At 42.5% G+C, this 71,305-nt stretch overlaps 4 protein-coding genes across 8 annotated transcripts in view; 1 reads left to right on the top strand and 3 right to left on the bottom strand.

Moving 5' to 3' along the window:
- The window catches only part of LOC307115970 (uncharacterized protein), a 4,060-nt gene extending 1,590 nt beyond the window's left edge, over positions 1 to 2,470 (bottom strand). Inside the window, exons 1-2 of the mRNA XM_079799552.1 lie at positions 2,397 to 2,470; positions 1 to 1,867 (exon numbers count right to left, since the gene is read on the bottom strand). The exon at positions 1 to 1,867 is cut by the window's left edge and continues 1,590 nt beyond it. Of these exons, the coding sequence (XP_079655678.1) occupies positions 683 to 1,681 (999 nt within the window). The 5' untranslated portion in view covers positions 1,682 to 1,867; positions 2,397 to 2,470 and the 3' untranslated portion in view covers positions 1 to 682. The remainder of the gene's footprint in view (positions 1,868 to 2,396) is intronic.
- Positions 2,471 to 19,260: 16,790 nt separating this feature from the next.
- On the bottom strand, positions 19,261 to 29,547 carry LOC307092281 (uncharacterized protein). The gene is made up of 3 exons (XM_079759520.1): positions 29,266 to 29,547; positions 28,285 to 28,411; positions 19,261 to 22,320 (listed from the first exon to the last, which is right to left on the bottom strand). The coding sequence occupies exons 1-3, from the start codon at positions 29,449 to 29,451 to the stop codon at positions 20,678 to 20,680; spliced, it is 1,956 nt and encodes a 651-aa protein (XP_079615646.1). The 5' UTR covers positions 29,452 to 29,547; the 3' UTR covers positions 19,261 to 20,677.
- A 5,955-nt stretch (positions 29,548 to 35,502) lies between these two features.
- On the bottom strand, positions 35,503 to 47,647 carry LOC307115853 (uncharacterized protein). Of its 4 annotated transcripts, none has more exons than XM_079799343.1 (3): positions 47,409 to 47,647; positions 45,762 to 45,888; positions 35,503 to 38,141 (listed from the first exon to the last, which is right to left on the bottom strand). In XM_079799343.1, the coding sequence occupies exons 1-3, from the start codon at positions 47,439 to 47,441 to the stop codon at positions 36,415 to 36,417; spliced, it is 1,887 nt and encodes a 628-aa protein (XP_079655469.1). In that variant the 5' UTR covers positions 47,442 to 47,647; the 3' UTR covers positions 35,503 to 36,414. The 4 variants fall into 4 exon arrangements, 1 of the variants encoding a protein (XP_079655469.1); XR_013815134.1 differs by lacking the exon at positions 35,503 to 38,141 and adding an exon at positions 43,139 to 43,504 and having other exon boundaries at positions 44,652 to 45,888; positions 47,409 to 47,431; XR_013815136.1 differs by lacking the exons at positions 35,503 to 38,141; positions 47,409 to 47,647 and adding exons at positions 43,139 to 43,504; positions 44,652 to 44,709 and having other exon boundaries at positions 45,762 to 45,889.
- A 768-nt stretch (positions 47,648 to 48,415) lies between these two features.
- Positions 48,416 to 57,423, top strand: LOC307092346 (uncharacterized protein). Of its 2 annotated transcripts, XM_079759597.1 has the most exons (4): positions 48,416 to 48,635; positions 49,742 to 49,868; positions 51,635 to 51,816; positions 55,738 to 57,423. In XM_079759597.1, the coding sequence occupies exon 4, from the start codon at positions 55,926 to 55,928 to the stop codon at positions 57,393 to 57,395; it is 1,470 nt and encodes a 489-aa protein (XP_079615723.1). In that variant the 5' UTR covers positions 48,416 to 48,635; positions 49,742 to 49,868; positions 51,635 to 51,816; positions 55,738 to 55,925; the 3' UTR covers positions 57,396 to 57,423. The 2 variants fall into 2 exon arrangements, with proteins under 2 accessions (XP_079615723.1, XP_079615722.1); XM_079759596.1 differs by lacking the exon at positions 51,635 to 51,816.
- The last annotated feature ends 13,882 nt before the right edge of the window (positions 57,424 to 71,305 follow it).

The following is a 71,305-nucleotide window of genomic DNA, read 5'->3' as shown; positions in this document are numbered from 1 at the left end:
ACAAAATTTTTCATCTCATCATGCTTGGAGAACCCAGATCTTCCTATGAGCTAACCCACACAGTAAATAGAACACCCAGGATTAAAGAAGTCTTAGGAAAAAGCCTTCATTATTTTACAAACCAAAGAGACATGAGACTGGCAGTTCTTCCACTGATGACTTAGGCACTCAATACAATCATCACCAGCATTCAGGCAAAGCATGTCCCTGAAAATGGCAGTCCCTCTGCAACATTATGTTTGCTGGCACCAACGGTAATCAGTCCTATGGGAAAACTCATGACAGGGAAACAAGTAAGAATCAAGGGCTCAGGTATTCCTAATTTTCTTCAACAAATTAGACAACAGAATTAGCTTCCCTGGGCACATGAGGATGGTGATTGATGCCATCTGTAGGGACCTTATAGGTGGTTCAGGGGAAAAACCGTCAGCAACAGAAATATGCAATGACACAGATCTGGCAGTACATCTCTGTATGTTAGAAAGTGCAACATAATTACATAGTGTTCCAACATAAAAACAAACAAACACAACAGAAAAAACTTATGGGAACTTTACATAATATATGTGATTAAATATATGGGATACAATTCAGAAAAATGAGGATTCACGAATTTTCTTTTATTATTAAGTACTAAAAAACTACATTTCCTACACATCAAAGAAATTTCTCACATTTGGACTCATAGGTGCAGCGTGAATTGAGAAAATTTGTTGAGAGATACCTCACATTTATTGCACTCATAATGGCTTTCTTCAGTGTGAACTCTCTTATGATATTGGAGAGCATTGCTCCGTGTAAAAGATTTTCCACATTCACTGCATTGATAAGGCTTTTCTCCAGTGTGCACTCTCTGATGATACTGGAGATCACTGCCACGTTTAAAAGATTTTCCGCATTCATTGCATTTATAATGCTTTTCTCTTGTATGAACTTCCTGATGACGATGAAGGTCATTACGAGCAAGAAAAGATTTCCCACATTCACTGCATTTATAAGGCTTTTCTCCTGTATGAACTCTCAGACGATGATGATGAAGTATTCTCTTAGTGGTAAGAGATTTCCCACATTCACTGCATTGATAAGGCTTTTCTCCAGTGTGAACTCTCTGATGACATTGAAGAGCATTTCTCCGTGTAAAAGATTTTCCACATTCACTGCATTTATAAGGCTTATCTCCTGTGTGAACTCTCTGATGATGATGATGAAGTATTCTCTTAGTGGTAAACGTTTTTCCACATTCACTGCATTGATAAGGCTTTTCTCCTGTGTGAACTCTCTGATGACATTGGAGAGCATTTCTCCGTGTAAAAGATTTTCCACATTCACTGCAATGATAAGGCTTTTCTCCGGTATGAACTCTCTGATGTTGATGAAGGATGGTCTTAGAGGTAAAAGATTTTCCACATTCACTGCACTGATAAGGCTTTTCTCCAGTGTGAACTCGCTGATGATATTGGAGACCAGTGCTACTTGTAAAAGATTTTTCACATTCAATGCATTTGTAAGGCTTTTCTCCCCTGTGAACTCTCTGATGATATTGGAGACCTTTTCTTCGTTTAAAAGATTTTCCACATTCACTGCATTTATAAGGCTTTTCTCCCGAATGAACTATCAGATGATGATGAAAGTCGGTCTTAGCGGTAATATATTTTCCACATTCACTGCATTGATAAGGCATTTCTCCAGTGTGAACTCTTTGATGATATTGGACAGTACTGCTACATGTAAAAGATTTTCCACACTCACTGCATGTATAAGGCTTTTCTCCTGTATGAACTCTCTGATGACAGTGAAGATCACTGATCCTGGTAAAATATTTCCCACATTCACTGCAGTGATAAGGCTTTTCTCTAGTGTGACCTCGCTGTTGATAAAGAAAGATAGATAATTTAGTAATATATTTTCCACATTCAGAGGACACAAAACACCGACTTCCAAAATGGACACATTTTTCCTGAATACACGTGTGAGTACAACTAATGTCTTCCTTACATTCTTTTCTACTGTAATAATTGTTTCTCCTTTCAAATGTCATCCCACACGTCAAAATTGCAGTTGGACTGTCCCTGGTCTGAGTAGCCTTTAGGTGGAGAGGTCCTGACCCAGTAAGAACACCCTGCCCAACCTCCCCGCACGTGAAACGATTCTGGGACACATTGAAATCAAAGCTGTTTGTTTGCACATGAATTCCTTTCCACACCTCTAATGAAAAGCTTCTCTCTCACATGCTGCTGGTGAAATTTTGCACTGAAATAAAATCGTTTTGCACATGCACCACATCTCAACAGTATCTGTCCGTGTTGTGTTTCCTGCAGCTCAGTCAAGTGGAAAATGTTTCCCAAAACTAGCTCACAACTCTCACAGGGATGGCTCTTCTGGGAAGACAAGGCTACCTTGGGATTCCTTGCCTGTGACACTCTTACAGAAACCTTCTGTTCAGTTGGGGCCTCCACATTCTCTGCTCCACAGCAGCAACCTGAAAAAAATAAACGTAGGTGAAGTGCATGTTGACCTGATAAAAACAGAATGTGTTTATTAGAAATGTTTATCTGTCATGACTGGACATGATTCCATACAATGATTTTCAAGACAAGTAAGTCAGACTCTCAGGAAATGGCTGTTATATATAACATGGCCCAAAAGGTCCCTGGATGATGAAAATCTCACCAAGGGAGGACAGAAGCATAGGCTGGGACAAAAAGAAGACAGGCAGGGTCTGCTCATTATTACTCCACAAATGGCTCCGTTTCGGACTTTTCATGCTGGCGATGTGAGTTTATGTAGACAATATTATAAGAGCACGCGATGTTCAGCGTCAATATAACACGTGTGCACTCTAAGGCTCTGCAGGCATGGAACAACATTGGAGTGCAGTAAAGCAAGATGTGTGAAAGGTAGAAGTGCAAAGTTTAGAGAGGTTAAGGTTATCCGTGCGCTGGGAATCAGCGAAGAATGATCACTATTAAAAACTGAGTCGTACGCAAAGTGTCACCATTAAGCAAGAAGAAGTAGAATTGGGTGAGTGGGCAATGGTAACAAGATGTTGTTGAACAAAATGAGTTCCTAGTTATGAATGAAACAAAGCCCAGGCATCAAAACCACCCCCACAGCCCTTCACCAAGGCAACAGTGCCTCAGGTCTACCCTGTCATGGATAAAGTCATGTTTCTTCTTGATGCATAAATGATTTTGCCTCTTACATCCTAGTTGAGCCACTGCATGGGATAAATGATGCCAATCTTAAAAAGATGGATGGTCAGCACTCTGGTAGAACAACAAAGCACAAAGGAGATCACAGACAAAAGACCTATGAGAGTGACATCAGCAAGATGGCAGAATCAGAGATAGACAATCTTTCCCCATCTCAGAGTAAGTAGATGGCTATCCATGAAAAAAAAAAACAACCCACAAGAAATGGGAATAAGAGTACCATGAATCTGGCTCAGTGGATAGAGCATCAGCCTGCAGACTCAAGAGTCCCAGGTTCGATTCCAGTCAAGGGCATGTACCTTGGTTGCGGGCACATCCCTAGTAGGGGGTGTGTAGGAGGCAACTGATTGATTTTTGTCTCTGATTGATGTTTCTAACTCTCTCTCCCTCTCCCTTCCTCTATATTAAAAATCAATAAAATAGCCCTAACCGGTTTGGCTCAGTGGATAGACCGTCGGCCTGCAGAATGAGGGGTCCCAGGTTCGATTCGGTCAAGGGCATGTGCCTTGGTTGCGGGCACTACCCAGTGGGGTGTGTGCAGGAAGCAGCTATTTGATGTTTCTCTCTCATTGATATTTCTAATTCTCTATCCCTCTCCCTTACTCTCTGTAAAAAATCAATCAAATATATTTATCAATAAAATATATTTATAAAAAAAAAAGAGTATCATGAAGACCAGCAGTAATACAGAACACCAAAAAAGAACAACTGCATAGAAAGGATGACAGGAAACTGGGTGAGCAAACACATTTGAAGATACCTAATGTCACAAACAAGGGTTAATAATAACTAGTTAACTAAACAAATAAAGCGCCCTAACCCATTTGGCTCAGTGGATAGAGCGTTGGCCTGCAGACTCAAGGGTCCCAAGTTTGATTCGGTCAAGGGCATGTACCGTGGTTTTGGGCACATCCCCAGTATGAAATGCTTGAAGGTATTCTTTAAGAAGAGGAAGAAAAAGAAAAAGGTAAAGATAAAACTTATGAACAACAAATACATATCTATCAACAAGTGAATCTAAAAATCAAGTGAAAAACAAATCTGATGAACAGAATAATCTGGTGACTATAATAGAATAAGGGGCATAGAAAGGGAGTAGGCTGACAATCCTCGTGGGGGGAAAGGGACGTGGGGGAGCGTGAAGAGACTGGACAAAAATCATACACTTATGGATGAAGAGAGTGGCGGGGGAGGGCAAGGGCATGAGTTGGGATGGGGTGGAAACCGGGTGGAAGGGAGCTATGGAAGGAAAAAAGAGGACCAACTATAATACTCTGAACAATAAAGATTTTTAAAAAAAAGTCTAGAGGCAAAGTAAATAAGACAACCTACAAAGCTTATGTATAACATTCAGAAAATGTAACTCTAAGGGGAAATTTTATAGACATAAATGCCTACATTGTCACAAAAGATTTCAAAGAACCGAACATGGCACCTCAGGAAACTGGAAACACAAAAGGAAAGTAAACCCAAAGGTTTAAAGGACAGAAACCATCAATGTCAGAACAAACATGAAAAAGGAGACAAGACAAAAGAATGGAATACCTAAAAGGCATATTTAAGAAAAAAGATATAAAAATGTGCAAGCCTTTAGTTACACTAAAGCAAAAATAAAGAAACAAAAACCAAGACTCAAATAAGTAAAAAAATAAAATACATGAAAGATAAGACATGACACCTGTCACTAGGATCCACAATGCATCATAAGAGATGTTGGTGCTACCAGATGACATGACCCTCCATAGAGAAATTTGTCAAGATCCCACTGTGAGCTCCTGAAATTAATAAACAAATTCAGAGCCCTGTCCAGGTGGCTCAGTTGTTGAGCGTGTGGTCCCAATGCACCAACATTGTGTGTTTGATCCCCCATCAGGGCACATGTAGAGGACAACCAATGAATGCATAGATGGGTAGAATAGCACATCAATCCTTCACTCGCTTTCTTTCTCTGTCTCCCTTGCTGTCTCTAAAATCAATAAAGAAATGCTGCCCGGTATGTATCACTGATTGAGCATTGACTCATGAACTAGGAGGTCACAATGGGATTCCTTGTTAGGGCACCTGCACTGGTTGCGAGCTCGATCACCAGTGAGGGTCATGCAGGAGGCAGCTGATGAGTGATTCTCTCTCATCATTGATGTTTTTATCTCACTCTCCTCTTCCTCTAGGACAGCGGTTCTCAACCTGTGGGTCGCGAGCTCTTTCACAGGGGTCGCCTAAGACATCCTGCACATCAGATATTTATATTACGATACATAACAGTAGCAAAATTACAGTTATGAAATAGCAACAAAAACAATTTTATGGTTGGGGGTCACTACAACATGAGGAACTGTATTAAAGGGTCACGGCATTAGGAACGTTGACAACTACTGCTCTAGGAAACAAAAAATGCATATATTTAAATAAATAAATAAATACATAAATCCTTTAAAGAATAAATAAATATCCCTAGCCACTGTACTTCACTGATGAGAGTGCTGGCTTGTGCACTGGAGGGCTATGGTTCTATTCCCAGTCAAGGGTAGGTACTTAAATTGCAGGTCTGTTCCCTACTCTCAGTAGAGGCACATGTGGGAGGCAGCCAATGGATGTTTCTCTCTCTCTCTCCCACACTCTCTCTAAAAAACAATAAATGGAAAACATCCTCACTATTCGGGTGAAGATAACAGAAGAATAAAGAATTAAATTCATAAAAATGACAGGATGCAAAATAAACATACAAACAGTTCCATTTCTACACACTAATAATAAATTCCTTGATGGAAAATGAAGAAGGTAATCAAATTTACAATAGCATCCAAACAATAAAATCCGCAGGAATAAATTCAAACAAAATGTGAAACATCTGTACAGTGAGTACTATAAGACAGTGATGAACGGAATGGAAGAAAACACAGATCAGTTGAAAGACAACCTGTGTTCATGGGTCTGAAAATGAAATATAGAGGAGATAGCTATAATACACAAGGCAAACTACAGATTAAATACAATCCCAATAACTCCAACGGTATTTTACAAAGAAATGAATAAAAAATCTAGAAATGGAATCAAAAGACCTCCATTAACAAAAGCCTGAGCGAGGACAAAGCTGGTGGCATCACACTTCCTGACTTCAATTTATTACAAAGAGAAAGCAAACAGTGTGTTGCTGGAGAAACACAGATACATATATAAACAGAACAGAAAACATAGAAATAAACCCAGGCACATACTTTTAACCCAGGCACATACTTTTAAGTGACCTTTGACAAAGCTGCAAGTCACAGAAGAGAGGAAAGATAGTTTCTTCAAGAATTGACATTCACAGGTAAAACAACAACACTGGACACCACTAATAAAATGTAACTCAACATGCAGGACAGAATTAAATGTGAGCGCTAAAACTGAAAATTCCTCAGGACAACCTTGAGAAAAAGTTTTCGAGATTTGTTCTGGACAGGATTTTCTGAATGTCACACCAACCACCACACAAAATAGAAAAATAAACAGTGCACACTGCAACAAATTAAAGAAAAATAGCGTCTTCACAGCACAACACCAATAAACAAAATGAAATGAAAGAGCAATCTAGAGAACAGAAGAAAACACTTGCAAACTATATGAAGGAATATCTTGGAGATGTTGTGGATTCGGTTCTGATCAGCACAATAAAGAGAATATTGTGATATAGACAAAAATTAACACAAATAGTTGCAGTTCCCCGGCAATAATGAAGGTATGTTAATACTATACTGCAGGCTAATAACAATACAATGACTCTGCCTCAAAAGCAAAGTCTATATAACTTCATTAACAATATTTACTTGCTAAGCACGAGGAACAATCATCTAAGATAGCTAGAAACATGGTGGCACTAGACCAGCTGAATGCTGGGTTGTCAAAAACACAGATTTTGTAGAAAAGAGGGTGTGGGGGAGTAATATCGACAAAGCACTATTAAGCACATGCAAAAATATGTGTTCCTGTATGTCGTAAGCAGTTAATATATAATATATATAAGGTATTCAAGACTATTTAACCAAAAAATACAGTAACAAACAGGATAAGGATGTAGAGACAATTTTACAAAAATATATACACATGACCAACAGGAATATAGAAAATGCTTTCCTCACTGATCAAGGTGGAATCCCTCAGGCTTCCTGCAACACTACCAACCACAAGTCCTTCCCTGTGAACGTAGTACAGCGGGGAGAACTGGGACTTCAGGAAAGAAGGGAGCAGCGGAAACAGACCCACCCTCCCCAGGACAGCAACTACCCAGGAAACTGGAAAATCAAGCAGAACCACAGTCTACATGGGAGGACACAGCACACCTGGGAGATGGGGCCTGGGAAATCCCAAAGCCAAGCCCAGGTCCCTGGTGAGAGTGAGGGTCTTACCCAGCGAGGATACAAGTTCAAAAGTCTCCAGCATCACATTCAGGTACAGCTGTCTCTGACCCTCATCAAGGAGGCTCCATTCCTCCCTGGAGAAGTACAGGGCAATGTCCTCAAAGGTCACGCCAACCTGTCAGAATGGAGACAATTGAAACCAGAGCCGTTTCTCTGAGAACCCCCACTCCTACTCCTTACCCACCTGCCCCCCCTCAACCTCCTCCAGGGCACCCGGTTAGTGTGGACACCAGGCCCTAATGCCAGTGCAGGCTGCTCTCTCATCACAGTCCCATTACTCACTGGGATTGCCCTCAGCAGAGCAGCTGGGTTGGGTGGGAAGTATTGGGGGAGGGGAGGGGAGAGAGCAATGCCATTTAAGGTCTGGGCGATGCCTGCAGGGCACCAGCCTTCCCGCCAAGCAATCCCAATGCAGTCTCCCAGATCATGCCTCCAAGACACAGCCAAGCGTGGGTTTATGCTTCGCCTTTCAGTCCCCACACCAGGTCCCGGGGACCGAGCTAACACTTCCTCCAGATGTGCACACCACTGGGTAACCTTTAACCCCTTCCCATCTTCAGTCCCAGGTTCACTCCCTCAGCTCTGCCCCCTTCCTGCTCCAATGCCACTGGATCTCGCTGGACTCACCCATGAACTTGGCACATGGCATGTAGAGAAGCTTGTCTCCCAGCCGGACCCAGGACCACCCCCGGCCCCTGAGGGACCCCACAGCCGGGAAAGCCCCAATGAGGCTGTGCCGTCCTCCCTGCAGCCTCTGGTCTGTCCGCCAATCCTCACAGCCCACACCCTCAGGGAACCTCAGATGCCAGTCAGCCCTGTCCTCTCCGCCCTGCACTGGCTGTGCCTCAGAAGCCACAACGCTCCTCTCCCCTCCGCCTTCCTCACGGTCCTCCACGCGGACTGAGCTGCAGGACGTGACCGATGCCCCTCAGGCTGTGGTGTCTGTGAAAGGAGGCGGTAACGGACCCGGAGACAGGAATTCACCTCAGGGAATGTCCCCAGAGCGGGCGCCGCCATTGCTCTCTGTGGGCCGAGCGGGGCGGGAGCGGCCGGAGTAGAAGCCGCTGCAGGAATGGCGGTCTCTGTCCCGGCCCTGGCGTGGGTCCGGGCGGTGACTCCGAGCTTCACTCCCCAGTGTGAGCTGTGAGCACCACGGGAGGCTCCGTCCATTGGCTATGAGACGGGGAACACCACTCTCCAGCCTTCTCCACCGGACCATACAACTAGAAACTCCCGATTGCCACATCAAGAGAAAAACATCGCCAGGTAGGCTACTGGTCCCGCCCTACAGAAGCGGCCAAACATAAACGCCTTCTCTGACCCCCATTGGCTAAGACTGGTGGCATTCCATGCGTGGCCTTGTGGGTAATGTAGTTTCTCCGCTCTAAGGCCAGGGTCCCTTATTACTCAGTTGACTCCAGGACTGGATTTAGGGTCAAACAGCCCAAGAACACACCAAGTATACTCAGGGTCCTCTAGCGCCTTCAGGGGAGATGATGTCTGGGGCAAGTTTGTTTTTCCTGCACCTGCTGTGGCTGGTTTTGCATATCTTTCTTCAGGACCTGCACTTTCTGAATGGCAGGCATTGTTTCTTCATTCCAGACAAATAGCATGAGTCTCCTTCAGCCAACTGTAGCTTGCAGAGGTTGCTCAAGTCTCTAACTCGATCTAACCTGCCTCCATTGAATCCATTATACAAAGTTAATGTCACAAAACAGACTCTCACACTTAAGAGCATCTGCTTCTGATGCCACTGGAAGTGTCAGCTCTGCCTGGGCCGCAGTGTGGATAAGATGGCCAAGACACATGTGAAAAATGCTCAAAGTGACTGATCACCAGAGAGATGCAAATTAAAGCAACAATTAGGTATATCACCCCACCACTGTCAGAATGGCTGCCATCAGCAAATCAACGAAGGACAAGTGTTGGGGAGGATGTGGAAAAAAAGGTGACCCAGTTCACTGCTGGTGGGAATGCAAACTGCTACAGCCATTATGGAAATCAGTTTGGAGTTTTTGCAAAAAATTTACTATGGAAGTGCCATTTGATCCAGTGATTCCACTTCTAGGAATATACCTTAGAAACCTGAAACAGTCAGATGGAAAGTATGCACCCCTCTGTTCAATGAAGCACAATTTACAATAGCAAAGGTCTGGAAACTGCCCAGGTGCCCATCAGCAGATGAGTGGATAAAAAGCTGTGGTACAATTACACCATGGTGTACTAGGCAGCAGTAAAAAGGAAGAATCTCTTACCCTTTCGCACAGCATGGATGGACCTGGAGAGCATCATGCTAAGTGAAATAAGTCAGTCAGAGAAAGACAGTATCACTTGATCTCACTCACATTTGGAATCTAATTAACAAAAAACTGATGGAGTGGATTCAGAGACATGGAAGCATGGAAATTACTGCAGAATCTCAGAGGGAAAGTGGGGGAGGGTAAAAAGAAACATTCAGGTAAAGATTAAAAATACGCAGGCACACAAGGAAAACACCTTCACCTGAGCCTTGAGCATTTCCTTCTGTTCTCTGAAAGCAACGGGAAAGCTCTAGGTTGCTGGGTTCTGGGTCTGCTCTAAATTGTGTTTATAAATCTGTCTTCAGTCAGTTGAGTCCCTGGAAATGCTGATACCCCTCCATGTAAGGTTCTCCTGCTTCACATGAGACAATAGCTTTTGGTGGTGTTGTACGAAATGTCCAAACCTGTGAAGAATTTTTCTAAGTTTATTTAACCCAAGTCGGTGACATCTGCCAGGAAGGAAAATAACAGCAGCAATTGAGTAATGCTTGGGAGAATGGCAGTTTTGCATCCTTTTTATACATTACACTCAAAGGAGAAGATAAAAGGGAGCAATAATAACTGGGCTCTGTGATCTTCTCAGTTGGGAGATTGAAATCTTAGGAGTCTGTGAAACAGAAATATCCCTGGAACTCCAAAGGTCTGTTATCCCAGATGCAAAAACACAACAGACAGCCTCAATAAGGTAAAATTAGTCTTTTTCAAAAAATAAAATAAAACAAAAACAGGCTAGTACATAAATACTCTGGTGATTAGCTTTTACTTGGAAAGTTTTAACTTCAAAGCATCCTATATGATTACTTTTTTTTTTTTAAATTGAGTTTTCACAGAGAGGAAGGGAGAGGGATAGAGATTCAGAAACATCGATGAGAGAAACATGGATCAGTGGCCTCCTGCACACCCCCAACTGGGGATGTGCCCACAACCAAGGTATGTGCCCTTGACTAACGTTGGTTTGCAGTAAAGAGAGACCTGTGAAAGAGGCAAAGGTGCAAAGTCCAGAGAGGTTAAGGTTATCAGTGGACTGGGAAGCTGAGTAGAAATGATCACTATTAGAACTGAGTAGTAGGAAAAGTATCAATAATAAGCACAAACAAGCATAATTGGGTGAGGAATGGGCAACTGTAACAAAACACTGGGTTTCTAGCTATGAATTTAACAAAGGCCAGCCGTGAATTTCTCCCCAACGACTCTTCACCAAGGCAAGACCGCCTGTGGGTCCACTGTGTCATTCATAAAGTCGTGTTTCTTGTGTGATGCACAAATGATTCTTCCCCTTAAATCCCATTTGAGCCATTGCATGGGTTAAGTGATGGAAATCTTCAAAGAAAAACATAAAAGATAGATGGTCAACACTATGGTAGACCAACTAAGAATAAATGAGATCACAGGCAAAACCTATGGAGGGACATCAGCAAGATGGCAGGATCAAAGATATGAGCATCTTCCCCCATCCCAGAGTAAGTAGACAGCTATCCATGAACAAAGCATCCCACAGGAAATGGGAATAAGAGTACCATGAAGACAAACAGTATTACAGACACAAATAAAGGAGAACTGTACAGAAAGGATGACTGGGAAGACTGGGAGAACAAACATACGTGAAGATACCCACAGTCAAAATCAAGGGCCCTCCATCAGCCATTGTGCTTCTGCTATCATTGGCCATAGTGGCTTCTTCAAAAAATATTGGAAATTTTTTTGTTTAAAAAACAAAGAATAGTTGGCCAGTATGGCTCAGTTGGTTGGAGCATCGTCCTGTGTACCAAAGGGTCTAGGACTCAATTCCCAATCAAGACACATATCAGTATGTGGATTCCATTTCCAGTTAGCTTGTGTGCAGAAGGCAGCCGATTGATGTTTTTCCCTCGAGTGATGTTTCTCTCTCTCTCTCTCTCTCTCTCTCTCTCTCTCTTTTTTAATATATTTTATTGATTTTTTTACAGAGAGGAAGAGAGAGGGGTAGAGAGTTAGAAACATCGATGAGAGAGAAACATCGATCAGCTGCCTCTTGCACACCCCCCACTGGGGATGTGCCCGCAACCAAGGTACATGCCCTTGACCGGAATCGAACCTGGGACCCTTGAGTCCGCAGGCCTACGCTCTATCCACTGAGCCAAACCGGTTTCGGCTCTCTCTCTCTCTCTCTCTCTCTCTCTCTCTCTCTCTCTCTCTCTCTCCATCTCTCTCCATCTCTCTTCCTCTTTATCTGAAACCAATAATAAATAAACAAATAAGAATTTCAAGGTAGCCAAACACAAAACAGAACTCAAAGCAGTCTAGAGAGAAAATAAGTAAAAAGACAACTTACCAAAATTCATGTATAAAATTCAGAAAATGCAATTCTAAGAAGAAATTTTATAAGGACTAATGCCTGCATTGTGAAAAAAATATCTCAAAAAACCTAACCTCCATCTCAGGAATCTAGAAACAGAACAAGAAAGTAAACCCAAAGGTTGCAAAGGAACGAAACAATAAGTATTTGAACAAGCAACAATAAAAGGCAGATAAGACAAAATAAAAGGATACCTAGTAAGTACTTTTCTAAAAAATACAAAACTGGCAAACCTTGAGCTAGCCTAAAGCAAAAAACAAACAAACAAACAAATAAAAAGACTCAAAAAAATGAAAAAAGAAATGTAAGTTAGGAAATTACACCTGACACTATGTACCACACAGCATCATAAGAAATGTTGATGTTAGATGACATGACCTTCTATAGAGAAATTTGTCAAGATCCCATATGAGCCGAAACTGGTTTGGCTCATGGGTAGAGCGTCGGTCTGCAGACTAAAAGGTCCCAGGTTCGATTCCAGTCAAGGGCATGTACATTGGTTGCGGGCACATCCCCGGTAGGGGGTGTGCAGGAGGAGGCAGCTGGTCGATGTTTCTGTCTCATCAGTTTCTAGCTCTCTATCCCTCTTCCTTCCTCTCTGTAAAAAAATCAATTAAAAAATATTAAAAAAAAAAAAGATCCCATATGAGCTCCCGAAATTAATAAAGAAATTCATAGCCCTGCACAGGTAGCTCAACTGTTGAGTGTGTGGTCCTGATGCACCATGATTTTGGGTTTGGTCCCCTATCAGGGCACATGTAGGGGACAGCCAATAAACGCTTAGATGGGTAGAAAAGCAGATCAATGTTTCCCTCTCTTTCTCTGTCTCACTTCCTGTCTCTAAAATCAATAAATAAAAGTTGAACAGTACAGGTCAGTGATTGAGCATCGACCCATGACCTAGAAGAGATCACAATTCCATTTCTTGTCAGGGACATGCAAAGGGTGTGGGTCCACTCTCCAGTGGGAGGCAGGCAGGCGGCAGCTGATCAATGACTCTCTCTCATTATTCATGTTTCTATCTCTCTCTCATCTTCCTCTCTGAAATCAATAAAAATATATATTAAAATTAAATAATTTAAAGAATAAATAAAGAGCCCAGCCCGAGTCGCTAAGTGCTGAGTGCCTGCATGCACACTGGAAGGTCACGGGTTTAATTCCCAGTAAAGGGCAGGTACATGGATTTCAAGTCTGATCCCCCCTCTTAGTGGGGCACATGTGGGAGGCAACCAATTGTTTTTCTCTCTCTCTCCCCCTAAGAAAAAAAATCAATGGAAAAAATATTCTCACTCTTCGGGTGAAGATAAAAGAATAAGCAATGAAACTCAGAAAAGTTACGGGAGAGGAGATCCAAGATGGTGGTGTAGGAAAGCCCTATACTTGCTGCCTCCCACAACCACATCAAAATTACAACCAAAACACAGAGCAACCACCAGCCAGAACATCAGCAACCATCAACCATCATCCCTTATGGACATATTAAAGACGTCAGCAGAGTTGATGTTTCAGGCATTCTCATTGAGATAAGATTGCACAAATATTCACAAATTATACTTAGAGTAATTGAAATACATATTCATACTGAAAGATGACCTATGTATATATAGCTCCAAAACTTTAAAACCACATGAAATATAAATAATAAATAATGATGGGTATGCATATGTGCAGTGAATCTTTAAAATTCATAATTCTGTAAGAACCTGGTACTACTTAAAATTTAGGACCAAGTTGGCCTGGTGTGGCTTACTGTAAGAGCATCAACCTGTGAAAGAGGAGATCAGGGTTTGAATTCTGTTTTGGGTAGAGAAGCCTGAGGTGTGGTTTTGATCCCCAGTGGGGGGTATGCAGGATGCCCCTGATCAATGATTCTGTCTCATCATTGCTGTTTCTATCACTCTCTTCATTCCTCTCTGAAATCAATAAAAATCTACTTTTTAAAATTCAGAGCAAAAAAACACAGTGAAGTGTACACCCATTTGGAACATGTCATAAAGCATTAAAATTAAGTAATGTAGCAGAGCAGTTGAAAAACATCTAAAATGGGCGAGGGCTGGAAATAATTTCTAAATGAAACTAACCTCCAGGACACTGAAATTGGCAGAATGATCACAGGGATGGTCTGATACTCCCTGCAAAGTTCTGACACCGGGCCCTACCTGATTTGGCTCAATGGATAGAGCATCTGCCTGGGGACTGAAGGATCCTGGGTCTGATTTGATCCAAGGGCACATGCCTGCATTCTGGGCTGCATTCCCAGTAGGGGGAGTGAAGGACACACCCATGCATGATTCTATCTCATCATTGATGTGTATATCTCTCACGTCCTCTCTGAAATCAATTAAAAACAAATAATATATAAGAAATTTAAAAATCACTACAAAAAATATCCTCAGGTGAGGATTTACAGAACAACAACACAACTTCTGATTTGGGAACCCTGTACAGAGCTCTCTTGTCCATAAAACATCTTCATGATAAAATCAAATCTCCTTCTTATGCCCTTTTATTTATTTATTTTTATTTTAATATATTTTATTGATTTTTTACAGAGAGGAAGAGAGAGGGATAGAGAGTTAGAAACATCGATGAGAGAGAAACATCGATCAGCCGCCTCCTGCACACCCCCTACTGGGGATGTGCCTGCAACCAAGGTACATGCCCTTGACCGGAATCGAACCTGGGACCCTCCAGTCCACAGGCCGAAGCTCTATCCACCGAGCCAAACCGGTTTCGGCTCTTATGCCCTTTTAATGTGGGCTTTAATATTCTCACATCCAATCTAGTCATTCCTTAGTGCTGCTCATTTCCTATCTCCATGGCGCATGTCACCCAATGATTCACTATCACATAGAATATTTTCTTTTTCAATGAATTGCTCCTCTTTCCATAAGGCCTTTGAACAAGCCTTGTTGGGAATCGTGTCTGTATGCACTGCTGTGTAACACGGGCCAGTTCAGTGTCAGAAGCAGATGGGATCCTCAGTAAAAGATGGTTGAAGCCATGAAACATCATGCTGTGGCTTTCCTTCCAAGGTTTTAAATTTTTCTGCTCACACTGTATATTTTCTCAGCTCACTGTATTTTCCTCAAGTTGTCATGAATGAGGAAGCCGCACATTTGTAGAAAAAAGAATTTCATGGTAGCCAATGTTTCAGCATAGCCATATCTTAAAGTTAATTATCTCACCTCTTGGGAATCAGTGTCTTTAATTTACCACCTATTGAGACCTACCTGTTCTCAGCTTCACAGAGCCTTTTGTCCTCTAGCTATCTAAGCCAGGGGTCCTCAAACTTTTTTTTTAAAAATATATTTTATTGATTTTTTTTACAGAGAGGAAGGGAGAGGGATAGAGAGTTAGAAACATCGATCAGCCGCCCCCTGCACACCCCCCCCCCCCTGGGGATGTGCCCGCAACCAAGGTACATGCCCTTGACCGGAATCGAACCCGGGACCCTTGAGTCCGCAGGCCGACACTCTATCCACTGAGCCAAACCGGCTAGGGCGGTCCTCAAACTTTTTAAACAGGGGGCCAGTTAACTGTCCCTCAGACCGTTGAAGGGCTGGACTATAGTTTAAAAAAAAACTATGAACAAAATCCTGTGCACACTGCACATATCTTATTTTAAAGTAAAAAAAAACAAAATGGCAAAACACCTGCATGTGGCCCGCGGGCCGTAGTTTGAGGACACCTGATAAGCACTGCTCATTGTATAACTCCATTATGCCTGTCTATAGTTTGCTCTAGCAATATTCTCTTCCATAAATAATGTTCATTCCGCATGCAGACACTGGAACTGTGAAATAATTATTTCCAAGCAAGGTTGTGAGACCCTAGGATCCAAAACCTTTATCTCAGGTGCAGATGCCACTTTCCAAACCTTGAAGGGTGCCAGCATGGTAGGCATCTACACAACAAACAGTTTGGCTCAAAGGATGGAGCCTTGGCCTGTGGACTGAGGGGTGAAGGCTTTCATTCTGGGCAAGGGCCTGTACCTCCTATGGGGCTCAGTACCCAGAGAGGTCAGGGCATGTGCGGGAGGCCACCAAAGGATTTCTCTCTCACACACAGATGTTTCTCTCCCTCTCTGGGTCTCTCCACCTTCCTTCCACTCTCTAAAAATCAATGGAGCCGAAACCGGTTTGGCTCAGTGGATATAGAGCGTCGGCCTACGGACTGAAGGGTTCCAGGTTTGATTCTGGTTAAGGGCATGTACCTTGGTTGTGGGCACGTCCCCAGTGGGGTGTGTGCAGGAGGCAGCTGATCGATGTTTCTGGCTCTCTATCCCTCTCCCTTCCTCTCTAAAAAATCAATAAAATATGTTTAAGGGAAAAAAAATCAATGGAAAAATCACTGAGGTTGAGTGTTAACAAAAAAAAAAGTAAGAAAATTTTATTACGTAAATTTATTGTCCAGATACATGTCATAGTCTTGGGAAAAATATACAATATCACAGAAAACACAATAAATGTCATGTAAAGTATGTAGGGGCGGGGGGGAGGTCAGAACACAAATGCAAGAGCGTGATGGGATAAATTCTGAGGAACAACAAAACATGGTCTCACACCATCTATTTGCTTCACAAGTGCCTAAATATATCACCTCCTGTTTCATCTGGACCTGTCTGGAGGATCAGATGTTTTAACAAAGATACATACACAGCAAATGCACATCTGTGATAAGATTCACCTTAATTTCCTAGTAAAAAAAAATACAATAAAAAAAGCAAGTGAGGAAGCACAACAAAGTTAGCAACAACAACAACAACAAAAGTTTCAACAAAGAATGATTGACCAAAGAAAATATTCTCTAGGATGTGGACAATGTGAAACCCTCACATACTGCTAGTATAATGCAAAAATGCATAATCAATTTATATTCATTTTCAAGAATATTGCACTGACTATTAGAGGAAAAAATTAGAGAGTGGGAGAGAAACATCTATGTGAGAGTGCAACCTCGGCAAGCAGCCTTGTGCACACACCCCTAGGGATCTAGCCTACAACCAGGCCCTTTCCCCCACTGGCAATCTAGGCCCAATACTGGGTTGTAATCCAGCCTTTGTACCTGACACATGTTTTCTGGGGAAGCAAGTCTGTTTACGTGAAAGGCCCTGGGTGTTTACCAGAATCTTTATGTTTAGTCTTTACATGTCCTTGCTTAAAGGACACTGCAGACACATGTGTGTTCTCAAGGATGCTTATCCTACTGATAGTGTCTAATAGTTAATTTTAATTCAAGCTGTTGTTACAATAAAAGCCTAAGGAGGTAGTTGAACAACACTATTTGGTTCTAATATCCAGGCAGTCCCTTAACCCTCTTTCACAAAAAAGGCATCATAGTAATCATTCAGCCATCACTCAGAGTCTGCAGTTCAGCCCTGGTATTATTTGTTAAGTAAACTTGGAAAATCTTCCTCATTTCTGTAATCGAGGATGTTCCCAACACTTCAATATCAGTTTAGACTTCCCAGGTTTTTGAGAGAATTAAAGGAGAAAATGCTCAAAAAGTGATCTCTGGAACCACGGCCCAGGCAAGTACCAAGTTTGTAACTTTTATTGATCCTCACAGTCCTAGCTAAGTCCCGTTATCAGCGTCATGTCACATGTAGCCAAGTGAGGTGCAGGGAGCTGTAGTGAGTCTCCCGGAGACTCCAGGTTGGAGGCCCAACACTGAGACCTTAGTGCCCACAGCACTGCCTCTGTGCAGGTGGGTCAGTGGGTTCAGAAAGGCCCCAGCTCTTTCTCAAAAGCCCTTAAAAACAAAGGTGCGTATTGGCATTGGGAAGTGAAGGGTTCCTGTCCTGAGAATGTTCTTAAGGTTGATCTTCTGAAGGTGGTGAAGTATGTTAGTAGTGCGGGTTAAAATTAAAAGTGTTCACTGCATTGTGCATAGCATTTAAAAATTAAATAATTTCTAGCTGGTGTTGCTCAGTGGTAAAGCATCGGCCCCCATTCGATTTCTCATCAGGGCACATGTCTGGGTTGTGGGGTCCATTCCCAACAGCAGAGTGCAGGAGGTAGCCCAGCAATGATTCTCTCTCATTATTGATGATTCTCTCTCTCCCTCTCCCTTCCTCTCTGAAATTCATAAAAAATATTTTTTAAAAATTCTAAAAATATATTTTTAAAGGTAAAACTTATTAAAACACTTTATACCAATACAAAAAAATTTCCTAAATCAAAAAGGAACACAATGACTGAAACTCTAATACCCATATTTGTTATTCCATTGTCATTTTGTGCAACAAAACTGCGCACTCATAAAACATGAGGCAGAACATATAATCAGATGTTTTAACAAAGATGCAGACACAGCCAATATACATCTGAGAAAAGATTCACCATAAATTTCTAGAAAAAGTACAACCAACCAGTGAGGTAGCATGATGAACTTACAAAATATTCCCTAGGATGTAAAGAAATGTGAATCCCACACACACTACTGGAAAAATGCAAAAATGTACAATCAGTTAAGGTTTATTTATTTTTTTAAAACAATCTTAATACTTATTGGCATACCATAGATCTCGGCTATTGGTTGAGTCACTCCATTCTTAGTGAGACATGCTCCTAGACACTGATATTTTTCGTTTTTAAACTTATTTCCTTATTGATTTCAGAGAGGGAGGGGGGGAGGGAGAGTCAATCATTGATGGCACCTCCTGCACACCCACTACTGGGGATTCAGCCCCCAACCCAGACAATGTGCCCTTGGGCAGAATCGAATCTGGGACCCTTTAGTTTGCAGACTGATGCTCAATCCACTGATGCAAACCAGCTAGGACAAGGTTTATTTTTCATTTTCAAAGAATAGTTTATTAATTTTTAGAGAGAGAATTGAGAGGGAGAGAAACATTGATGGAAGAGTTCCATATTGGCCAGCAACCTCCTGCACACCCACTTCTGTGGATCTAGCCCACAACTCAGCCCATATCCCCCCACCGGCAATCAAAATCACAACCTATACTACACGAGATGATGGCTAAACACTGAGCCACACCAGCCATGGTCGTATATTCCATTTATTTTTTATTTTTTAAAGTATATTTCATTGATTTTTTTACAGAGAGGAAGGGAGAGAGATAGAGTTAGAAACATTGATGAGAGAGAAAAATCGATCAGCTGCCTCTTGCACACCCCCCACTGGGGATGTGCCCGCAACCACAGTACATGCCCTTGACCGGAATCGAACCCGGGACCCTTCAGTTCCCGGGCCGATGCTCTATCCACTGAGCCAAACCGGTTTTGGCGGTATATTCCATTTAGATCACAATTTGCTAATCTTCGTAAATTTAAACATTCATCTAGCCCAAAACTCAGATTATGCACTTAATTTTTCACAAAGATAAATAACACTTATATACATACAAGGAATTACACAGAATGTTGGTACCAGCTTTATTAGAAATAACCAAATATTTATGAAAATGGACAAACAGAAGGTGATATATCAATGATAAGAATATCTATCAGAAAAAAAGATGAGCTACTAAAGTACCTTTAATAAATCTTCATGTATTTATGAAACATAGAGCAGAAAAACATTTAGAAAAATAAAGTTCTCTATGAAAATGGAATGTAAATCCATGGTTACTAGGAAAGCTGTGAAGAACAGGGACAGATTAAAAGAGGTCATGAACCAATTACACAGAGACAGAAATGGTCAGCATTATGACTATAATGATGGTTTCAGTTTCAGGCACATGTCAAGATTTATGAAACATTATACTTAATACATGCAATTTACTCATTGTACCTCTTAAAAATCATTCAAGATAAAACAAATATATGTTGACCAATTCTGGAGAACAGTTTGGCAACATTATATTCAATCCCCATACTTATGCCCTCTGGGTGAGAGTCTCATCTCAGTGAGAGAAAATGTAACAAACAATGAAGAACTTTCACCCAAACCCACAAAAGCCACAGCCCTGGACTAAAGATGGCCTTGGTCTCCATCTTTGTATTCCTGCCAGCACACCAATGGCTCTGATGAGAACTTCTGAGAAGCTACAGGAGCCACAAAAGACCCTGATTATAATTAATGACAATGACTTCTCCACAGAATATAATTATCCCTGGATTCCCTCAGATCTGTGTACACATAGCTCCTGTAGTCTTTTCCTCAAAATAATTCCTGGATGCACATTTAGATGAGGACCATTCCATCTACCGGACTGCAGTATCGTCCAACCAAAATTGGGTCAGTGTTTCTCCAGTGAAAGGGTTTCCCCTCACTGCTATGGTGCTCAAATCACAGACCATTACCTGTGAAATTGCAGGCCTTAGGGCACATGGCCCTCTGCAACACCCAGACAAGAGATTCCCTTCACATGTATTGGCATCCCTTGCAAACAAGAAAAGAAATTCATGCTCCCAGACATACTTGAGTTTGTCACAGCTACCCTCTCTTGGGAGTGATCTCTGTGTCTCAAAGCTTTTTTCCTGTATGAAGTCTCTGATGATTACAAAGGGCAGTGTTTTTGGTAAAAGATTTTCCACATTCACTGCATTTATAAGGCTTTTCTCCTGTATGAATTCTCTTGTGATTTCTAAGGGCAGAACTCTGGTTAAAAGATTTCCCACATTCACTGCACTGATAAGGCTTTGCTCCGGTATGAATTCTTAGATGACAATGAAGGGACCAACTCTGGGTAAAAGATTTCCCACATTCATTGCATTGATAAGGCTTTTCTCCCGTATGAACTCTCTGATGATTATGAAGTTGGGTTTTAGCGGTGAAAGCTTTTCCACATTCACTGCATTTGTAAGGCTTTTCTCCAGCGTGAACTCTCTGATGATATTGGAGACCATTGCTACTTCTAAAAGATTTTGCACATTCACTGCATTCATAAGGCTTTTCTCCTGTATGAACTCTCTGATGATAACGAAGGGCAATGCTCCGGATAAAATATTTCCCACATTCACTGCACTGATAAAGCCTTTCTCCGGTGTGCACTTTCTGATGACGAGAAAGTTCAGTGTTACTGGTATAAGCTTTACCACATTCACTGCATTTGTATAGCTTTTCTCCAGAGTGAAATCTCTGATGATATCGGAGACTACTGCTACATGCAAAAGATTTCCCACATTCACTGCATTGATAAGGCTTTTGTCTGGTGTGAACTTTCTGAAGATATTGGAGAGCATTACGCCCTGTAAAAGATTTTCCACATTCACTGAAGTGATAAGGCTTTTCTCCAGGGTGAACTCTCTGATGATATCGGAGACCATTGCTACTTCTAAAAGATTTTGCACATTCACTGCATTCATAAGGCTTTTCTTCTGTATGAACTCTCTGATGATAACGAAGGGCAATGCTCCGGATAAAAGATTTTCCACATTCACTGCACTTATAAGGCTTTTCTCCAGCATGGAGTCTCTGATGACAATGAAGGTCATTGATAGCAGTAAAAGATTTCCCACACTCACTGCATTTATAAGGCTTTTCTCCAGTGTGACCTCTCTGTTGATAATGAAAACTAGATAATTTGGTAAAATATTTTCCACATTCAGAGGACACAAACGACCAACTTCCAAGATGGACACCTTTTTCCTTAATAACTGTGTGGGTGCAACTAATGTCTTTCTTACATTCTTTTCTACTGTAATAATTTTTACTCCTTTGAAACGTCATCCCACATGTCGAAATTGCAGTTGGACTGTGCCTCGTCTGAGTAGCCTTGGGTTGGAGATGTCCTGACCCAGTAAGGACATCCTGCCCAACCTCCCCGCATGTGAAACGATTCTGGGACACATTGAAATTGCAGCTGTTTGCACGTGAGTTCCTTTCCAAATCTCTCATTAAAGTCTTATCTCTCACATGCTGTTGGTGAAATTTTACACTGAAATAAAACCGTTTTGCACATGCCCCACATCTCAACAGTATCTGTCCGTGTTGTGATCCCTGCAGCTCAGTCAAGTGGAAAATGTTTCCCAAGACGACCCCACAGCTCTCACAGGGGTGGCTCTTCTGGGAAGACAAGGCTACCTTGGGATTCCTTGCCTGTGACACTCTTACAGAAACCTTCTGTTCAGTCGGGGCATCCACGTTCTCTTGTCCACAGCAGCAACCTGAACAAAAATAAACGTAGGTGAAGTGCATGTTGACCTAATAAAAACAGAATGTGTTCACCAGAAATGTTTATCTGTCATGACTGGACATGATTCCATACAATGATTTTCAAGACAAGTAAGTCAGACTCTAAGGAAATGGCTGTTACATAAAACATGGCCCAAAAGGTGCCTGGATGATGAAAATCTCACCAAGGGAGGACAGAAGCATAGGCTGGGACAAAAAGAAGACAGGTAGCGTCTACTCATTATTACTCTACAAGTGGCTTCCTTTTAGGACCTTTCATGCTGGCGATATGAGTCTGTGTAGAATAATTTCAATGTGTTCAAACCAAACTATCAATCATATTAGAGCACGTGATGTTCAGAGTCAATATAACACGTGTGCACTCTAAGGCTCTGCAGGCATGGAACAACATTGGAGTGCAGTAAAGCGAGATGTGTGAAAGAGGTAGAGGTGCAAAGTTTAGAGAGGTTAAGGTTATCCATGGTCTGGGAATCCGAGTAGAATGAGCACTATTAAAACTGAGTCGTATGCAAAGTGTCAACATTAATCAAGAAGAAGTAGAATTGGGTGAGGAGTGGGCAATGGTAACAAACTTTTGTTGAACAAAATGGGTTCCTAGTTCTTAATGTAACAAAGCCCAGGCATGAAAACTGCCCCCAGAGTCCTTCACCAAGGCAAGATTGCCTCTGGGTGTACTCCGTCATCAATAAAGTCATGTTTCTCCTGTGATGCCAAAGGATTCTGCCTCTTAAATCAACAGTTGAGCCACTGCATGGGATAAAAGATGCCAATCTTTAAAAAAATAAATAAAAAGATGGATGGTCAGCACTGTGGTAGAACAACAAAGCACAAATGAGATCACAGACAATAGATCTATGAGAGTTACAGCAGCAAGATGGCAGAATCAGAAAAAGAGAATCTTTCCCCATCCCAGAGTAAGTAGACAGTTATCAATGAGAAAAATATCCCATAGGAAATGGGAATAAGAGTACCATGAAGATAAAAAGTAATACAGAATACCATAAAAGGACAACTGCATAGAAAGGATGACAGGAAACTGGGTGAGCAAACACATTTGAAGATATCTAAGGTCAAAAACAAGGGTTAATAAAAAAATAATAATAAATCAAGGGTCTGCCCTAGCTGGTTTGCTCTGTGAATAGAGGGTCAGCCTGTGGACTGAAAAGTCCTAGGTTCCATTCCAGTCAAGGGCACATGCCGTTTGTGGTGGGTTCATTCCCAATAGGGGGCATAAAGGAGGCAGCTCATCAGTGATACGCTCTCATCATTAATGTCTCACACACTCTCTCTCTCCCCTTTCCTCTCATAAATCAATAAAAAGGTATTTAAAAAATTTTTTTAGCCCTAGCTGGTTTTGCTCAATGGATAGAGCATTGGCTTGTGGACGGAAGAGTCCCAGGTTCGATTCCGGTCAAGGGCACATGACCAGGTTGTGGGCTCAGTCCCGTGGGGGGACGTGCAAGAGGCAGCCAATCAATGATTCTCTCTTATTATTGATGTTTTTATCTCTCTCACCCTCTCTTCCTCTCTGAAATCAATAAAAATAAATTTTATAAAAAATAAAATAGCCGAAACCAGTTTAGCTCAGTGGATAGATCGTCAGCCTGCGGATTGAAAGGTCCCAGGTTCGATTCCGGTCAAGGGCATTTACCTTGGTTGCGGGCACATCCCATTAGGGGGTGTGCAGGAGGCAGCTGATCGATGTTTCTCTCTCATCGATGTTTCTAACTCTCTATCCCTCTCCCTTCCTCTCTGTAAAAAAATCAATAAAATATATTTAAAAAAATAAAATAAAATAAAAATAAAGGGTCAGCGTAGCCACTATCAGCCACTGTGCTTCTGTTCTCATTGATCCTAGTGGCCTGTTCTCCAAAAAACTGAAGAAAAAAAAAATAATATATATTTTATTGATTTTTTACAGGGAGGAAGAAAGAATAATACAGAGTTAGAAACATTGATGAGAGAGAAACATCAATCAGCTGCCTCCTGCACACATCCTACTGGGGATGTGCCCACAACCAAGTTACATGCCCTTGACAGGAACTGAACCTGGGACCTTTCAGTCCTCAGGCCGACGCTCCATTTACTGAGCCAAACTGGTTACGGAAAAACTGCAAATTTTTGTTTTTGAAAACCACACAATGCCCTGGCCAGTGTGGCTCAGTTGGTTGGAGCATTGTCCTGTGTATCGAAGTTTCAAGGGTTTGATTCCCGATTAGGGCACATATTAAAATGTGGGTTCCTGCCCTAACCGGTTTGGCTCAGTGGATAGAGTGTCGGCCTGCGGACTCAAGGGTCCCTGATTGGATTCTGGTCAAGGGCATGTACCTTGGTTGCGGGCACATCCCCAGTAGGGACTGTGCAGGAGGCAGCTGTTCAATGTTTCTCTCTCATCGATGTTTCTAACTCTTGATCCCTCTCCCTTTCTCTCTGTAAAAAATCAATAAAATATATTTAAAAAAATAATAATGTGGGTTCCATATCTGGTTTGCGTGTGTGCAGAAAGCAACCAATTGATGTTTCTCCCCAACCTTCCTTTCTTTCTCTCTCTCTCAATTTCTCTAGCTCTCTATGTAAAAGGAATAATAAATAAATACATGAGAATTTCAGGGGAGCCAAAAAGATAACTGATCTCAAAAAACTCTAGAGACAAATAACAAAACAATCTACCAAAGCTTATGTGTAACATTCAGAAAACGTAATTATAAGGGGAAATTTTATAGAGATAAATGCCTACATTGTCACAAAAATCTCAAAATACCTAACATGGCACCACAGGAAACAAGAAACACAATAGCAAAGTAAACCCAAAGGTTCCAAAGGAAAGAAACCATAAATATTAGAACAAACATAAGTGAAAGGGAGACAAGCCAAAAGAAAGGAAAGCAAAAGGTATATTTTTTAAAGAAGATATAATAATGTGCAAGCCTTAAGTTACACTAAAGCAAAAACAACCAAGCAAACTAAAAACAACCAAAAACCAAGCCTTAAATAAGTTAAAAAAGAAATGAATACGACATGACACCTGTCACTAGGAACCACAATGCATCATAAGAGACCTTGATGTTGCCGAAACCGGTTTGGCTCAGTGGATAGAGCGTCGGTCTGCAGACTGAAGGGTCCCAGGTTCGATTCCGGTCAAGGGTACATACGTTGGTTGCGGGCACATCCCCAGTAGGGGGCGTGCAGGAGGCAGTTGATCAATGTTTCTCTCACATTGATGTTTCTAACTCTCTATCTCTCTCCCTTCCTCTCTGTAAAAAATCAATAAAATATATTTTTTTAAAAAAGAGAGACGTTGATATTACCAGATGACATGACCCTCCATAGAGAAATCAGTCAAGATCACACCATGAGCTCCTGAAATTAATAAACAAATTCAGAGCCCTGTCCAGGTGGCTCAGTTTTTGAGCGTGTGGTTCCGATGCACCTTCCTGTCTCTAAAATCAATAAATAAATGCTGCCCAGTACGTCTCACTGTTTACCATTGACGCATGAACTAGGAGGTCACAATTCGATTCCTTGTTAGGACACCTGCACTGGTGGGGAGCTCAAACACGAGTGGGGGTCGGGCAGGAGGCAAATGATCAAAGACTCTCATCATTGATTTTTCTGATTCTCTCATCATTAATGTTTTTATCTCCCTCTCCTCTTCATCTCAGAAATAATATGATACACATATTTAAATAAATAAATAATTTAAAGAATAAATAAAGAGCCCTAGCCAGTGTGCCTCACTGATGAGAGTGCTGGCTTGTGCACTGGAGCACCAGGGTTCGATTCCCAATCAAGGGCAGGTACCTGGATTGCAGGTCCGATACCCGCTTTCATATGGGAGGAAACCAATCGATGTTTCTCTCTCTCTCTCTCTCTCTCTGTCTCTCTGTGTCTCCCACTCTCTCTCCAAAAAAACAATCAATGGAAAACATATCCTCATTATTCGGGTGAAGATAAAAGAAGAATAAAGAATTAAATTCAGAAAAGTTACAGGATGCAAAATAAACATACATACATTAGTTCCATTTCTACACACTAAAAATAAATTCTTTTATAGAAAAATAAAGAAAGTAATCAAATTTACAAAAGTATTAAAAACAATTAAAATGCGCAGGAAGAAATTCAACCAAAATGTGAAACATCTGTATACTGAATACTAGAAGACAGAGGTGAAAGGAATGGAAAAAAACACAAATCAATTCAAAGATAACCTGTGTTCATGGATTGAGAAATGAAATATGTGCCGAGACCGGTTTGGCTCAGTGGATAGAGCGTCAGCCTGCGGACTCAAGGGTCCCAGGTTCGGTTCCGGTCGGGGGCATGTGCCTTGGTTGCGGGCACATCCCCAGTGGGGGTTGTGCAGGAGGCAGCTGATCGATGTTTCTCTCTCGTCGATGTTTCTAACTCTCTATCCCTCTCTCTTCCTCTCTGTAAAAAATCAATAAAATATATAATAAAAAAAAAAGAGAGAGAAATGAAATATGGTGGAGATAGCTATAGTACACAAGGCAAACTACAGATTAAATGCAATCCCAACAACTCCAATGGTATTTTACAAAGAAATGAGTAGAGAATCTGGAAATGGAATCAGAAGACCTCCATTAACAAAAGCAATCTTGAGCGAGAAAAAAGCTGGTGGAATCACACTTCTTGATTTGAATTTATTACAAAGAGAAAGCAAGCAAACAGTGTGTTCCCGGAGAAACACAAACACATAGATCAACGGAACAGAACAGAAAACACACAAATAAACCCAGGCACAGACGTTTAAGTAATCTCTGACAAAGCTGCAAGACACAGAAGAAAAAGATAGTTTCTTCAATGAATGGTGCTGCTGAAAATCAATACTTACATGTAAACACAACAGTACTGGACACCACTGATAAAATTTAACTCAACCTACATGACAGAATTAAAAGTCAGCATTAAAACTTAAAACTCTTCAGGACAACATAGAGAAAGAGTTTTGGAGATTTGTTTTGGACAGGAGTTTCTTAATGTGACACCAACCACCACACAAAATTGAAAAAATAAACAGTGCACACTGAAACAAATAAAGAAATAATAGCGTCTTTACAGAACAACAGCAATAAACAAAATGAAATGAAAGGGCAATCTAGACAACAGAAGAAAATACTTGAAAATTATAAAAGGAATACCTTGGAGAGACTGTGGATTCGGTTCTGATCAGTACAATAAAGCGAATATTGCGATATAGACAGAAATTCACACAAATAGTTGCAGTTCCCCAGCAATAATGAAGGTATGTTAATACTATACTGCAGGCTAATAACAATGCAATGACTCTGCCTCAAAAGCAAAGTCTACATAACTTCATTAACAATATTTACTTGCTAAGCAGGAGGAATAAGCATCAGAGCTTGCTAGAAACATGGTGGAAGGAGACCTGCTGAATGCTGGGTTGCCAAAACCATGGACTTTGTAGAAAAGCGGGTGCGGGGAAGTGATATCTGCAAAGCACTATTAAGCACATGCAAAAATATGTGTTCCTGTATGTTGTAAGCAATTATTATATAAAATATACAAGGTATTCAAAGACTATTTAACAAAAAATATATATATAGTTAATAAACAGGCTTAAGAATGTACAGGAAACTTTTCAAAAATATATACACATGACCAACAGGAATATAGAAAATGCTTTCCTCACTGATCAAGGTGGAATCCCTCAGGCTTCCTGCAACACTACCAACCACAAGTCCTTCCCTGTGAACGTAGCACAGCGGGGAGAACTGGGACTTCAGGAATAGAAGGGAGCAGCGGAAACAGACCCACCCTCCCCAGGACAGCAACTACCCAGGAAACTGGAAAGTCAAGCAGAACCACAGTCTACATGGGAGGACACAGCACACCCTGGGAGATGGGGAATGGGAAATCCCAAATCCAAGTCCAGGTCACTGTGAGAGTGAGGGTCTTACCCAGCGAGGATACAAGTTCAAAGTTCTCCAGCATCACATGCAGGTACAGCTGTCTCTGACCCTCATCAAGGAGGCTCCATTCCTCCCTGGAGAAGTACAGGGCAATGTCCTCAAAGGTCAGGCCAACCTGTCAGAATGGAGACAATTGAACCCAGAGCTGTCTCTCTGAGAACCCCCACTCCTACTCCTTACACACCTTCCCCCCCTCAACCTCCTCCAGGGCACCCGGTTAGTGTGGACACCAGGCCCTAATGCCAGTGCAGGCTGCTCTCTCATCACAGTCCCATTACTCACTGGGATTGCCCTCAGCAGAGCAGCTGGGTTGGGTGGGAAGGATTGGGGGAGGGGAGGGGAGAGAGCAATACCATTTAAGGTCTGGGGATGCCTGCAGGGCCCCAGCCTTCCTGCCAAGCAATTCCACTGCAGTCTCCTAGATCATGCCTCCAAGACACAGCCAAGCCTGGGTTTATGCTCCGCCTTTAAGTCCCGGGGACCATCAGCTCACATTCCTCAAGATGTGCACACCACTGGGTAACCTTTAACCTCTTCCCATCTTCAGTCCCAGGTTCACTCCCTCAGCTCTGCCCCCTTCCAGCTCCAATGCCACTGGATCTCGCTGGACTCACCCATGAACTTGGCACATGGCATGTAGAGAAGCTTGTCTCCCAGCCGGGTCCAGGACCACCCCCGGCCCCTGATGGACCCCACAGTCGGGAAAGCCCCAATGAGGCTGTGCCGTCCTCCCTGCAGCCTCTGGTCTGTCCGCCAATCCTCACAGCCCACACCCTCAGGGAACCTCAGATGCCAGTCAGCCCTGTCCTCTCCGCCCTGCACTGGCTGTGCCTCAGAAGCCACAACGCTCCTCTCCCCTCCGCCTTCCTCACGGTCCTCCACGCGGACTGAACTGCAGGACGTGACCGATGCCCCTCAGGCTGTGGTGTCGGTGATGGAGGAAGTGAGGCCTGGGGGAGTGGAACTCACCTCAGCACGTTTCCTCAGCGCGGGCGCCGCCATTGCTCTCTGTGGGCCGAGCGGGGCGGGAGCGGCGGGAGTAGAAGCCGCTGCAGGAATGGCGGTGCCTGTCCCGGCCCTGGCGTGGGACCGGGCGGGGACTCCGAGCTTCAATCCCCAGTGTGAGCTGTGAGCACCACGGGAGGCTCCGTCCATTGGCTGTGAGGCGGGGAACACCACTCTTCAGCCTTCTTCTCCATGAGACTGTGAGACGGGAAACTCCTGACCGCCTGAGACAATAACCTGAGAAGACAAAATCCTGACAGGAGGACTACCGGTCCCGCCCTACAGAAGCGGCCGAAAGGAAATGCCTTCTCTGAGCCCCATTGGCTCAGACAAGTGGCATTCCATGCGTGGCTTTGTGGGTAATGTAGTTTCTTACTCCAAGGCAATGGTCCCTTATTACTCAGTTGACTCAAGGACAGGATTTAGGGTCAAGAACACACCAAGTATACTCAGGGTCCTCCAGCGCCTTCAGGGGAGGTGATGTCTGGGGCCAGTTTGTTTCTCCTGCACCTGCTGTGGCTGGTTTTGCATATCTTTCTTCAGGACCTGCTCTTTCTGAAGGGCAGGCATTGTTTTTTCATTCCAGACAAATAGCATGAGTCTCCTTCAGCCTACTGTAGCTTGCAGAGGTTGCTCAAGTCTCTAACTCGATCTAACCTGCCTCCATTGAATCCATTACACGAAGTTAATGTCACAAACAGACTCTCATACTTAAGAGCATCTGATTCTGATGCCACTGGAAGTGTCAGCTCTGCTTGGGCTGCAGTGTGGATAAGATGGCCAAGACACATGTGAAAAATGCTCAAAGTGACTGATCATCAGAGAGATGCAAATTAAAGCAACAATTAGGTATCACCCCACCACGGTCAGAATGGCTGCCATCAGCAAATCAACAAAGGACAAGTGCTGGGGAGGATGTGGGAAAAAGGAAACCTAGTACACTGCTGGTGGGAATGCAAACTGGTACAGCAATTATGGAAGTCAGTTTGGAGTTTTTGCAAAAAATTTACTATGGAACTGCCATTCGATCCAGTGATTCCACTTCTAGGAATATACCTTACAAACCTGAAACAGTCATATGGAAAGTATGCACCCCTTGTTCGTAGAAGAACAATTTACAATAGCAAAGGTCTGGAAACTGCCCAGGTGCTCATCAGCAGATGAGTGGATAAAACACTGTGGTACAATTACACCATGGAGTACTAGGCAGCAGTAAAAAAGAAGACTTTCCTACCCTGTCACACAGTATGGAGGGACCTGGAGAGCATCATGCTAAGTGAAATAAGTCAGTCAGAGAAAGACAGTATCACTTTCTCACACTCACATTTGGGATCTAATTAACAAAAAAAACTCATGGAGTGAATTCAGAGACATGGAAGATGGATTTTACTGTAGAATCTCAGAGGGAAAGTGGGGGAGGGTAAAAAGAAACATTCAGGTAAGGATTAAAAACATGCAGGTACACAATGAAAACGCATTCACCTGAGTCTTGAGCATTTCCTTCTGTTCTCTGAAAGCAATGGGAAAGCACTAACTTGCTGGGTTCTGGGTCTGCTCTAAGTTTGTGTTTATAAATCTGACTTTAGTCAGTTGAGTGCCTGGAAATGCTGATACACCTCCATGTAAGATTCTCCTGCTTCACATGAGACAATAGCTTTTGGTGATGTTGTAAGAAATGTCCAAACCTAACTCCCAGAGGAAGTCTCTGAGGTGGACATGTTCGCTATAAAACTTTCAAGTGAGATCTTCATCACCTTGGGTTAGACTGGTTTCCTAGCACATTGAAAGGACAGCAACCTAAGCCAAACATGGCTCAAGGGTTAGAGCACAGGCCTGCACACTGGAGGGTTGTGGGTTCGATTCCTGATCAAGGGCAGGTACCTGGGTTGCAGGTCCAATCCCTGCCCCTGGTTGGAGTTGGTATAGGAGCCAACCAATTGATGTGTCTCTGTCACATTGATACTTCTTTCTCTTCCTTTCTCCCCTCCCTTCCCTTCTCCTAAAATCAATGAAAAAAATTTCACCACTCCTTGGGTGAGGATAAAAATTTTTTAAATGAGTAAGTAAATAAACTGGACTTGATCAAAATGAAAAACTTTGTGCTTCAAAGAGCACTATAAAGAAAGTGAACAGACAGCCTATGGAATGGGAGAAATTATCTGCAAAGCCAAGATCTGCTCAGGGTCTGGTATCCAGGATATAGAAAGAACTCTTAAATTCAACAATAAAGACAACCCAGTTTTACAAAATAGTTATGTTGCCCTATCCGGTTTGGCTCAATGGATAGAGTTGGCCCGCTGACTCAAGGGTCCCAGGTTCGATTCTGGTTAAGGGCATGTTCTTTGGTTGCGGGCACATCCCCCGTACAGGGTGTGCAGGAGGCAGCTGATCGATGTTTCTCTCTCATCGATGTTTCTAACTCTCTATCCCTCTCCCTTCCTCTCTGTAAAAAATCAATAAAATATATATTTTTAAAAATGTCCAAACCTGTGGAGAATTTTTCTAAGTTTATTTGACCCAAGTTGGCAACATTGCCAGGAAGCAAAATAACAATAGCTAGAGTTGTGAGAATGGCAGTTTTTTACGTTTTTATACATTAGACTCAAAGGAGAGGACATAAGAGGGTTACATGAAATTCACTGGTGATAAATTAGAGGGGAGAGCTAAGGAGGGAAATATCTGGGAGTGGATGAAAAGTAAAAAAAAAAAATAGACAAAAAACTTTTTAAAATGTTCTCCAATAGTTAACAGTTGTAAAACGGAAATTTCCCTGAAAATCCAAAGGTCCTAGATCAGTGGTTCTCAACCTTCCTAATGATGCGACCCTTTAATACAGTTTCTCATGTTGTTGTAATGTAACCCCAATCTTACAAAGGACGCCTCAAAAAAGTCGAATTCCGGAGTATTTATTAAAGGCCGGCGGCATATGAGGGAGCAAAAGTGCTCCAGACCTTGCAGCCCCGAACAGCTTGCCACGCCTGGCTTATATAGGCAGAATATCACAAAAGTATCGATTACATCTTTGGGTCTGGAATGAGGAACCTGTTTTGCAATTTTACAGAAGTGAAACTGAGCAAGTTAGATATCTAAAGTATCTATGAATCACTGAATCAACAGAAACACATTATCTGGGACCACCTGGACAATTTAGAATAATTGTGCTGTCCAGATTCTGGGATCACTGAGTCAACAGGAATGCACTATCTGTAGCTACTAAGGCAATTTAGGATAATTGAACTGTCTTGGGTCCCAGGAATGTGCTTCGATAACCAGTGAGATCACAATCAATGGAATATTCAAACCATCATCAATGGAGTATTGGGATAGCATACATAAGTTCAGAAAATCAAAATAACTTTTAAATGAGTACAGAACCCAAAACAGCAAGGTTAAAATAGTAAACAGCAATTTTTACCCAAGTATGGTTGCTACCGTAATTCAATGTTGTGATGAACCCCAACCATGAAATTATTTTTGTTGCTACTTCATAACTGTAATTTTGCTACTGTTATGAATTGTAATGTAAATATCTGTTTTCTGATAATCTTAGGTGACCCCTGTGAAAGGGTCCTTCGACCCCCAAAGGGGTCGCGACCCACAGGTTGAGAACCGCTGTCCTAGATGCAAAAAGAAAGTAGACAGGCTCAATAAGGTAAAGATTGACCTATGCAAAAAAACAAACAAACAAACAAAAAAAAGGAGGCTAGAACATAACTAACCGTTACTCGCTTTTACTTAGCAAGTTTTAACTTCAAACCATCCTAGGTGGTTACTTTTGGCCTTTGAGTTTGTAAGACTGACCATGCCATGCCAGGCTACCTATGCTTGCTATATTTAGTATGTATCATCATTTTGTCCATACTGTGGGGTCAGGAGAAATTTCACTGAGTGGTTTATTTCCAACGGGACCCATTGATGACATCCTCCTGAACACAATGCCCCCAGTACTGCTGGTGTCCCTTTATTTGGTCTCCTAGAAGTACTCACTCTTCAGGACAATAAAGCCTTGGTTCTGAAAGTGGTGGAGGTATTTGTAAGGACAAGAAAAAGGTCTTTCTGTTTCTTTTCTGTGACCTTCCACAGTTTATGAGAAGCACTTGCTAATTAAACCCCCAAATTACTGGCTCCTCTAATGCAAACAGTTCTTCTCTTCAAACTACAGAACAAGATAAGCTACTTTCAAGGCTAAATTCTTACATACCCCTCCTTCCTGCTGTTGTTACACCTCAGGGATAACTCCCACCAAGGAGTATCTAGTAAGTAGAGTTCCCTCCCCTCCACATCTTCAAACAAGCCTCTCATTCTATGGTCCACCACAAATCATTGAATCAGACCAAGACACACACTTCACAACATCATCAGTCCAACAATAAACACAAGAATTAGACATTGATTGGAACTTCCACCTACCTTATAATCCACAAGCAACTGGACAAATAAGAAAACACGACAGCCTCCTCAAACACAAAATACAAACACTACTCATAGACAGGTCATTCAAGACACTACAAGAATTACTAGGCAAAACTTGTCTACAACTAAACTCCAAACCTAGGGTAAATAGACTCTCCCCAATAGAAAAATTACTCCAACCACACATTCTAAATAATTCCATTGCGGATCATGAACCACCCCCCCAATATCACACAAAAATTAACCTATAAAATGTTAACTAAATCCACTAAGGATGGCTCCTTATCCCCACAGGAAATAATCGCCCACTCTGGGTCATCACTCTTCTGGACTGTAAACAGTCTAGGACACCTACAACAAACCAAAATACAAAACTCTACCCCTCTGGCATGATCCAACTGCTCACTTAAAAACTTCTATATTGATCCATACCTCCTCTCACTCCCTTCTCAATCCTTACCACACAAATTCTAGTTTTGACCCTCAAATAATTCCTTAACAATGTGCTTAAGGATCGTCTGCATCTCCCTCTTTGGACTCCTCCTCCTTCTAGCACTCCTAGCAACCCCACTGACACTCCATGGGACGTGATATCCATATCACTCGTATAACAATACCAACACAACCGAGCCCACCACTACCGTCCATGCAACCCTAAAAGCCATAAAAAAACCCTGCTCCACTTTTTATAATCATACCCTCTGCATCCTAAACAAATAATACCCCTCTCATTTTCAGTGATCAGACACTGAAAACCTGGGAACAACTAAATGCATTTCTAAAAAAAATCTCAGCATTTGTCCCACTAAATCTAGACAGATAATCAGTTAATTGGGGCATAATTGGAACAGGAACATTCCATCTAAAGGGATGCAATCTGGCCCAACAATGCAGGTGGTATTAATCCAGCATCTAGAAGGGTTCAGGAATCTGGAGAAGGCGCTGTGTGTAAATTATTAAAGATTCCAGAGATAAAACATAATTTTGGAAGGCATTTGGGGGCCAGAGGAGCTTGGCCAAAGAAACCAAGTTCTCTCTTGCCTCAGGACCCCTTGCTTTTTATTAACACAAACTGTCCTAAGGCAAAGAAGATATACATCAAAGGCCAGGGTTTGGTATACAGAATCCATTTTCAGATTGGAGGAATTACCTTAGGCTGTTCAGGTGTTTGGCCAGTAGGAGGCAATAACACATAGACTGAAATGCCCTCAGCTGTCTAGTAGCAAGCAATCATTTTATGCATCCTTTTCAGGTTTGGGAAAATGCCCTCAGCCATTTCCAGATGAATCAGCCCTGCTGACATGCTGCAACTGGCTTCTGACACAACAATTAGGTCAGTGTTTCTGCAGTGAAAGGGTTTTCCCTCACTGCTCTGGTCCTCAAACCAGTGACCATCACCCATGAAATTGTAGGCATTAGGGCACATGGCCCTCTATAAGACATGGGCAAGAGATTCCCTTCACATGTATTGGCATCCCTTGCAAACAAGAAAAAAAATTCATGGTCTCAGACATAATAATTTAAATTATTTTTATTTTTGTATTATTGTTTAAAGTATTACATGTAGATTACATATCGTAGTACATATGTCCTTTTTTTTCTCCACTGACCTTCCCGAAGCCTCCCCCACCCCGTCCTATGCCCTCATCCCACCCACCCCAAGTGTCTTGTGTCCATTTGCTGTGCATAAAAGTCCTTCGGTTGATCTCTTTACCCCCCTCCCCGGCCTTCCCTCTGTAATTTGACAGTCTGTTCGGCGCTTTATACACCCAGACATAATTGAGGTTGTCACAGATACCCCCTATTTTGAGTGATCTCTGTGTCTCAAAGCATCCACCTTCACATGAGGACTAAAGAGTCCACAGTGCTTCCTAGGAAAGTATGGGCAGCAAGGTAAATTTGGCAAAAACTGCTGAGCTAATTTCTGCACCATAGTCTTCCCTCAAGGGCAAAAATGTGAGAGACCGCATATAAGTTTTTCGCTTCACCATGCTTGGAGAGCCTAGATTTCCTTATAAAATAACCCACACAGTAAATAGATCACCCAAGATTAAAGGAGTCTTAGGAAAAAAACCGTCGTTATTTTGCAAAGAAAGAAACCCGAGTCTGGCAGTACTCCCATTGATGACTTAGGCACTCAATAAACTCATCATTAGCATCTTGGGATAGCATGTCCCCAAAAATGGCAGTTTCTCTGCAACACTGTTTACTGGAGACAACACTAAGCAGTCCTATGTGGAAACTCATGACAGGGAAACAAGAAAGAACTAAGGGCTCAGGTATTCCTAATTTTCTTCAACAAATCAGACAAAAGAGTGAGCTTCCCTGGGCACATGAGGATGGTGACTGATGCCATCTGTAGAGACCTTACAGGTGGTTTGGGTGAAATACCTTCAGCAACAGAAATATGCAGTGACATAGATCTGGCAGGACATCTCTGTTAGAAAGTGCAACATAATTACATAGTGTTCCAACATAAAAACACAAACACAATAGTAAAAACACTTACAGGAACTTTACATAATATAGGTGTGAGATGCAATTCAGAAAAATGTGGATTCACAAATTTTCTTGTACTATTGTTAAGTCCTAACTTAGAAACTACATTTCCTACACATCTAAGAAATTTCTCACATTTGTACTCTTATGTGGAGAGTGAATTTAGAAATATGCCTGAGAGATGCCTCACATTAATTACACTCATAATGGCTTTCTCCAGTGTGAACTCTGATGACACAGGAGACAACTTCTCCATCGAAAAGATTTCCCACAGTCACTGCATTTATAAGGCTTTTCTCCTGTGTGAACTCTCTGGTGATATTGGAGACCACTGCTACGTGTAAAAGACTTTCCACATTCACTGCATTTATAAGGCTTTTCTCCTGTGTGAACTCTCTGATGATATTGGAGACCACTGCTACGTGTAAAAAACTTTCCACATTCACTGCATTTATAAGGCTTTTTTCCTGTATGAAATCTGTGATGATTACAAAGGGCAGTTTTCTTGGTAAAAGATTTTCCACATTCACTGCATTTATAAGGCTTTTCTTCTGTATGAAGTCTCTGATGATTACAAAGGGCAGTATTCTTGGTAAAAGATTGTCCACATTCACTGCATTTATAAGGCTTTTCTCCTGTATGAATTCTCTTGTGCCTATAAATGGCAGAACTATGGGTAAAAGATTTCCCACATTCACTGCATTTATAAGGCTTTTCTCCTGTATGAATTCTCAGATGACAATGAAGGGAAGAACTCTGGGTAAAAGATTTCCCACATTCATTGCATTGATAAGGCTTTTCGCCCGTATGAAATCTCTGATGGTTATGAAGTTGGGTATTAGAGGTGAAAGCTTTCCCACATTCACTGCATTTGTAAGGCTTTTCTCCAGCGTGAGCTCTCTGATGATATTGGAGTCCACTGCTACATGTAAAAGGTTTTCCACATTCACTGCAGTGATAAGGCCTTTCTCCAGTGTGCACTCTCTGATGACGATAAAGATGACTGCTAGAGGTGTAAGCTTTCCCACATTCACTACATTTATAAGGCTTTTCTCCAGTGTGAACTCTCTGGTGACAATGAGGAATACTATTACCGGTAAAAGACTTCTTCCCACACTCATTGTACTCATAAGGCCTTTCTCCTGCGTGAACTCTCTGCTCATAATGGAGGGCACTGCCACTGGTAAAAGTTTTTCCGCATTCACTGCATGCAAAAGGCCTTTCTCCAGTGTGCAAAGCTTGGTGATTACCTAGGCTGTTACTACTGCTAAAAGCTTTCCCATATTCACTGCACTGAGAAGGCCTTTCTCCAGTGTGACCTCGCTGTTGATATTGAAACCTAGAATATTTGGTAAAATGTTTTCCACATTCAGAGCTCACAAAACACTGACGTCCAACATGGACACCCTTTTGCTGAATAAACATGTGAGTGCAACTAATGTCTTTATATTCTTTTCTGGTGTAATAATTTTGTCTCCTTTGAAACATCATACCGCACGTCAGAATAGCAGTTGGACTATCCCTGGTGAGAGTAGCCTTTAGGTGGAGATGTCCTGACCCGGTAAGGACACCCTGCCCAACCTCCCCGCATGTGAAATGATTCTGGGACACTTTGAAATCGCAGCTGTTTGCAAGTGAGATCCTGTCCACACCTGTATTGAAAGTCTTCTCTCTCACATGCTGTTGGTGAAATTTTACACAGCAGTAAAACCGTTTTGCACATGCCCCACATCTCAACATTATCTGTCCGTGTTGTGTTCCCTGCAGCTCAGTCAAGTGGAAAATGTTTCTCAAGACCAGCCCACAACTCTCACAGGGGTGGCTCTTTTGGGAAGACAAGGCTACCTTGGGATTCCTTGCCTGTGACACTCTTACAGAAACCTTCTGTTCAGTCAGGGCCTCCACATTCTCTGCTCCACAGCAGCAACCTGAACAAAAGGAAAATCTGGTGAAGTACATGTTGATGTTATGGAATCAGAGTATCTTCATCACAAATGTTTATCGGTTATGAGTAGGCATGATTCCATAGAGAGATTTTCAAGATTAGTGAAGTAGACTCTGAGGAAATCACTCTTCAAGTATATAACATGGTCAGTCAACGATGAAAATCTTACCAAAGGAAGGACAGAAGCACAGGATGGGATACAAAGAAGAGAGAAAGGCTCTACTCATTGTCCTGCACAAAGGCTTTTTTGAGGACCTTACATGCTGGCCATGTGAGTCTGTGTAGAATCATTTGAAGGTGCTCATACCTATAAAAATTAATTGTATTAGAGCACATAATGTTCAACGTCAATATAATAATACTTGTGCACTCCAAGGTGGTGCAGGCATGGTCCAACGTTGGTTTGCAGTAAAGAGAGACCTGTGAAAGAGGCAGAGGTACAAGTCCATAGAGGTTAAGGTTGTCTGTAAGCAGAGAATCTGAGTAGAAATGATCACTATTCAACCCGTGTCATTGACAAAGTATCAATAATAACCCAAAACAAGCATAAGTGGGTAAGGACTGGACCACTGTAATAAAACACTGATGAATAAAACAAGTTTCTAGTTATGAATGTAACAAAGGCCAGGCGTGAAAGCCTCCCCAATGACCCTTCACCAAGGCAAGACCGCCTGTGGGTCCACTGTGTCATTCATAAAGTCACGTTTCTTCTGTGATGCACAAATGATTCTTCCCCTTATATCCCATTTGAACAATTGCATGGAATAAATGATGCAAATCTTCAAAGAAAATCAGAAAAGATGGATGATCAACATTGTGGTAGAACAACAAAGGACAAATGATATCACAGACAAAAGACCTCTGTGAGTGACATCAGCAAAATCGCAGGATTGGAAATATGAGCTTCTCCCCTCATTCCAGAGTAAGTAGACAGCTATCCATGAACAAAGCAGCCCACAGGAAATGGGGATAAGAGTACCATGAAGACAAACAGTATTACAGAACACAAATAAAGGAGAACTGTACAGAAAGGATGACTGGGAAGACTGGGGGAACAAACATACGTGAAGATACCTACAGTAAAAAACAAGGGCCCTCTATCAGCCTCTGTGCTTCTGCTATCATTGGCCATAGGTGGCTTCTTCTAAAAATACTGGAAATGATAGTGTTTAAAAACCACAGACTGCCTTGGCCAGTATGGCTCAGTTGGTTGGAGCATCGTCCTGTATACCAAAGGGTCTAGGATTCAATTCCCAGGCAAGGCACATATCACTATGTGGGTTCCATTTCCAGTTAGTTTGTGTGCAGAAGGCAGCCAATTGATGTTTTCCCCTCACACTGATGTTTCCCTCCTTCTCTCTCTCTTCCCCCACTCTCTCTCTCCTTCTCTCTTCCTCTTTATCTGAAACCAATAATAAATAAAAAAATAAGAATTTCAAGGTACCAAACACAAAAGAGAACTCAAAAAAGTCTACAGAGAAAGTAAATAAAAAGACAACTTACCAAAATTCGTGTATAAAATTCAGAAAATGCAATTCTACGAGGAAATTTTATAGGGATAAATGTTTACATTACGAAAGCAAATCTCAAAAAACCTAACCTACCATCTCAGGAATCTAGAAACAAAACAAGAACGTAAACCCAAACGTTGCAAAGGAATGAAACAATAAATACTTGAACAAGAAACAAGAAAAGGGAGATAGGGTAAAATAAAAGGATACCTGATAGGTGTTTTCTAGAAAATATAAAAATTGGCAAACCTTGAGCTAGACTAAAGTAAAAAACAAACAAACAAACAAAAAAAGCCTCAAAGAAATGAAAGTTAAGACAATACACCTCACATTATGAACCACAAAGCATCATAAGAGATGTTACTGTTAGGAGATGACATAACCCTCTATAGAAAAACTTGTTAAGATCCCATATGAGCTTCTGAAATTAATAAACAAATTCAGAGCCATGGCCAGGTAACTCAGCTGTTGAGTATGTGGTCCAGATACAATAAGGTTGTGGGTTTGACCCCCCACCAGGGCACATGTAGGGGACAACCAATGAATGCTTAGATGCGGAGAACAGCAGATCAATGTTTCCTTCTCTTGCTCTGTATCCCTTCCTGTCTCTACAATCAATAAATAAAGGCTGCCCAGTGCAGGTCAATGATTGAGCATCGGCCCATAACCTAGGACAGGGGTCGGCAAACTCATTAGTCAATAGAGCCAAATATGAACAGTACAATTGAAATTTCATTTGAGAGCCAAATTTTTTAAACTTGAACTATACAGGTAGGTACATTGTTATTAACTTAATTAGGGTACTCCTAATCTCGCCTTTGCTAAAAACTCAAGGGGCCAAAGAGCCGAATATGGCTTGTGAGCCGCGGTTAGCCGACCACTGACCTAGTACAATACAATTCCATTCCTTGTCAGGGCACATGCAAACATTGTGGGCCCAATCTCCAGTGGGGGACATGCAAGAGGCAGCTGATCAATGACTCTCTCTCATTATTCATTTTTCTATCTCTCTATCCTTCTCTTCCTCTCTGAAATCAATAAAAATGTTTTTTAAAATTAAATAAATAATTTAAAGAATAAATAAATAGCCCTGGCTCGAGTCGCTAAGTTCTGAGAGTGCCTGCATGCACACTGGAAGGTCACAGGTTTGATTCCCAGTAAAGGGCAGGTACATGGATTTCAGGTCTGATCCCCCCAGGTGGGAGGCAACCAATTGTTGTTCCTTGTTGTCGGTCTCTCTTTCTCCCCCCCTAAGAATAAAAATCAATGGAAAAAATATTCTCACTCTTCGAGTGAAGATAAAAGAAACATAAGGAATGAAATTCAGAAAAGTTACAGGAGAAGAGATCCAAGATGGCAGTGTAGGCAAAAGCCTATACTTGCTGCCTCCCACAACCACGACATTCTGGGTCCCTGGGTTGACTGGCAGCCATTTCTGTTTGCTCTCCCCTGGTGATTCCCTGAGACCACAAGCCACTCAAGCTTTGTGCTGCAGCTTTTGTATATAAATGGCCTGTCCTCCCGGGTCTGGGTAAGGCCGTGCGCCCCTGGGTCCGGGTGAGGCTGGGTCCCGGGTCCGGGTGAGGCTGGATCCCGGGTCCAGGTGAGGCCGTGCGCCCCTGGATCCGGGTGAGGCTGGGTCCCGGGTCCGGTGAGGCCGTGCCCCTGGGTCCGGGAGAGGCCACACGCCCCTGGGTCCGGGTGAGGCCACGCGCCCCGGGGCCCGGGTGATGCTGGGTCCCAGGTCCGGGTGAGGCCGCGCGCCCCTGAGTCCGGGTGAAGCCGCACCCCTGCGTCCGGGCGAGACCAAACCAGAGGGAGTCGGACCTGCATTACCACCATTTGTCCACCATCCAGAGCTGAAAACTCAGTGCCGACATGTACACATAAGGAACTGGTGGACATTGAAATTGGGTCTCAAAAGAACTGTTGGTCCAGAAAGAAACTTACTACAGACTGATTCATTTGCCTGTCAGCATAACTATTATTGCTCGTCTCACATTCAGTTCTTATAAGTATATTTCTAGTAACACATGATCTCACTCATCTAGGGGAAATGATGAACAATATAGACTGATGAACAAGAACACACCCAGAAACAAGGAGGCATCGATCGGACTGTCGGGCCTCAGAGGGAGGGTAGGAGAGGGTGAGGGTAGGGGGAAGAGATCAACCAAGGGACTTGTGTGCATCCATACGAGCCTAACCAATGGTTAAGGACAACAGGGGGGTGGGGGCATCCGTGGAGAGGGGTGGGGGATGGGAATGGGGGGATGAGGACAAATATGTGACACCTTAATCAATAAAGAAATTAAAAAATAATAATAATAAAATAAAATAAAAATAAATGGCCTGTCCTTTCTCAGGCTAAAATCTGTCAAACAAGTTGCAGTTGGGTCAGGAAGTTCCAAAACTATCAATGAATGCCCAAGACCTGGCACCAGCACTAGCCTTCCTTGCTTCACAGCTGGGCCTTGGCGGGGCACTTCCAATACAAAGAGGAGATTCTGAAGATCTCTCTGTACATCCTTCTGGCCCCAGGCAGTAGCTAACTTTACACATCCCAGGAGACCCAAGAGCCAGTGTACCCAGTGGTCAGTGTCATACCACACAAGCTTACAACATCCATAAGCAACACACTCAAGGGGCAGACTCACTGAGCAACAAAGCCCCACTGAAGCAAGTCCTGCTCCATAGGGGTGTCTCCTGCACAGCAGCTCTCCTACTGATAAAGAAAGGAAGAAAGGACGCTCAACAGTGTAGCTCAGTTTATTGAGCATCTTCCCATGAACTGACAGACCACCAGTTCTATTGCTGGTCAGAGCACATGTCTGGGTTGTGAGCAAGATCCCATGTAGGGAGCGTGCAGGAGGCAGCTGATCGCTGTTTCTCAGCTGGATGTTTCACTCTCTCTCCATTCCTCTCCTTCTAAAAAATCAACAAAAACACATTTAAAAAAAATGAAGGAAGTAGTCAAGTTTAAAATAGCATTAAAAAGAATAAAATACTCAGGAATAAATTAAACCATAAAGATGTAAGATCTGTACCCTGAAGACTAGAACACAGTGGTGAAAAAATGGGAAAAACCACGAAAAGGTGAAAAGACATCCAGTGTTCTTCCATTTGAAAATGTAATATCCTTAAAATCCTGTTCTGCCCAAAGCAATCTCCAAATCAAATGCAATCCGGATGAAAATTCCAATCTCAGAAACCTCAAATGATCTCCTATAGCAAACTCAATCTTAAGCAAGAACAAGCGTGGTGGCATCACACTTGCTGTCTTCAACCTAGTACAAAGGCAAAGCAACCAAACAGTTTGGTATTGAAATACAACCAAAAATAAAGACAATAAACAACAAGAAAAACCAGAAAACACAGAAATAAACCCAGGAACATAGGTTTATTTAGGTAATCTTTGACAAAACCACAAAAAAATGTTAAGAAAGGACAGTTTCTTCAATGAGAGGTATTGAAAATATATATATTCACAAGGAAAACAACAAAACCATGGATAAACATTGACCCAGATTGCCCAGACTGGTTTGGCTCAGTGGATGGAGCGTTGGCCTGCAGACTCAAGGGTCCTGGGTTCGATTCTGGTCAAGGGCATGTACCCTGGTTGCGAGAACATTGCCATTGGGGGTTGTGCAGGAGGCAGCTGATTGATGTTTCTCTCTCTTCCTCTCCCTTCCTCACTGTAAAAAATCCATAGAATATTTTTAAAAAAACACATTTATTCAGATTGTATGAAAGAATTAAACATCCATGGTAAAATTTTCAAGATCTTCAAGATGACCCAGGGAAACCGCTTGGAGACTTGTTTTGGACATGATTTCTGGGATGTGGCACCAAACACCGGGCAAAAAAAGAGAAAATCAACAGTCAGGGTAAAACAAATCAAAGTGCTTTTTGCCAGCACAAAAGCAATTAACAAAATGAAATGAAAAGGAAATCGAATGGAGGATGGGAGACCATACTTGCAAATCATATCAATATATTGAAGATATGTGCATTTGAATCAGATCAACCAAATAAAGCAAATATTGTGATATAAAGTCCTGTTATGTAACACGATAATGAAGGCTAAGAAGACAATAGTGTTGCTGAAAACATTCTACATCAATTCATTAAAAACACTTCATGGGCCGAGGCCGGTTTGGCTCGGTGGATGGAGCGTCGGCCTGCGGACTCGGGGGTCCCGGGTTCGATTCCGGTCAAGGGCATGTGCCTTGGTTGCGGGCACATCCCCAGTGGGGGGTGTGCAGGAGGCAGCTGATCGATGTTTCTAACTCTCTATCCCTCTCTCTTCCTCTCTGTAAAAAATCAATAAAATATATTAAAAAAAAAAACAAAAAAAAAACACTTCATGGGTAAACACTGGTAGCATTTGAGCCTGATGGAAAACTAGCCACACTAGTCTTCCTGAATGCAGAGTTGCCAAAAGCATGGAATCTTCTGTGTATATATAAAAGGCTAAGTGACTGACCGTAAGTCCGTCTGACCAACCGGCCCTTACATATGAGGCGCATTGGTAATATAGAAATAAAAGTTGATGCCCTGGCCAGTTTGGCTCAGTGGATAGAGCATCAGCCTGAGGATGGATAGGTCCTGAGTTCAATGCCAGTCAAGGGCATGTACCTTGGTTGCAGGCTTGATCCTCGTCCCTAATTGGGGCACATGCAGCAGGCAACCAATTGATGTGTTTCTCTTACCATTGATATTTCTCTCTCTCTCTCTTACCCTCCCTTTCTCTCTGAAATCAAGAAAAATAATTTTAAAAAATAAACGTTTACTTTTGCATGCAAAATACATATAAAACGCTCAATGGTGCCAATTGCATGGGTGTGTTTCTGTCATTGTCGATCATGAATTTGATCGTTTTAGTTGACATTCTGAAGCTGGATGAAAGTAGCATGATTGACAGAATGTACCTGTTAATAAATCACAAGGATAAACTCTACACAGAGTAGGAATATTCCTACCTAAACCCCTTTTCAGACATCGTCAGTTATATTTTGCTTCCACTAGAGTTCGAAGAGCCTGTGACATGAAAGTTAAAGTTGTAAATACTTTATCACAAGGGAAATTAGTCAAGCACTCTGAAGGTGTTTTTACTCTTAATGTGGTATACAGGGAAATATTAGAATAAGTTTAATCACTTATCAGTCATTGTTTTCATCAATGTTGTATTTACATCATGTTTTTTCATGTCTTTGTGGTTGTTATACCATGTTGTAATTTTTTATTAATCAATTTATATATTGTTTTCATATACATTTTACTAATTTTCTTTCCTTTCGGAGGCTTCTATTATAGAGAAGGGGCAAATAGTGATATTAAAAATATTTCTTCTAATTAATTTCCTTTCAATGTGCACGAATCCTAGCACTGGGCCACTAGTTTGTAAATAAGACAAGAATTCAGTATTTACAAAGCACAATTAAACATATGCAAAAGGAGATGTATTTTACTATATAACTAGAAAAATTATTCAAAATACACAATAGCAAATAAATATGGTTAAAAATAGGACTAAAGCCCTGGCTGGTTAGGCTCAGGGGTTGAGCATTCATCTGTGAACCCAGTAGGTCACGGTTAGGTTCATGGTCAGAGAAAATGTTGGGGTTGTGGACTGGATCCCCAGTAGGAGGCATGCAGGAGATATCCAATCAATAATTTTCTCTCATCATTTCTCTCTCTCTCTTTCTTCTTCTCTGAAATCAATTAAAAAATATTTACAAATAAAATAAGACCAAGGATGTAGACACTACTTTAAAAAATACGTACAAATGACCAACAGGTATAAAGAATATGCTTTTGCTCTCTACTCAACTGGAATCCATTAGTCTCCCTGCCACACAACCACCCACAAACCCTCCCTACCAGTTCGGTGCAGCAGGTGTTGTTATTAAAACTATAGAAGGGAGCAGTGCAATCAAACCCACCCTGCCAAACACAGCAAAAACCTAGAAAACTGAACAACTCAAGCAATGTGTACAGTCCACAGGTGAGGACAAAGCATCCCTGGAAGTGAGGGGACATGGGGAAATGCAAAGCCAAGACTCAGGAACCAGCCAGAGTGAGGGTCTTACCCAGGGAGGATACAAGTTCAAAGTTCTCCAGCATCACATTCAGGTACAGCTGTCTCTGACCCTCATCAAGGAGGCTCCATTCCTCCCTGGAGAAGTACAGGGCAATGTCCTCAAAGGTCACACCAACCTGTCAGAATTGAGATAATTGAAACCATAGTTGAAATTTTGAGAACCTGCCATCCTACTCCTTACACATCTTCCTCACCCTCCTCCTCCTCCAGGGCGCCCCAGTTTAGTGTGGACACCAGGCCCTAATGCCTGTGCTGGCTGCTCTCCTACCACAGTCCCATTAGTCACTGTGACTGCCCTCAGCACAACACATGGGTTGGGAAGAGGGACAGCAGAGAAACACCATCTAAGCTCTGGGCCATGCCTGCAGGGCCCCAGCCTTCCTGCCAAGCAAGACCACTGCAGTTTCCCAGATCATGCTTCCAAGACAAAGCCAAGGGTTTATGCTTCACCCTATAGTCCTCATAGCAGCCCTGGCTGGTTTGTCTCAGTGGACAGAGTTTTGGTCTGTGGACTGAAGGATCCCGGGTTGGATTCTAATCAAGGACACATGCCCGGGTTGCAGACTCCATACCCAGTACGGGCTTCCAGAGGCAGCCTATGGATGATTCTCACTCATCAATGATGTTTCTATGCCAGGAACCCATCATTGTCACTAATAGAGAAATGTCAACAGGGAATCCGGAAGGCTGGTCAACCTTAATTGCTCTGAATGATGGGATCTAATTACTCATTGTTTAGTTAAAGCAGCCTCCACCTGTTAGTCATATGTAAATTCTTGCTGATTGTCTATTATTGGAATTACCAGTCTAATGGATGTGGTGTATCTCATAACCTTAATAAAAGGGAAATCAAGGGCAGAGCAGTGATAGTCCTCCCCCTAGAGGTGGACTCCCATCTGGTCCCCCATTTCCCAAATTAATACTTTTCTAGTCTCTTTCATTTGTGTGCAGCCTTCTCCGGAACCCGAACCCTTAACAGGAACCCTGAAACACGCGGGACCTTGAAAGGGGTTCCCACATTTCTCTCTTTTTCTCTCCCCCTCTCCCTTCCTTTCTGAAATCAATAAAAAAACATATACATATATATTATTAAAGTCTCAATACTAGGTTTCCAGAACCATCAGCTCACACTTCCTCCAGATGTGCACACCACTGTGTAATGTCTGACCTCATCACAACTTCAGACCCCCGGTTCACTGCCTCAGCTCTGCCCCCTTCCTGCTCCACAGCACAGGACCTCTCAGGACTCACCCGGGGCCTTGGCCTATGGCATCCAGAGAGTGCCTGAGGGATTTCAGAAGGATCTAGCACAACCCGATTCCTGGTGGACCCCACAGCCTGGGGAGAGCAGGGCATGCGGCTCTGAAATCCTCCCTGCCCGTCTCTGACCTTGGATTCAATACTCACCACCCACATCCGCAGGGGAATTTCAGATACAGGTCACCCCTGTCCACTCTGCCCTGCACTTCCTGTGTCCTCAGATCTCACCACACTCCTCGCTCCCCTCCACCTTCCTCAGAGTCCTTGACGGGGACCTGAGCTGCAGGACGTGACAGGCGCCCTGACCCCAGACTGCTGGGTGGAGTGTGAGGAGGCGGGGAGGGCCGGTGTGGCGGGGAGGGGGACGCGAACTCACCTCAGCTGAGCCCCTGAGCAATGCCATTGCCATTGCACGCTGTGCGCGGGTCGAGGCCGGAGAGGCCGGAGCGGCCGGTAAGAAGCAGGGGCGATGGGAGGGGCAGTAAAGGGTCTCTGTTCCGTCACGGACGTGGGGAACCCGGTGGCCTCAGCGATCATCACACCCTCCGGCGAGCTGAGAGGATAAGGAGTCGGCGCCTTCTCCCTCCGAGCACCTGCCTCTGCAGCCGCCCGCCGGAGCCTTCCACCCGGTACTGGAGTAGATTCTGGGTGAAGACCAATAGCCGCCCAGAGTGCATCGGAAGTCCCGCCCCTGCTCGCGGGTGACGTAACAGAAAGGCCTTTTCTGACCTTTCATTGGCTAAGCTGGCGGATTCCTCACAAGGCCTTCTGGGTCATGTGGGTGCGAGAGTCCAAGATGGTGATGGAAGGTTTCTCCATATCACTCCAAGGAAAACAGCGACATCTGCTGGTAGGGACACTGGGACCGGACCTTCCTCATGAAAGAATCATCTTGAAAATGGATAAAGAAGAGTTGCCATTTGATTCCGGTAAAGGGACTGGAGTCTTTTTTATGAAAACACATTATCTGTGAGACCAATGCAGCTCGTCATAATATAGATGTAGAATGTGGGACATATATTTGAAATAAAGAATATATATAATGTAAACTTTAAATAGAATTCTGTTGTTTTATTTTTACTTGAACATCAATAAAGATAAATACTCCAGACTCTGTAATGCAGGCATACCGCAATATTTCATGTTTTCCTTGGAGCGATGTGGAGAAACCTTCCGTCACCATCTTGGACTCTGGAACCCCTATTACCCAGAAGGCCTTGTGAGGAATACCGCCAGCTTAGCCAATGAAAGGTCAGAAAAGGCCTTTCTCTTGCGTCACCCGAGGGCGGGGGCGGGACTTCCGGTGCACTCTGGGCGGCTATTGGTCTTCACCCAGAATCTACTCCAGTACCGGGTGGAAGGCTCCCGGCGGGCGGCGGCAGAGGCAGGTGCTCGGAGGGAGAAGGTTCGAGTCCTTGCCCGCTCAGCTCGCACGTGGGAGTGAATTTCGCTGAGGCCATCGGGTTCCCCACGTCCGTGACCGAACAGAGACCCTTTCCTGCCCCTCCCACCGCCCCTGCTTCTTACCGGCCGCGCCGGCCTCTCCGGCCTGATCCGCGCACAGCGTGCAATGGCAATGGCCTTGCTCAGGGGCTCAGCTGAGGTGAGTTCGCGTCCCCCTCCCCGCCTCCTCACACTCCACCCAGCAGCCTGGGGTCAGGGCGCCTGTCACGTCCTGCAGCTCAGGTCCCCGTCAAGGACCCTGAGGAAGGTGGAGGGGAGAGAGGAGTGTTGTGAGTTCTGAGGACACAGGAAGTGCAGGGCAGAGTGGACAGGGGTGACTTGTATCTGAAATTCCCCTGCGGATGTGGGTGGTGAGTATTGAATCCAAGGTCAGCGACGGGCAGGGGAATTTCAGAGCCGCATGCCCTGCTTTCCCCAGGCTGTGGGGTCCACCAGGAATCGGGTTGTGCCAGATCCTTCTGAATCCTCTCAAGCACTTTCTGGATGCCATAGGCCAAGGTCATGGGTGATTCCTCAGAGGTCCTGTGCTGTGGAGCAGGAAGGGGGCAGAGCTGAGGCAGTGAACCTGGGGTCTGAAGTTGTGATGAGGTCAGACATTACACAGTGGTGTGCACATCTGGAGGAAGTGTGAGCAGATGGTACTGGAAACCTTGTATTGGGACTTTTAAAAATATTTTTAAAAATTGATTTCAGAAAGGAAGGGAGAGGGGGAGAGAGGAGAGAGAAAGAGAGAGAAACATCATTCATGAGAGAGAATCATCCCTAGGCAGCTTCTGGAAGCCCGTAATGGGTATGGAGTCTGCAACCCGGGCATATGTCCTTGATTAGAGTCCAACCCGGGATCCTTCAGTCCACAGTCCAAAACTCTGTCCACTGAGACAAACCAGCCAGGGCTGCTATGAGGACTATAGGGTGAAGCATAAACCCTTGGCTTTGTCTTGGAGGCATGATCTGGGAAACTGCAGTGATCTTGTTGGCAGGAAGGCTGGGGCCCTGCAGGCGTGACCCAGAGCTTAGATGGAGTTTCTCTGCTGTCCCTCTTCCCAACTCCTGTGTTGTGCTGAGGGCAGTCACAGTGACTAATGGGACTGTGGTAAGAGAGCAGCCAGCACTGGCATTAGGGCCTGGTGTCCACACTAAACTGGGGAGCCCTGGAGGCGGTTCAGGGTGAGGAAGATGTGTAAGGAGCAGGATTGCTAGTTCCCAAAATTTCAACTATGGTTTCAATTATCTCAATTCTGACAGGTTGGCGTGACCTTTGAGGACATTGCCCTGTACTTCTCCAGGGAGGAATGGAGCCTCCTTGATGAGGGTCAGAGACAGCTGTACCTGAATGTGATGCTGGAGAACTTTGAACTTATATCTTCCCTGGGTAAGACACTCACTCTGGCTTGTACCTGGGACTTGGCTTTGCATTTCTTATTTTTTTCATCTCTTTATTTTCAGCCTATTTGGATCCATAATGATTTATTATTTCTTGTAGTCTGCTTCTATTGGGTCCAGTTTCTCTTTCTTTTATACCTGCAGTGACTGTCTGCATTTTGAATGAGGAATTTGTTTATGGAGAAGTTGTTGCCACTTATACATAGTTTCTGTCTCTTTTGTAGTTCCTTTGTCTTCCTGACTTATGGTTGTCTTTTGTGATTTGATGACTTTGTACAGTGGTTTGCCCCTCTCTCTTTTGTATTACGTATCACAAGTATTTGGTTGTGATTTTCAAGACACTAACATAAAACAAGCCATACTCTTTGCAGTCCATTACATCTTAATAACACCTTCAATTGCATACAAAACTTTTTCCCTTGGACTCGCTCCCACACATTCCTTAGACTTATGATGCGTCAAGTCAAATCTTTTCATGTTGTGAAGGTATTAAGGTACACGATGCCCACTTTGTTATTTTCACTGGTTTGAATTTTTAATGTTTATGACAGAGTTACATAATGCTCATTCCTCCAGTGCAGTGTTACAGTATTGTGAATTTGATTCTTGTCTCAATTTTTATCAGTGATATTTATACTTTCCTATGCATCCATGTTCTACTTAGTATTTTTTTTCTTCATCTTGAAGAACTTTTTTCAGCATGCATAAAAAGTCAGGTTGAGTGGCAATGAACTTCCTTTAGCTTTTGTGTTTCTTGGAAATACTTATTTCTGAAGATCAGGTTTACTGGATAAAGTGTTTATGGTTTTGTTTTCATGGAGTGTTTTGAATACATCCTCTGCTTTTCTCCTAGTATGCAAGGTTTCTTCAGAGGAATCTACTGATACCCTTCCCCTGTATTTTCCCTGTGTGAGAGGAGTTCCTGTTTTCTTTGTGTTTTCACAATTCTCTTTGCGTTCTGATTTTCGACCCTTGCATTTTAACCTGTCTTAATGAAGTCCAGTTTGCATTGAATCTGTACAGGAACCTGTGAGGGTGCATGCACTTGATTTTTCAGATTGGTTTTTGCAGATTATGGAAGTCAGTTTCAGTTTATATTTGAAAAGTAAATTGTCTCCCCTCTTCTTCTTTTCTCCTCTCTCTCTCTCTCTCTCTCTCTCTCTCTCTCTCTCTCTCTCTCTCTCTCCTTCCACGACCAAAACTCTTAGGGTTACCTGGGATTCCCATAATGCAAATATAGGTGAACTTGATGATTTTACTTAATTGAACTTGCTGTATTCTTTTTCTTGTGTGTGTGGACATGTGTTTTCTTTTTTTTATATATTCTTTATTGACTAAAATATTACATATGTGTCCTTATCTGCTCATTGCCCCCCCCACCTCTTCCCTCATGCCTTCACCCCACTAGTTTCTGTGTCCATTGGTTATGCTTATATTCATGCATTCAAATTCTTTGGTTGATCTCTTACCCCTCTCTCTTCTGCCTTCCCTCTGACGTTTGATGGTCTGTGTGATGCTTCTCTGTCTCTGGATCTATTTTTGTTCACCAATTTATTTTGTTCATTATATTCCAGAAATGAGTGAGATCTTGTGATATTTATCTTTCTCTGACTGGTTTATTTCGCTTAGCATAATGCTTTTCATGCTATTGCAAATGGTAAGAGTTATTTCTTTTTTTACAGCAGTGTAGTATTCAATTGCATAGATATACCAAAGTTTTGTTATTTTTTTAAAATATATTTTTATTGATTTCAGAGAGACAGGAAGAGGGAGAGAGAGACAGAAACATCAACAATGAGAGAGAGTCACCGACCAGCCGCCTCCCGCACGACCCCACCAGGGATGGAGCCCACAACCCGGGCATGTGCCCCTGACCAGAATCAAACCCGGGACCCTTCAGTCCGCAGGCCGACGCTCCATCCACTGAGCCAAACCGGGTAGGGCATACCACAGTTTTTTTAATCACTCATCTGCTGCTGGGCATTTAGGTTTTTTCCAAATCTTAGTTATTGTAAATTGCTGCTATAAACATAGGGGTGCATATGTGCTTTCTGATTAGAGTTTCTGATTTCTTAGGATATATTCCCAAATGTGGGATTACTGGGTCAAATGGGAGTTCCAGTTTTAATTTTCTGAGGAAACTCCATACTGTTATCCACAGTGGCTGCATGAGTCTGCATTCCCACCAGCAGTGCACGAGGGTTCCTTTTTCTCCGCATCCTAGCCAGCACTTGTCGTTTGTCGATTTGTTGATGATAGCCATTCTGACAGGTGTGAGATGGTACCTCATTGTCCTTTTGATATGAAACTCTTAGATGATTAGTGACTTTGAGCATGTTTTCATATGTCTCCTGGCCTTCTGTATGTCTACTTTTGAAAAGTCTCTAAGTTCTTTACCCATTTTTTGATTGGATAGTTTATCTCATGTTGTGAAGATGTATGAGTTCCCTGTAAATTTTGAAGATTAGTCCCTTATCAAATATAACATTTGCAATACGATCTCTTGCAGTGGGCTTTCTTGTTGTTTTGTTGATGGTTTCTTTTGCTGTGCAGAAGCTTTTTATTTTGACATAGCCCCATTTGTTTATTTTCTCCTTAGTTTTCATTGCCCTAGGAGCTGTATCGGTAAAGATATTGCTACGTTATATATTCGATATTTTTTTACTGGTGGATTCTTCTAAGTTTATTTGTTTCCCATCTTACATTTAAATCCTTTATCCATTTTGAGTTTATTTTTGTGTATGGTGTAAGTCAGTTTATTTTTTTGTTTTTATTGATTTCATAGATGAAGGGAGAGGGAGAGATAGATAGAAATATCAATGATGAGAGAGAATCACTTATTGGCTGCCTCCTGCACATCCCCTACTGGGGATCGAGCCACAACCCGGCCATATGCCCTTCACCGGAATAGAACCTGGGACCTGTCAGTCCTCAGGCCAATGCTGTATCCATTGAGCCAGCTAGGGCTCTAGTTTCATTTTTTTGCATGTATCTGTCCAATCTTCCCAGCACCATTTATTGAAGAGACTATCTTGACTCCATTGTATGCTCTTGCATCCTTTGTCAAATATTAATTGAGCATAATGGCTTGGGTCCATTTCTGGGTTCTCTGTTCTGTTCCATTGGACCATATTTCTGCTGTTGTGCCAGTACCAGACAGTTTTGAGAACAGTGGCTTTGTAATATAGCTTGATATCTGGTACTGTGATCCCTCCAACTTTATTCTTCTTTCTCTAGATATCTGTGACTATTTGGGGCCTTTTTTTTCAAGTTGCATTTTTGGAGAGTTCATTCCAGGTCTGTGAAATGTGCCGTTGGTATTTTAATGGGGATTGCATTAAATCTATTGCTTTAGGTAGTTTGGACATTTTAATGATGTTGATTCTACCAATCCATGAACAATGTATATTCTTCCATTTGTTTATGTCTTCCTTTATCTCTTTTTTCTACGTTCTATAGTTTTCTATGTACAGATCTCTTACCTCCTTAGTTATGTTTATTCCTAGGTATCCTATTTTGTTGTTGTTGTTGTTGCACTGGTCAATTGGATTGTTTTTGTTTGTTTCTCTTTCTGTAAGTTCATTATTGGTGTATAAAAAGCCATGGATTTCTTTGTGTTAATTTTGTATCCTGCTACATTGCTGAATTCATTAAATCTAGTAGTTTTTTGATGGAGTCTTTCGGGTTTTCTATGTACAATATCATGTCATCTGCGAATAATGACAGTTTTACTTCTTTTCCAATTTGGAAACCAGCTAGGGCTTCCTTTCATTTCTTCTTCTTGTCTGATCTCTATGGCTAGCACTTCCAATACTAACATGAGTTGTGAAAGTGGGCATTCCTATCTTATTCCTGTTCTTAGGGGAAATGGGTTTAGTTTTTGCTCACTGAGTATGATGTTAGCTGTAGGTTTGTCTTATAAGGCTTTATTTATTTTGAGGTATGATCCCTGTACTCCCACTTTGCTGAGAGTTTTTATCAAGAAAGGGTGTTGGATTTTGTCAAATGCTCCTTCTGCATCAGTTGATATGATTATGTGATTTTTGTGTTTCAGTTTGTTTATGTGATGTATCATGTTTATTGATTTGCAGATATTGTACCATCCTTGCATCCCCAGAATAAATTTGACTTGGTCATGGTGTATGACCTTTCTAATGTAATGCTGGATCAGATTTGGTAGAATTTTGTTGGGGATTTTTGCACCTATGGGGACCACTGTGACGACAGTGGGAGAGCTGCTGTGCAGCAAACACCCCTCTGGAGCAGGACTTGATTCAGTGGGGCTTTGGTGCTCAGTGAGTCTGCCCCTTGAGTATGTTGTTTATGGATCTGAAGAGTTGTAAGCTGGTATGGTATGACACAGACCATTGGGTACACTGGCACTTGGGTTTCCATGGAGGTATAAAGTCAGCCCATGCCTGGAACCACCCAGCAAGATCTACAGAGAGATCTGCAGATTCTCCTCTTGTATCGGGTTTGGAAGTGCCCCATAGCTGTGAAGCAAGGAAGGATAGTGCTGGTGCCAGGTCTTGGGCCATTTATTTTTAATTTAATAAATCTTTATTGTTCAGATCATCACCATTGTTTCTCCTTTCCCCCCACACACAAAAAAGCTCCCCTCCACCCGGTTCCCACCCAACCCTCTGTCCATAACCTCCCCCCTACTGTCCTCATCCATAGGTGTACGATTTTTGTTCATGGATAGCTGTCTACTTACACTGGGATGGGGGAAGATGCTCATATATCTGATCCTGCCATCTTGCTGATGTCAATGCATAGGTTTTGTCCTTTGTTGGTCTACCATAGTGTTGACCATCCATCTCTTCTGTTTTTCTTTTCTTTTTTAATATATTTTATTGATTTTTACAGAGAGGAAGGAAGAGGGGTAGAGAGTTAGAAACATCAATGAGAGAGAATCATAGATCAGCTGCCTCCTGCACACCCCCTACTGGGGATGTGCCCGCAACCAAGATACATGCCCTTGACCGGAATCGAATCTGTGACCCTTCAGTCCACAGGCTGATGCTCTATCCACTGAGCCAAACTGGTTAGGCCTTCTGTTTTTCTTTGAAGATTTGCATCATTTATCCCATGCAATGGCTCAAATGGGATTTAAGGGGAAGAATCATTTGTGCATCACAGAAGAAACACGACTTTATGAATGACACAGTGGTCCCACAGGCGGTCTTGCCTTGGTGAAGAGTCATTGGGGAGAAATTCACGGCTGGCCTTTGTTAAATTCATAGCTAGAAACCCAGTGTTTTGTTACAGTTGCCCATTCCTCACCCAGTTATGCTTGTTTGTGCTTATTGTTGATACTTTTCCTACTACTCAGTTCTAATAGTGATCATTTCTACTCGGATTCCCAGCCCACGGATAACCTTAACCTCTCTGGACTTTGCACCTTTGCCTCTTTCACAGGTCTCTCTTTACTGAAAACCAATGTTAGTCCATGCCTGCACTAATTTGGAGTGCACATGTGTTATTATATTGGCGTTGAACCTTATTTGCTCATATACAATTTATTATTTATGCGTCTGAGCACCTTTAAATGATTCTACACAGACTCATATGGCCGGCATGTAAGGTCCTCAAAAAAGCCTTTGTGCAGGACAATGAGTAGAGCCTTCCTCTCTTCTTTGTATCCCATCCTGTGCTTCTGTCCTTCCATTGGTGAGATTTTCATGGTTCACTGGCCACGTTATATACTTTAACAGCAATTTCCTGAGAGTCTATTCACTTGTCTTGAAAATCTCTCTATGGAATCACGCCTACTCATAATCGATAAATATTTGTGGTGAAGATACTCTGATTTCATAACATCAACATGTATTTCACCAGTGTTTCCTTTTGTTCAGGTTGTTGCTGTGAAGCAGAGAATGTGGAGGCCCTGACTGAACAGAAGGTTTCTGTAAGAGTGTCACAGGCAAGGAATCCCAAGGTAGCCTTGTCTTCCCAGAAGAGCCACCCCTGTGAGAGTTGTGGGCTAGTCTTGGGAAACATTTTCCACTTGACTGAGCTACAGGGAACACAACATGGACAGATAATGTTGAAGTGTGGCGCATGTGCAAAATGGTTTTACTTCACAGTAAAAGTTCACCAACAACATGTGAGAGAGAAGACTTTCAAAACAGGTGTGGACAGGATCTCACTTGCAAAGACCTTCAATTTCAATGTGTCCCAGAATCATTTCACATGTGGGGAGGTTGGGCAGGGTGTCCTTACCGGGACAGGACATCTCCAACTAAAGGCTACTCACACCAGGGAGAGTCCACATGCTTTTTCGACACATGGGATGACCTTTGAAAGGAGAAAAAATTATTTCAGCAGAAAAGAATGTAAGGAAGACATTAGTTGCACCCACATGTTTATTCAGGAAAAGGGTGTCCATGTTGGAAGTCAGTGTTTTGTGAGCTCTGAATGTGGAAAATATTTTACCAAATTATCTAGCTTTCATTATCAACAGCGAGGTCACACTGGAGAAATGCCTTATCAGAGCCATGAATATGGGAAAGCTTTTAGCAGTAGTAACAGCCTACGTAATCACCAACCTTTGCACAATGGAGAAAGGCCTTATGACTACAATGAGTGTGTGACAACTTTTACCAATAACAATATTCGTCATTGTCATCAGAGGGTTCACCCTGGAGAAAAGCCTTATGAATGCAGTGAGTGTGGGAAAGCTTACAACAGTAGCACTGAACTTTGCCGTCATCAGAGAGTTCACACTGGAGAAATGCCTTATCACTACAGTGAATGTGGGAAATGTTTTACCACTAGCACCCACTTTCATAGTTATCACAGAGTTCACACTGGAGAAAAACCTTATAAATGCAGTGAATGTGGGCAATCTTTTACCAAGAGCACCGGGCTTCATAATCATCAGAGACTTCATACAGGAGGAAAGCGTTATAAATGCAGTGAATGTGGGAAATCCTTTACCCAGAGGACTGCACTTCATTATCATCAGACAGTTCATACAGGAGAAAAGGCTTATAAATGCAGTGAATGTGGAAAATCTTTTACCACTAGCAGTGCCCTTCATCGTCATCAGAGAATTCACACTGGAGAAAAGCCTTATAAATGCAGTGAATGTGGGAAATCTTTTACACGGAGCACTGCACTTCATTTTCATCAGACAGTTCATACAGGAGAAAAGGCTTATAAATGTAGTGAATGTGGGAAATCTTTTACCCAGAGCACTGCACTTCGTTATCATCAGAAAGTTCATACAGGAGAAGATCTTTATAAATGCAGTGAATGTGGAAAATCTTTTACCTATAAGAGCTATCTTCATCGTCACCAGAGAATTCACACTGGAGAAAAGCCTTATAAATGCAGTGAATGTGGGAAATCTTTTACACGGAGCACTGCACTTCATTTTCATCAGACAGTTCATACAGGAGAAAAGGCTTATAAATGCAGTGAATGTGGAAAATCTTTTACCCGGAGCACTTCACTTCGTTATCATCAGAAAGTTCATACAAGAGAAAAGCCTTATAAATGCAGTGAATGAGGGAAATCTTTTATAAGTAGCAAAAGTGTCTGATATCATCGGAGAGTTCACACTGGAGAAAAGCTTTATCAATGCAGTGAATGTGGAAAATCTTTTACATCTAAGACCATCCTTTTTTTTTCTTGTTTGCAAGGGATGCCAATACATGTGAAGGGAATCTCTTGACCAGGTCTTGCAGAGTGACATGAGCCCTAATGCCTACAATTTCACAGGTCATGGTCACTGGTTTGAAGACCAGAGCAGTGAGGGGAAACCCTTTCACTGCAGAAACACTAACCTAATTGTTGTTGTGTCAGAAGTCAATTACAGCATGTCAGCAGGGCTGAATCATATGGAAATTGCTGAGGGCATTTCCCCAAACCTGTAAAGGATGCATAAAATGATTGCAAACTGCCAGACAGCTAAGGGCATTTCAGTCTACATGTTATTGCCAAACACCTGAACAGCCGAAGGCAATTTCTCCAATCTGACGATGGATTCTGTATACCAAACCCTGGCCTTTGATGTATATCTCCTTTGCCTTAGGACAGTTTGTGTTAATAAAAAGCAAGGGGTTCTGAGACAAGAGAGAACTTGGTTTCTTTGGCCAAGCTCCTCTGGCCCCCAAATGCCTTCCAAAATTATGTTTTGTCTCTAGAATCTTTAATAATTTACACACAGTGCCTTCTCCAGATTCCTGAACCCTTCTAGATGCTGGATTAATACCACTGGAATTGTTGGACCAGACTGCAGCCCAGTAGATGGAATGGTCTTCATCTAACTGTGCATCCAGGAATTATTTTGAGGAAAAGAGTACAAGAGCTGTGTGTACACAATATCTGAGGGACGGTTTTCTTCTCTGGAACAGTCATTGATTATAATGAGGCTGTTTTGTGGCTCCTGTAGCTTCTCAGATGTTCCCATCAAAGCCATTGGTGTGCTGGCAGTAAAACAAAGATGGAGACAAAGGCTGTCTTTAGTCCAGGAATGTAGCTTTTGTGGGATTGGGCGAAAGTTCTTCATTGTTTGTTACATTTTTTGTCACTGAGATGAGACTCTCACCCAGAGGGCATAAGTATGGGGATTGAATACAGAGTTGCCAAACTTATTCTTCCAAAACAGGTTAACATTACATTTGTTTTATCTTGAACCATTGTTAACAGGTATAATGAGTAAATTACATGTGTTAAGTATAGTGTTTCATAAATCTTGTCATGTGCACAAAACTGAAACCATCATTACAGTCATAATGATGACCATATCTGTCTCTGCGTAATTGGTTCATGACCTCTTTTAACCTCTCCCTGTTCTTCACAGCTTTCCTAGTTCCCATGAATTTACATTCCATTTTCATAGAGAACTTTATTTTTCTAAGTGTTTTTCTGCTTTAATTAATGTTTCATAAATACTTGGAGATTTATTAAAGTTACATTAGTAGCTCATCTTTTTTTCTGATATTATTTTTAAAAATATATATTTTATTGATTTTACAGAGAGGAAGGGAGAGGGGTAGAGAGTTGGAAACATTAATCAGCTATCTCCTGCACACCCATACTGGGGATGTGCCCGAAACCAAAGTACATGCCCTTGACCAGAATTGAACCTGGTCTTCAGTCCACAAACCATCTCTGTATCCACTGAGCCAAACCAGTTAGAGCTCTGATAGATATTCTTATCATTGATATATCACCATCAATATGTCCATATTAATAAATATTTGGTTATTTGTAACAAAGGTGGCACAAACATTTCTGTATAATTCCTTTTATGTATATAAGTGTTATTTGCCTTTGTCAAAAATGCAGTGCATAGTCTGTTTTTTTAAGTAGATGAATGTTTAAATTTACCAAGATTAGCAAATTGTGATCTAAATGGAATATACCACCAGAGCAGGTGTGGCTCAGTGCTTGGGCATCATCTCATATAGCACAGCGTTGTGGATTTGATTGCTGGTGGAGATATGTGCCTGGCTTGTGGGCTAGATCCACAGAAGTGGGTGTGCAGGAGGCAGCTGGCCAATATGGCACTCTTCCATTAATGTTTCTCTCCCTCTCCCTTCTCTCTCTCAAAATTAATAAACTATTCTTTAAAAATAAAAAATAAACGTTAACTGATTGTATTTTTTTACATTTTCCCAGCAGTGTGTTAGGGATTCACAGTCTTCACATCCATAGAATAATTTGTTTGGTCAATCATAACTTATTTAAACTTTTTTTTTTATAAGTTTGTCCTGCTACCTCATTGTTGGTTGTATTCTTTCTGGGAAATAATGGTGAGCCTTTTCTCAGAAGTGTATTTGCTGAGTCTGTATCGTTGAAAACATCTTACCATATGTTCTGCCTCATGTGCTATGAGTTCTGGTAATTTTCTTTAACAATAGGACAGTGGGACAACAAAGATGGATGTTGGAATTTCACTCATTTTGTGCCTTTTTTACTTTAGGAAATAAACGTTGCTTGTATTGGAATAATATGTTTTAATATTTTTTACTTTTAAAAAATATTTTAATTTCCCTTGCTGGTTTGCCTCAGTGAACTGAAAGGTCAGTCAGATTTCGGACTGAAAGGTCCTATGTGAGCTTCTAGTCAAGTGTACATGCCAAGGTTGTGGGCCAATCCCCAGTGTGGGGCCTGCAGGTGGCAGCCAATCAATCATTCTCTCTCATCATTGATGTTTCTATCTGTCTCTACCTCTCCCTTTCTCTCTGAAATCAATAAAAATATTTTTAAAAAATATTTTAATTTATTTTAATAAATCAATAAAAATATTTAAATGATTTAAAAATATTTTTATTGATTTCATAGAGCAAGGGAGGTGGGGAGAGAGAGAGAGAAACATTAGTGATGAGAGCCCTGGAAGGGGGCTCAGTTGACCTATGAACCAGGAGGTCACAGTTCCATTGCCTTTCAGGGCACATGCCTGTACCCATACTAGATTTCCAGGTGGGGCTTGTAAGAGGCGGCTTATCAGAGATTCTGACATCATTGATGTTTCTATCTCTCTGTCCCTCTTCCTTCCTCTGTGAAATCAATAAAAAATTAAAGAAAACTGAGTCCCTTATCTTAAAAAAGAAAAAAAGAAACGTCAATGATAAGTGGGAATCATTGATCGGCTCCTTCCTTCACACCCTGCTGAGGATGGAGCCTGCAATCCAGGCATGTGCTCTGACTGGGAATCTAACCAAGAACCTCCTTGTGCGTGGGTCGCTGCTCAAACACTGACCCATACCATCCGGGTGATTAATTACTTTTTAAATGGTATGCCCTGTGCAATGAACATTTTTAGTTTTAACCTGCACTAATAACATTCTCCATTGCTTTCAGAACTCCAGCCATCTGATCCTGCACTAAGCCCTTGCTTTGTAGTCTGCATTTTCCTTGTCTCCTGTCATGCGGGTTTTGGGTTGGAACAGTTCTCTCGGGAAGGCCCGAGGGCATCTGGGTGGGCAGGGTGTTTTAGAGTCCCAAAGCCAATGCAGCGGGAAATAGAAGGGCAGTGATCAGACTCCCTATGCCCTAGATCAGGCATCCTAGATTTGAATTTCACATTCTCTATTATCACTGGGACTTAACATTGAAATAACCCCTTCTGCTGGTCTAAGTCCGTTTCCTCCTGTGAAAAACAAGTATGAGGTATGTCCCCAGGCCAGAGGTATTGGAGAAGGTCAAGTGGTAAGGTGTCCACTTGCAAGGTCAAGTGGTAAGGTGTCCCTGCAGAGACATTCCCAGGCGGGCACTTCTCGCTCCCCCATATCCCGCAAGCACCTTTGTCTTTGAGTGCATTTTTAGTGAGAAATGGGACCTGTAAGAAGCCACTGACTGCTACAGGGAGCCAGGTGCTGTGGGCACTCAGGTCTCATTGTGGTGCGCCTCATATCAAATTGCTGAAAATTTCAATATCAGAGAAATGAAGTCAACTCCCCAAGTTTACACCACAGACAAGTGTCAGATTCAAGGGGCCGGATTTTAACCATTATTTTCTCCAGCGTCAGACACAGTCTCTACCACTGATGAGCACCTTCACTGGAGTAGGTACAGGGTGAGGATCGGGGTGGCTCAGCTGCAGCTCCTGTTTCCATGGTTGCAGTTATGCGTTTCCTCCCATTCCCTTTACATCTCAGAGCACTTACCCTTGCCCTCCCCGTGTCCAGGGGAACGCCATCATTTCTCAGCTGCAGTGGTTTCTCCAGGGGAACCTTCTTTCAGAGTGAGCTGCTGTTTGTCTGCCTCCCCTTTGATCCCAGCACAGAGTTTGACCCTCAGGAGACGTCTGTAAATTGGGCTGGGATTCTGCACCTGTGGCCACATGTTGGGTCTGGCTGTGACCCCATCCACTGTGATGAATTTCTTGCCTCAGTTTGACCCTTCAAATGATGTTCCTGTGTGACACTGACATTTACCCTGCAGGAGTGGATACAATTGGACATGAATTCTGGGACCTAATATTTGGAAGTGATGCTGGAGTCCTACATGAACCTGGTCTCATTGGATGGTGCTCACCTCTTCTTCATGCATAAGACCCACTGCCCATGTGACTCTGTCCTCTATATCCCTACTGGCTGAATGAGAATGGCTCTCACCATGTTTTCCCTGCAGCCCGGATCATGTTCTGGATTCACATCCTTCTTCCCACTCTCCTGTGTCTGCACTCTGGACTTTGGGTTGGAACAGAATCCTTATGAATACAGGCTCTCACCTCAGTGCACAGCACATGCTTACTGTGCTTTATCTGACAATCTACACTAACTGACTGTCCACACACATTTTCTGATGTAGGTGAAGGTGTTTTTCGTTTTTTTTTAAATATTACTTTTATTGACTTCAGGGAGCAAAGGAATGAGAGAGAGACAGAAACAACAATGATGAGAGAGAATCATTGATCTGCGGCCTCCTGGACATCCTCCCTACTGGGGATGGAACCCGCAACCCAGGCATATGCCCTTGACAGGACTCAAACCTAGGACCCTTCAGTCCGCAGGCCAACACTATGCACTGAGCAAAACCAGCCAGGGCTGTGAAGGTGGTTTTTGAATGAAGGTGTTACTCCATTTTTCAGAGTCGTTTCCATGTATATGGAGGTAAAGATGTTAATAAGTTTTTAGTTGTTTTCCTCCGTTAATCTATATTTTAAAAATTACCAGGCCAACCAACGAACCGAGAAAAGAAGAAGGAAATATTTTGCTTCTACAATGTCATTTCCCTCATTTTCACCCATTGAACTCCAAAGAATAAAGAAATCCTGTTAGGGTTTGTGCCTTGATGCAGGCTGTGGAAGAATTCACACCTAAAAGAAGAGATGCAGAGAGGAAGCTTATTTTACTTTCCAAGAGAGGAAAGGGCCAAGTGTTGCTAGTCACTACAGGGCAGGAAGAAAGGCAGTTTGAAATTAAAACTTTGTCCCTGTTGCTAAGGGACAAAGAATGGAGGGGCTTGGGCTGAGATGAAGGTAAGTAGATATGAGGGGCTGACTTTTTTTTTTTTTAATTTCTTTATTGATTAAGGTGTCACATATTTGTCCTCATCCCCCCATTCCCATCCCACACCCCTCCCCATGGATGCCCCAACCCCCTGTTGAACTTAACCATTGGTTAGGCTCATATGCATGCACACAAGACCTTTGGTTGATCTCTCCCCCGTCCCCCCACCCTTCCCTATCCTCCCTCTGAGGCCCGATAGTCCGATCGATGCCTCCTTGTTTCTGGTTCTGTTCTTGTTCATCAGTCTATGTTGTTCATCATTTCCCCTAGATGAGCGAAATCATGTGTCACTAGAGATATACTTATAAGAATTGAATGTGCGACGAGCAATAATAGTTATGCTGACAGGCAAATGAATCAGTCTGTAAGGGGCTGACTTTTTTAAAAAATATTTTTATTGATTTTCCACAGAAAGGAAGGGAGAGGGATAGAGAGTCATAAACATGAATGAGAGAGAAATACCGATCAGCAGCCTCCTGCACACTCCCCACTGGGGATGTGCCCGCAAACAAGGCACATGCCCCCAACCGGAATCGAACCTCGGACCCTTCAGTCCGCAGGCCGAAGCTCTATCCACTGATCCAAACCAGTCAGGGCTGTGGGGATGACGTTTAAAGTTAGATTTTGCTTTCTAGGAGGGAGCTTGGTAAATGTCCTATAGCTATTTCTTATTATTATTTGCAAGACTTTAAAATATGCTTAACGTTATGAAGAGTTCCAAATAGGCTTATTTGAAGGGGTGACGGGAAAGAAACTTTCTACTAACTAGAGACTCCTTAGTGCAAATTATCCCTGAGGTGTGACAACCGCAGGGAGGATGGGTATACAAGAATGTAAGCTTGAGAGTAGGTAATATTGTTCTACAGTTTGAACAGAGCAGGTGTTTGAATTAGAGGAGCCAACAATCTTGGGGTTTAATTAGCAGGTGCTTCTCCTAAATTGTGAAAAGTTACAGCAAGGAAACAGAAAGACCTTTCCCTTGTCCTTACAAATACCTGATCACATTTAGAACCTAAGGCTTTATTGGCCTGAAGAGTGACTACTGATAGGAGACCAAATAAAACACAGCAGCAATACTGTGAGTATTGTGTTCAGAAGGACATCAACAATAGGTCCCAGAGGAAAGAAAACACTCATTGCATTTCCTCCTCCCCCACAGGTTCTTACTCCCCAGTATGGACAAAAACGATGGCACATACTATACCTATCAAGCTGAGGGAGCCCGGCATGGCATGGCCAATCTTACAAACTCAGAGGCCAAAAATAATCATGTAGGATGGCTTGAAATTTCTTAAGTTGAAGCTCATCATAGGAGTAGTTATATCCAAGCGTTGTTTTTGCTTCTTATGTTGTTTTGACAGTTTTTGTTTTTTGTTTATAGCAAAGGTCCATCTTTACCTTATAGAGTCTGTCTATTGTATTTTTGCATCTTGGATAATATAACTTTGGATTTCCAGGGAAATTTTCTTTTTTACAGACTACTGAGTGCACAATCTCCCAACATAGAAGACCACAGAGCCCCAATTATTATTGTTATTGTGTTAACTATTAACTGTTAACTATTGATAACATTTAAAAAGAAGTTTGTGTCTTTTTTTTTTTTTTACTTTTTATCCAATCCCAGAGATTTCCCTCTTCACCTTCACCTCCTAATTTATCACCAGCGAATGTCATGTAATCCCCTGATGTCTTCTCCTTTGAGTCTAATGTATAATAAGTGCAAAACTGCCATTCTCCTGAGCATTACTCAATCTGCTCTCATTTTGCTTTCTGGCAATGTTGCCAGCTTCGGTCAAATAACTTAGAAAAATTCTCCACTGGTTTGGACATCTCTTACAACAACACCTTCAGAGTGAGGTCTCCTGCCCCCATGGCTGCTTTGATTCTCATATCCAGCTCAAATCGGGACCCAGGTAATAGACAGAGACTTGGCCAATAGCAGCTGCCCTCTCACTGCAACAGGACTTGTTTGAGCCCTGACCAGTTTGGCTCAGTGGATAGAGCGTTGGCCTGTGTACTCAGGGGTCCCAGGTTCGATTCTGGTCAGGGCATGTGCCATGGTTGCGGGCACATACTTATTGGGGAGTGTGCAGGAGGTAGCTGATTGATGTTCCTCCCTCATCAATGTTTGTAACTCTCTATCCCTCTCCCTTTCTCTATGTAAAAAATCAATAATATATATATATATATATATATATATATATATATATATATATATATATATTTAAAAAAGACTTGTTTGAGTTTTCTTGTACCCATTGTATGGGGAAGTGGTTTTTGTTTGTTTGATTTTTGTTTTTGTTTGTTTTGGTATAGCAAAGGTGGAAATTGATTAAAGAACCAGTACAGGGCGAAACCGGTTTGGCTCAGTGGATGGAGCGTGGGCCTGCAGACTCAAGGGTCCCAGGTTTGATTCCGGTCAAGGGCATGTACCTTGGGTGCAGGCACATCCCCAGTAGGGGGTATGCAGGAGGCACCTGATCGATGTTTCTCTCTCATTGATGTTTCTAACTCTCTTTCTCTCTCCCTTCGTCTCTGTAAAATATCAATAAAAAATATATTCCAAAAAAAAAAGAATAAGTACAGACTCCCTCATAGGGAAAGGGAAAGGGTCCCCGGGAAGTGGGTTTTTGATATTTAAATCCAGCCTAGCACCCGGAATCCTCTGGGCCTACTCAAGAAGGCAAATAGTCCTTTCCACTAATATATACAGGGTAAAATAAGATTGTTGTTAGAGTATTAAATTTGAGAGTAAAATAGTAGTAAAGTTCTCAGTCTAATTTAAATTGGCTAATTGAAATAAGCAAATATTCTAGAAAAATTAATGGTACTGGATGAAAAGCTGTTCCCAAAGTGTTAACTAAAATTTTTATTGGTAGTTCATCTCATGGTAAAATTGCATAACATGTAGTGAACCTAAAGCAGTCATATTTTAGTGCAAAAATTAAAATTTAAAAGCTATCAAGATTACATTATAAAACTTCCAAAAGCCGCTGAAACTGGTTTGGCTCAGTGGATAGAGTGTCGGTCTGCGAACTAAAGGGTCCCAGGTTTGATTCTGGTTAAGGGCATGTACATTGGTTGTGGGCACATCCCCAGTGGGGGGTGTGCAGGAGGCAGCTGGTCAATGTTTCTAGCTCTCTATCCGTCTATTTTCCTCTCTGTAAAAAATCAGTAAAATATATTTTTTAAAAAAAACTTCTAAAAGCCTCCTAATATTTAAATAAAAAATGGGGGGATAGTAGAAGAATATCATGTAAGGAAAAATATCTTGTAAGTAAATTACATCTAGAAAATTTTTACTTTAGAAAATTAACTTTCATTTGTAATGCTAACAGCAAGACACCCATGAAAAACACGCATGGTGTCAAAAGAAGCCAAAGGAAAATCGTGAGGGCAAAAAATGAAAAAGGATCCCAAGTCAAACTTATAGAAATGATTCCTTTATTAACTTTTGGTTGAGAATATGTTTGTATAGTTTCAGAAAACATCTCCAATGTGGATTCCTGCAACAGAGAGGAATTGACACGACTGCTCCAGCCATGAAGACAGAAGAGAAACAGTCCAGAGATGGAAGACGCTTGCGACGCCTTGCCATACTAGCAGTCAGCATCTGTGCATCACTGCAGGTTGCCCAGAACCAAACCAGAGAGGGTCAGACCTGCATTACCACTATTTGTCCACCATCCAGAACTGAAATATCATTGCTGACATGTGCACATAAGGAGCTGTTTGACATTGAAATTGGGACTCAAAAGAACTGTTGGCCCAGAAAGAAACTCACTACAGACTGATTCATTTGCCTGTCACCATAACCATTATTGCTTGTCACATTATCGGTTCTTTAAGTATATTTCTAGTATCACATGATCTCACTCATCTAGGGGAAATAATGAACAACATAATCTGATGAACAAAAACAGACCTGGAGACAGGGAAGCATCGATCAAACTGTCAAACCTCAGAGGGAAGGTAGGGGAGGGTGGGGGTAAGGGGGAGAGATCAACCAAAGGACTTGTATGCATGCATATAAGCCTAACCAGTGGTCACGGACAACAGCGGGGTGGGGGCATGTGTGGGGAGGGGTTTGGGATGGGAATGGGGGGATGAGGACAAATATGTGATAACCTTAATCAATAAAGAAATTTTTAAAAATAAATAAAATATTTCTGTAGATGTAAAAATAGAGTTAGGAACATGAATTTTGAGAGCACAGCCAGCATGGCTCAGTTGTTCCATGTGGACCAATGAACCAGGAGGTCACGGTGCCATTCACAGTTATGGAGGATTATGCGCCTTGGCTAGATACGCAGTGTGGGGCATGCAGGAGGCAGCTAATCAGTGATTCTCCCTCAGCACTGATTTTTCTCTCTCCGTCTCCTTTGAACCCTAGCCTCTCCCTACAGAAACATTCCCAGGACAGGCACTTCTCAATCCCTGGGTGCCCACGAGGACCTTTGTCTTTGGGTGCATTTTAGTAAGAAATGGGACCTATAAGAAGCCACTGACTCTGCTGCAGGGAGGCAGGTGCTGTGGGCACTCAGGTCTCATTGTGGTGCCCACCTGGGAATCTCCAGCAGAATCACTGGAACTCCCTGAATCTCAGTTGGCTGAAGGTGACATGCAGATGATTGATGGTACTTTCTCTGGTCTTCCAAGATCAATACAAGTAACAAGCTGAGTACTTGTTGCCAGGATCCATAGTTAGATTTTTGAGCATTTTCTCTCTCTTTTTTTAAATATACTTTATTGATTTTTTACAGAGAGGAAGAGAGAGGGATAGAGAGCTAGAAACATCCATCAGCTGCCTCTTGCACACCCCCTACTGGGGATGTGCCTGCAACCAAGGTACATGCCCTTGACCGGAATCGGCGCACCAGCAGACAGGCACCCAGCTCCACCGCAAAAAGCGAAAGCGTGTAGGGGACCCTACACGTGCATGATTCAATCATGCACTGGGCCTCTAGTAATAGAATCAGGGGCATGGAAAGGGAGGGGACTGACAATTCTTGGGGGGGGGGGGGAAGAAGTGGGGGTGTGGGAAGAGACTGGGCAAAAATGGTACACCTATGTATGAGGACAGTGTGGGGGTGGTAAGGGCAGAGGGTGGGGTGGGAACCGGGTGGAGGGGAGCCAGGGGGGGAAAAATGAGGAACAATTGTACTGTATCAGTTTAATTATTAGGCCAACCAAAGAACCTAGAAAAGAAGGAAATATTATTTTGCCAGGACAATGTCATTGCCCTCATCTTTCACAGTCTTTTCCTTAACTCCTTAGAAGGAAGGAACACCCTTAGGGTTTGGCCTGTGATGCTGACTGTGGAAGAATTCACACCTACAAGAAGCCATGCAAGGAGGAAGTTTATTTCACTTTCCAAGAGAGGAAAGGGCAAGTACTGCTAGTCACTACAGGGCAGGGAAGGAAGTGTGGCTTCTGCTTTTCAGCAGTGGCTGTTGGTCAGGGACCAGGAATGGAGGGGCCTTTGTGCTGAAGCTGTGTAGTTATGAGGGGCTGTCTTTAAAAGTTACTTTTTTTTTTTGCTTTCCAGGAGACAGTATTCCAGATGTGCTAGGGAGGTGCCTTATCAGTATTTTTCCCAAGCCTATAAAATATGACTAGAGCAAAAGCTATGAAGAGGTCAAAAGAGGCTTATTAAAATGGGGGGAGGGAAGGATACTTTCTACTAACTAGAGAAACCTTGGTCCAAAATGTCCCGGAGGTGTGACCACAGCAGGAAGGAGGGGTATGTAAGACTGGAGCATTGAGAGGAGCTTATCTTGTTCAGTGGTTTGAACAGAGGAGCTGTTTGAATTAGAGGAGCCAACAATCTTGGGGGTCGATTAGCAGGCGCTTCTCATAAATTGTGGAAGGCCACATCAAAGAAAAAGACCTAATTCTTGTCCTTACAAATACCTCAACCTCATTTAGAACCTAAGGCTTTAGTGACCTGAAGAGTGAATACTTCCAGGAGACCCAATAAAGGGGCACCAGCAATACTGGGGCCATTGTGTTCAGGAGGACGTCAGCAATGGGTCCTGGAGATAACAAACCACTCATTGAATTTCCTCCTCAACCCACAGGTTCTAACTCCCCAGTATGGACAAAAATGATGGCACACAGTAAACCAAGCAATCTCAGGGAGCCTGGCATGGCATAGCCAATCTTGCAAACCCAGGGGCTAAAAGTAAGCATATAGGATGCTCTGAAGTTAAAACTTTCCAAGTAAAAACTAGTCGCCTGGGCAAAGCTGGTTTGGCTCAGTGGATAGAGCGTCGGCCTGCGGACTGAGGGGTCCCAGGTTTGATTCCAGTTAGGGGCATGTGCTTTGGTTGCAGGCACATCCCCAGTGGGGGGTGTGCGGGAGGCAGCTGATTGATGTTTCTCTCTCATCAATGTTTGTAGCTCTCTATCTCTCTCCCTTCCTCTCTGTAAAAAAAAAAATAAATAAATAAATAAAAATAAAAAATCAATAAAATATATTTTTAAAAAAACCACAAAACTAGTCACCTGGGTATTTATGTACTTGCCTGGTTTTTCTTGTTTCTTTGTTTTGCAAAGGACAAATTTCCCCTTATTGAACCTGTTGTGTTTTTGCATCTGTGTAAACAGACTTTTGGATTTTCAGGAATATTTCTGTTTCACAGACTCCTAAGAGCACAATCTCCCAACACAGAAGGTCACAGAGCCCCAATCTCCCAACACAGAAGGTCACAGGGTTACATATAACAGTTAATATGTAACCCATTTTTCATGGGTTACATATTAACTGTTACCTAATCGATAAACTTGTAAAAATAAGTTTGTGTCCGTTTTTTTTTACTGTTTATCCAACACCAGAGATGTCCCTCCTTAGCTCTCTCCCCTAATTTATCACCAGTGAATGTCATGTAACCCCCTGAGGTCTTCTCCTTTGAGTGTAATGTATAAAAAAGGTGCAAAACTGCGATTCTCCCAAGCATTACTCAACCTGCTGTTATTTTCCTTCCAGGCGAATGTCACTGACTTGGGTCAAATACATTCAGAAAAATTCTCCATGGGTTTGGACATTTCTTACAACATCACCAAAACTTACATGGAGGAGTATCAGGAGAACCTTACATGGAGGGGTATCAGCATTTCCAGGGACTCAGGTGACCGAAGACAGATTTATAAACACAAATTTAGAGCAGACCCAGAACCCAGAAAGCTAGAGCTTTTCCATTTGCTTTCAGAGAACAGAAGAAAATGCTCAAGGCTCAGGTGAATGTGTTTTCATTGTGTGGGTGCATGTTTTTAACGCTTACCTGAATGTTTCTTTTTACCCTCCCCCACTTTCCCTCTAAGATTCTGCAGTAATTTCCATGCTTCCATGTCTCTGAATCCACTCCATCAGTTTTTTGTTAATTAGATTCCAAATGTGAGTGCGATCAAGTGATACTGTCTTTCTCTGACTCTTATTTCACTTAGCATGATGCTCTCCAGGTCTATCCATGCTGTCTTAAAGAGTAAGAGATTCTTCTTTTTTTTACCGCTGCATAGTACTCCATGGTGTAATTGTACCACAGTTTTTTATCCACTCATCTGCTGATGGGCACCTGGGCAGTTTCCAGACCTTTGCTACTGTAAATTGAGCGTCTATGAACAGAGGGGTGCATACTTTCCATCTGATTGTTTCAGGTTTCTAAGGTATATTCCTAGAAGTGGAATCACTGGATCAAATGGCAGTTCCATACTAAATTTTTTGCAAAAACTCCAAACTGATTTCCATAATTCCTGTAGCAGTTTGCATGCCCACCAGCAGTGAACTGGGTTCCCTTTTTCCCACATCCTCCCCAGCACCTGTCCTTTGTTGATTTGCTGATGGCAGCCATTCAGACAGTGGTGGGGTGATACCTAATTGTTGCTTTAATTTGCATCTCTCTGGTGATCAGTCACTTTGAGCATTTTTCACATGTGTCTGGGCCATCTTATCCACACTGCAGCCCAGGCAGAGCTGACACTTCCGGTGGCATCAGAAGCAGATGCTCTTAAGTGTGAGAGTCTGTTTTGTGACATTAACTTTGTGTAATGGATTCAATGGAGGCAGGTTAGATCCAGTTAAGAGACTTGAGCAGCCTCCACCAACTACATTTGGCCTGAAGGAGACACAGCCAAAAGTCTTGAATGAAGAAACAATGCCTGCCATTGGGACAGAGCAGATCCTGTAAGAAAGATATGCAAAACCAGCCACGCAGGTGCAGGAGAAACAAACTTGCCCCAGACATCACCACCCCTGAAGGCGCTAGAGGACCCTGAGTATACCTGGTGTGTTCTTGGGCTGTTTGACCCTGAATCCAGTCCTGGAGTCAACTGAGAAATATGGGACCCTGGTTTGGAGGGGAGGAACTACATTACCCATAAGATCCAGCATGGATTGCCACCAGGCTCAGCCAATAGGCCCTCAGAGAAGGCATGGCTGTTCGCCTACTTCTGTAGG

The sequence above is a fragment of the Cnephaeus nilssonii genome (genome assembly GCF_951640355.1).
Source record: "Cnephaeus nilssonii genome assembly, chromosome: 20".
NCBI classification, from domain to species: domain Eukaryota; kingdom Metazoa; phylum Chordata; class Mammalia; order Chiroptera; family Vespertilionidae; genus Cnephaeus; species Cnephaeus nilssonii.
The sequence above is the reverse complement of the archived record's forward strand: the minus strand, read 5'-3'. Positions and strand labels throughout refer to the sequence as shown.

Coding starts and splice junctions, on each gene's coding strand:
- LOC307092281 (XM_079759520.1), bottom strand. CDS start 29,451: ATGGACGGAGCCTCCCGTGGTGCTCACAGCTCACACTGGGGATTGAAG. Junction 28,412..29,265: donor CGCTGAGGAAACGTGCTGAG/GTGAGTTCCACT, acceptor CCATTCTGACAG/GTTGGCCTGACCTTTGAGGA. Junction 22,321..28,284: donor TGAACTTGTATCCTCGCTGG/GTAAGACCCTCA, acceptor ATTTTTGTTCAG/GTTGCTGCTGTGGACAAGAG.
- LOC307115853 (XM_079799343.1), bottom strand. CDS start 47,441: ATGGCAATGGCATTGCTCAGGGGCTCAGCTGAG. Junction 45,889..47,408: donor TGCTCAGGGGCTCAGCTGAG/GTGAGTTCGCGT, acceptor CAATTCTGACAG/GTTGGTGTGACCTTTGAGGA. Junction 38,142..45,761: donor TGAACTTGTATCCTCCCTGG/GTAAGACCCTCA, acceptor CCTTTTGTTCAG/GTTGCTGCTGTGGAGCAGAG.
- LOC307092346 (XM_079759596.1), top strand. CDS start 48,603: ATGGCAATGGCCTTGCTCAGGGGCTCAGCTGAG. Junction 48,636..49,741: donor TGCTCAGGGGCTCAGCTGAG/GTGAGTTCGCGT, acceptor CAATTCTGACAG/GTTGGCGTGACCTTTGAGGA. Junction 49,869..55,737: donor TGAACTTATATCTTCCCTGG/GTAAGACACTCA, acceptor CCTTTTGTTCAG/GTTGTTGCTGTGAAGCAGAG.